The 72,089-nt window shown below is 36.2% G+C and overlaps 1 protein-coding gene and 1 pseudogene across 3 annotated transcripts; one reads left to right on the top strand and one right to left on the bottom strand.

Annotated features, from left to right (window-relative positions):
- The first annotated feature begins 19,399 nt into the window (after positions 1-19,399).
- On the top strand, positions 19,400-20,922 carry LOC145575267 (2'-deoxymugineic-acid 2'-dioxygenase pseudogene; annotated as a pseudogene). The gene is made up of 3 exons (XR_014098262.1): positions 19,400-19,662; positions 19,923-20,244; positions 20,646-20,922. The product of XR_014098262.1 is annotated as a 2'-deoxymugineic-acid 2'-dioxygenase pseudogene (transcript).
- A 29,458-nt stretch (positions 20,923-50,380) lies between these two features.
- Positions 50,381-59,532, bottom strand: LOC145600381 (pyruvate dehydrogenase E1 component subunit beta-1, mitochondrial-like). 2 transcript variants are annotated; one of them, XM_081656281.1, is made up of 15 exons: positions 59,390-59,532; positions 59,050-59,125; positions 58,894-58,947; positions 58,174-58,254; positions 58,045-58,071; positions 57,877-57,939; positions 57,648-57,734; positions 55,219-55,344; positions 52,563-52,696; positions 52,395-52,467; positions 52,245-52,310; positions 52,097-52,135; positions 51,858-51,982; positions 51,140-51,254; positions 50,381-50,658 (listed from the first exon to the last, which is right to left on the bottom strand). In XM_081656281.1, the coding sequence occupies exons 2-15, from the start codon at positions 59,101-59,103 to the stop codon at positions 50,608-50,610; spliced, it is 1,095 nt and encodes a 364-aa protein (XP_081512407.1). In that variant the 5' UTR covers positions 59,104-59,125; positions 59,390-59,532; the 3' UTR covers positions 50,381-50,607. The 2 variants fall into 2 exon arrangements, with proteins under 2 accessions (XP_081512407.1, XP_081512414.1); XM_081656288.1 differs by having other exon boundaries at positions 59,050-59,122; positions 59,390-59,465.
- Between the last annotated feature and the right edge of the window lie 12,557 nt (positions 59,533-72,089).

The raw sequence follows: 72,089 nt of genomic DNA, 5'->3' as shown, positions 1-72,089 counted from the left end.
AAATAACCAAGCATCCTCCTCAGTGGAGTCGCCAAATTGTAGGCGTCGTTCGAAGTGCGCCTACGTTAAAGCATGTGTGAATATGCTTGGCACTCATAGGAAGTGGTAATTGACATAATACGATTAGGGACAAGGAAAGTAGGGAGCCGCCAATAAGTTTTTAATCGGAATAAGATAAATAAGATATCGTTGGAAAGCTCTTGAAGTCTACTTTCTAACCCAATTGGAATCAGATTAAAATATTTTGTAGAAGTAAAGATATGGCTGAAATAGTGGGACGGTGTCAGTTTTGGATAGAGTTCTTTTATTTAATTCATATCTTTTTCGTTATAGCTCAAAATTGATATTATAATATATCATTGGAAAGATAATTTCAAGGGCTATCTAACCATTTAAATTTGGATAAAAACTATGAAGCACGGAAATAATATATGTCTATCTTTGAACGTCTTTCAATTCGGATATAAATAGGATTTTCAAAAAAAAGAGTTTTATTCAATTTCAAAGTATTTAATCTTATCTTTTCAAATAGGATAATTAAGATCTTTTAGAAACTTATAGAAGCTTCCAATTAATACTAATTGGTTTAGGAATGGGATTAAATAATTTGGACCCTCCACATGATCATTGGGTCGTAGATAAGGTGGGCTTAGGTTCGGTTTGGGCTCGGTAATATATTGGTCATAACTTATTCGTTATAACTCGGATTTGGGCTTATAATATATCGTTGGAAATCTCTTTTCAAGACCCATCCAACTATTCAATCATTGGACCCAGATTATGGACCAAAATAAACAAGATCAAACATTTTTATAAAAAGGACACAAAATGAATGATTTTAAAGGACACGAAATGAATTATTTTGGGTTTAAAGGTACGAAAAGAGGAAAATAAGTTATGGTTTGGAGAAATGGGCTAGGAATTGGGTTGGTTTATGAAATGGAAATATGGATTTAAGCACTCCTAAAATTAAATACTCAACCTGACCAATAATGGCGGTGAAAGATTGTTCATCATCGGGTTTGGCTTTGGGGAGACTTTTTAGGTGTCTACAGTTACCCAAATACTTTCATCATTGAGTCAACCATTGAGATAGCCTAGGATGGATTAATCCTTGCACCTTGAGAGATAGTATCAAAAAACATTTGACTAAGCTCATTCAACATGCATTCGAAAACTTCGATTCTCTTTTTGCGTCTTTCTTTTTCGGGAGAAAGTCGGTACTCTCCACAAAAATGACTGAAAATTTTTGAAATTTTTGCATTTTCGAGTCGCACGATCACATTACAATGCACACACGAGTCATGTACACATTGAGTCATGTCGTGTTATCACATTGAGTCAACACTATGCACACGAGTCACATGAGGTGAGTCGTCTTACCTTAAGTCATGACAAGTCAATGAGTCAAGCAACACTAAGTCTTAGGTCAACCCTAAAGAAAGATAAGCAAAGTTCTATAGTCAAAAATATAAATGCAGGTGCATCCCAGCAAGCGAGGACATTCCCGGATTTTTTTCAAAAAAACCGCGAATATGATACAGGAGATTCCTCCAAGATAAGAGGAGTTACATGGATCAGTAAATTAGAAATGAAGAGCTTTAATTTGCAAAAGATTTGAGCAGATTTGGTTGAAAGGAAACGACCAAACTCAAAGTTCGAAGCAAAACCAAGCAACAGCGGCAGCAAGAGCAGAACAGGGAAGACCCGACTCCAGCACCAGACGACAAGGATGTCGTGTGGCAACAACATCTGGCGTATGGCAACAGAATTCAGCGCCTGGCTCTAGATCCCAACGTTTGGCGACAGAGCCAATTCTTGACGCTAGAGATATTTCAGCAGCGACAGAGCTCGAAGCCTCTTAGAACGGTGTAGACACCCAAATGTGTCTCCTCAAAACCAAACCCGGTGATGAATACCTTTCATGTCATTTTATTATCGAACAAAGCGAAAGTGTGAAAAGTCTAGTGATGATGATGTTTTTATTAAAATATCTCTTCTTTCTGTTTTTGAAAATATTTCTTTTCTTACCTTATTTTTGAAAAACATTCATTCTAGTTTAGTTTGGTCCATGATAAGGGTCCAATAATGGCGCATTTGGATGGGGTTTGAAAAGACCTTTCCAACGATATATTATAAGTCCAATTCCGATGAATAATGAGGAAGTTATGGCCAAAATACTAAACTGGGCCAATGATCTAGAGGAGGGCCTATTATTAATTATCATTCCTAAAGCTATTAGGATTGATGATATTATTTTATAATACTCTAGAAGGTTCTCTTAAATCCTAATGGAGTTAGGATTGATAATTATGTTTTAAAGAGTTTGAAATTGAATAAAACTACTCCTTTTGAGAATCCTTGTTTTGTACGAAGTGGAATATATTCATATTTTATTTTCGTGACTCATAATCTTTATCAAAATTTTATATGGTGTGATAGATCTTGAAATTATATTTCCAATGATATATTATAATATTAAATCCGAGTTATAACAAAAAAGATATGAATGAGACATGAAACTCTATCCAAAACTGACACCCTTCCACTATTTTGGTCATATCTTTTTATATACAAAAGATTTTAATCTGATTCAAATTTAATTGGAAATTAGACTTCAAGAGCTTTCCAATTACATATTATATGCCTTATTTGGACTTCCGGATCAAAAGATATGATAAAAACAAAACCGCGTGAAACTGATTATTAGCGCCTGACGCTAAGCTATAGCGCCTGGCGCTAAGGCTTGGCGCCTAACGCTAACCTTCAGCGCCTGGCGCTAATTGCCAGCGTCGACGCTAATCAAGTTTTCTGCGCGTCAGAACTCTGTTTCAATTTTCTATCTTTTTGGTTGATTTTCTCTATAAATAGCCTCTTAAAATTCTGTTTTCAATCATCAATTTTCATCAATTTTCAACAATAATCAATTCTCATCAATCCTTCTCATCTAATTATCACCAACTCTCATCAAGAAATTCTTGATTCTCTCTCTCTTTTCTAAACTAGCCTTTTACAAACAAAATTCCTTATACATTAGCACTAGACACACCTAGCATTGTTCGAAGTTGCCTTCGCTCTAGACGTGAAAGGTTTTAATTTCTGAGGGTTTGGTCCCAAATCTTTATTTCAATTATTTAATTTAATTGTTTTAATTATTATTTTCCTTGAAGTTACTAACGCGTGTATTTTTTTATTAGAAAGAGATACGAGGCATCCAAGTAAGTGCTTTAATTGTTTTATTGATTTTATGATATAGAAATCATGCTTAGATTGTTTTATTGATTCGTAGTATCATGTTTAGGATGTTTCTAGTATCATGTTAGGATGCTTTCTTTAGTATGATATTTAGGGTGATTTGCTTATATCAATTATGATTTCTATGATGCCTTTTATGTTCTTCCAAATATTTATCATGTTAGGATTAAAGCTTTGATCTTTATTGTTTTGTGACATGCTAGGATTTGTTATTAATCTTGTTAATATCATGCCTGGGATCTTGCTATTATTATGCTTTAACATGAACATGATTATGATAATTATGATTATGATTATTGTTGTGTCGAATTATATAATTTAACGTAATTTGTTAATTTACGAATTATTTTACGTAATTTGTTAATTTACGAATTATTTCATGTTATTTGTTAATTGACGGATAACTTATATATATAATGCTTGATATTTTATTGTTATTGCTTGATCGCGCCTTTTATGCATGTTTAAAGGGAATTTGGTACTTGTAATCACGCTAAATAAGATAATTAATAATCTTGTTTAGGGTTAATATGATTATAATTCAAGTGATCGCCAATAATAGTTTTGTTGTGCATTAATATTCAACCAACATAGATAAACAAGTTTATGATTAATCCTATTGATTGCATGTTAGTCAGAAAGCGCACATGAATACAAGAAGAATAAAGTAGAGTCCTATTATTAGGGCAGGTTCAATCTCTTTTAGGTTGGATTTGTACCTTCATCCCCGAACTACCAGTCATGGTTCAAGACCTATTGGAGTTGACGATCTCCTGGATCGTTAAGGGGTGTAACCTTCACCTCGTGAACGGTTTACAAGTTCCTAAAACTTGTTGTCGACTCTTTTGCTCTATCTTCTTTCCCTTTAGACGCCACCGTACTTTAGTGTATGATCACAGTGGGGTTCAAGCTAGGGGTAATGCTTGAAATATTCCCTACAAGTATCCTCGCAGTTCTGAGTGGACAGACATTAATGGCCGATCTATTGTCTACAAGAGTCATAGGGACGTTCATTCTCTTGCAAACTACTGTGAGGTTTAATGCCTTATAATGCTTGTCACCTTCTGGAGGTAAGTCCTTGTCAGAAAAGGTGATCAAGTTGATAGGACTAGGGAGATCACTCGTAAGGAAGTTAGCCAACCCCTCGGGAGTGGTGTCAGAATCTATCCCTATCTTATCCAAGGCATTCATCACTGCCAACCTATGCTCTCGAGATGTTGCTAGAAGTTTCCATACATTCATTTCAACCTTGGTTTTTTTAAACTATTTCACAATATCATTGTCTTATATGATAGGTATGGGAACTTGCTGCGTAGTTGGTATAGGTTGTGTCGAAATAGGAGGTTACATTCTCCCAGATCTTGTGAGGACGTCTATTGATGAATCTTCTTCAACCCAGAAGTCATCCATGGCATATGACACTGAAGGTGGAGGTCCTACCATGTCTTTTAAGTAAACGTCTTCTTCATCACTGTCCCAAACTCCATTAATATTTATGTCTTCCTCTTGTGGAATTTGGACTAGCTTTTTGTCATCAATCATTTTCTGAATTAAATCTTTAAATTTAAAATAGTTTTCAATAGTGTGACCCCTTGATTGATGGTATTGACAGTAGAACCTATCTGTCCTTTTTAATGATTCAAATGGTCTCGGTTCGAGAGGTTTGATCTCGCCACTCTCGGAGAGCATATTGAACATTTTAGCATATGGAATCCCGATTGGAGCATAGAGTCTATTACTCTTCTTGGGTTTGTCAAATACTTGTAGAGAAAAGGGTTTCTTCTTTGTGGATGGGACCTTGTCACATTTTTTCTGAAGTTCTTCTAATTGTTTCTTCGCAACTTTGAGAGCTTCACGCAGCAAGTTTGATCCCTCCAACATGGAAAGTGTAAGCAATTGTATATCCTCCTTACTTGCTAGTTCAGGAAAGTCATCCATGGCATCGAAAAAGATCTCCTCCTCTTCTTCAATAGCATGGATTTCTTCGATAGGTTTGATGAGAGATGATGGATCAACCTCGTTTTCTTCATCAGAGATGACTAAAGAGTGAGCGAGAAGTGCATTATCAATGCTCGGCTTCTTACTGGCAGGAGGCAATGGCAGTTTGTTGTTGTCGATTAAATCTTGAATAACTTCCTTAAGCTTCCAACAATTTTCGGTAAGATGGCCCCTACCTTGGTGATATTTGCAATGTGCATTGGGGTTCTAATTAGCCGTTCTCTTCTCAACCGGTGGGTCCCCAAATGGTCCAATAGGAGTTATAAGACCTTTTGCATTTAATCGGTCAAATGCGGTGTCATAACTCATACCTATTGGAGTAAAGTTCCTCCTAAATGGTTTCTTTTGTCCTTGATTATTCATAGCAAGGACTTCACTTAAGTTAAAGGTACTAACATTATTTTAGTGGGCGGTCTTGGAAGAAGAAGGATTGTCGTTCTTCTTGCCTTTCCAGCCACTGTTGGAGTTACTGTTAGCAGCTTTCAGCTTAGCCAGGTCGTCTTCAATATTGATTCCAATGTCATAGACGGCCTTGAAGGTATGGAGATTATTCTGGTATTTGAGATGCTTGGAGTACTTCTCTTGAAGGTTTTTGATGAATAACCTCACATATTCTTTTTCGCTTGGTACCTCAATCATCTTAGCAGAGGTTTCTCTCCATTTGTTGAAGAAATAGGTAAAACCTTCATTCTCCTTCTGATTGAGGATTTCAAGTTCCCTATAGTCAGTCTCAACTTGAATGTTTCACTTGTATCTATCAATGAAAGCGTTTACTATAGACTCCCAAGTAGAGGTTCTTTCTTTCTCAAGAGAAAAGAACCATTGTTGGCAAACGGTTTCGAGAAATAGGGAGAACAAAGAGGGAAACACCTTCTTGTCAATGCCTTTGATGCTCATTATTGTTTCGAAGGCTCTTAGATTAAAGTAAGGGTTGTCTGTTGCTTTGAATTTCGGGATGTCGTTGGCATTGAACTTCTGCGGAAGAAGATCCTTGTCCACCGAGACCCCTTGTGGAGCTAATTCCTTGAAACTTATAGTCACTAGACAGTTTTCTCAGACTCTTTTGCATGAGGTCCATCTGTTGTTGCTTCACAGGATCATCGATTTTGAGGGTTAAAACCTTTAACGCCTCAGTCACATTAATCAATTGGTTCCTGAGTTCATTAACTTCCTCTTGAGTTGCCATTATTGTCTTAGCTTTCCTTTTACGAACGATCGATTCGTCGAAAAGTTGGACTTGAATAAAAAGGTTGTCTTTGATCAAACGCCCTTCCTTTCTTGACCATGCACTGTAAATTAAACCATTTTTGTTTTAATGACTTGATTCAAATTGACTTTGACTTTACGGTTTTGAAAAAGAAAAAAAGCAAAAATAGGGTGCATATTTTTGGCAAAAATAAGGTAGGCAAAAATAAGGTATATATTTTTATTCCTAGTATAGGGTTGGCAAAAATAAGGTAGGCAAAAATAAGGTATACATTTTTATTCCTAGTATAGGGTTCAAACAAGTGGTTTAATTGGAGGATTAATATCCGACTTACCCCCCTAAAAAAATGACGGAAAATACGCGCATACGAGACTCTCTTAGACATGATCAAAGTGTGCATTAGTGTGTGCTTTATATGGTGAGTGTAAGTGACATGCTTTGACTCTCGTGTAAGACCATGGGACTTAGTGCTTAGACTCAATTAATGACTTGACAAGGTATTATTACCAATAAAAATTAACTGAATTGACTACAAAACTGTTCAATTAGACGTAAGGTGATGACTCGAGCAACAAACCGAACTGTCGCCAAAGCGACAGTACTGGCGCCTCTCTTTGCAATGTAGCGCCAGACGACATGATTGTCGCCAGGCGCTACGCTCCACAGAGTGGCGCTGCAGTTTTAATCTTGGCGCCATTGCTGGAACGTCGATCTGGAACTGCTTTCGGTATTATTACTCTACAGTGTATGCCTAAAGTCATATTAAGTCAACTCTGATTAAATTATTAGACTTTAATTACTCAAATTAATTAATTAATTAGGAAAAGTTCTTTTAGTCATAAATCAGTTTATTTAATCTTAACACAAGTCAAACAAACGGTTAGGAAAAACGCATAGAGTATGCACAACCAATAATGCACAAGTAGTCAAGTAGGCACAACATGATGCAATGAGTTTGCTACCTAACCGTGGCTCTAGTTCTCTAAAGTTCGGGATATGGGTTAGTCAATAGAGGGTCCATGGTTAATTGTCCGGATGCACCGCGCGGAAGCCTGACCGTGAAGGGTTGGCGCGAGTGGATGGGACACCGCGAGTTTAGAAAAACTCGCTTCCATGGTTTGGTGAATTCAACATTCTCGGATGTACCTTTTGTTGCTCCGAGCGTTCAATCAGGTAGATGGAGCATGAATTCCCAGAGGGTTATGTCCATATGTAGAACACATATGGGTTTCGGAAAAGTGAGAAAAACTCAATCAGGAAGTAGGATCGAGCAAACAGTGCTAAAAACTGTCAAAATTAGAACGCATATTTCTGGCTCGGTATTGGAAGAACTTAGCGCCAACAAACAGAGGTCGGCGCCACAATTTGGCTTTAGCGCCTGGCGACAGAAGTTGTCGCCTAGCACTAAAGTCAAATAAGTGGCGCTAGACTTTGTTTCCTGACGCTAGTTCCTACATGCCTCAGCAGCTTTCTGTGCTCAATAAAATTTTCCAGTTTCGCGCAGCATTATTTCGGTCCTAGTTGTGAAAGATATTCCTCAAATTTCCTACGTGTAAAAATCCTATGTTTTAACTCATTACGGATCTTTTTTATGCATATGACAATAATGTTAATCAAAATTACGCACATGAAATACTTAGAACTTTTCGAGTCTCATCCACTCATTCTAAATCATTGCCGAACTAAATTTAAGGAATCAAAATAGAAATCCTCCCCAGTGGAGTCGCCAAAAACTGTAGGGAATATTTCAAGCATTATCCCTAGCTTGAATCTCACTGTGATCATACACTAAAGCATGGTGGCGTCCAAAGGCAAAGAAGATAGAGCAAAAGAGTCGCCAACAAGTTTTAGGAACTTGTAAACCGTTCACGAGGTGAAGCTTACACCCCTTAACGATCCAGGAGATCGTCAACTCCAATAGGTCTGGAACCATGACTGGTAGTTCGGGGATGAAGGTACAAATCAAACCTAAAAGAGATTGAACCTGCCCTAATAATAGACCTCTATTTTATTCTGATCGTATTCATGTGCGCTTTCTAACTAACATACAATCAATAGGATTAACCCAAAACCTGTTTATCTATGTTGGTTGAATATTAATGCACAAATAAAACTATTATTGGCGATCACTTGAATTATAATCAAATTAACCCTAAACAAGATTATTAATTATCTTATTAAGCGTGATTACAAGTACCAAATTCCCTTTAAACATGCATAAAAGGTGTGATCAAGCAATAACAATAAATATCATCAAGCAAGATAGTAATCATCATCATAATAATTGAATTAATCATGATCATGTTAGAGCATAAAAATTGCAAGATCCTAGGCATGATATTAACAAGATTAATAACAAACCCTAACATGTTACTAACATTAAAAATCAAATATTTAGCCCTAATGTGATACTAACATGATATTATGAAGAAAATAGGAAGCATCGCAGTAATCACAATTGTCATATTTGATATTAAAATTATAGTTGTTACCCTAAACATGATACTAGGAAGATCAAAACACCCTAACATAACACTAGGAATCATAATAACAACCTAAACATGATTTCTATATCATAATATCAATAAAATTAATTAAAGCACTTACTTGGATGCCTCGTATCTCTTTCTAATAACAAAATACACACGTTAGTAACTTCAAGGAAAATATTAAAACAACAATTAAATTAAATAATTGAAAGAGAGATTTGGGACCAAACCCTCAGAAATTAAAACCTTTCACGTCTAGGGCGAAGGCAACTTCGAATTATGCTAGGTGTGTCTTGGTCTTGTGGATGCGGAATTTTGTTTGAGAAAAGGCTAGTTTAGAAAAGAGAGAGAGAGTAATCAAAAGATTCTTGATGAGAGTTGGTGATGAAAAACGGATGTTTTAGAAGGCTATTTATAGAGAAAATTAGCCAAACGGATAGAAAAACAAATCAGAGTTTCGACGAGGATAAAACAGATTAGCGTCAGGCGCTAAGGCTAGCGCCAGGTGCCAAGCATTAGCGCCAGGCGCTAATGTCTGGCGTCATGCGCTAATTATCATTATTTTCACGCGTTTTCTTAATTCAGATAAAATTTAGCCGTACAGAAGGGCAAAATCGTATTTTCCTTAAAAACACTCTTTTATTCTGATTAAAACTCCAAAAAGTCAATCAAAGTCAAATTATCAATGCTAATTGAATTAGGAATGAAAAGAACCGTCTAGAAGAATCTAGAAGACTAAAATCAATTCTAATTGCATTAAGAATGGTTAATCCATATTAGGCCCTCCTCTAGATCATTGGGCCGCATAAGTATCAAACCGGGCCCAGTTTAGTAATTTGGTCATAACTTCCTCATTATTCATCGGAATTGGGCTTATAATATATCGTTGGAAAGGTATTTTCAAGCCCCATCCAACTGCAGCATTATTGGACCCTTGCTATGGACCAAACCAAACTGGATTGGCTATTTTCTTAAAATAGGTTTTCAAAAACAGAGAGAAGAGAAAAGAAATTAAAACTATCCGCAACACTAGACTTTTTACACTTTCACTTCATTCGATTATGATTCGACGTGAAAGGTACTCATCACCGGGTTTGGTTTTGGGGAGACACAAATGGGTGTCTACAATAAGTGAGATAAATCTGGTTGATTATCGGCAAATTCAAGTTAATCTTCTTGATTGATTGCTATAATGTGTTAATCTAAGGGCTGTATTGGTATTTCATCCTATTAATTTAAGGATGCACTTGTAAATTCCCTCTCATACATGGACAACTAACATGACTAAGCAGCCACGTATTAACACAGACTTACAGGTGGAGTTGACGCCGTATCACATCCGCAACTTAACGACAGACTTGATTAGGAAAACTCCACCTTCAGAGTTTAAACATCATAGTCTCTCTCCTTTGTAATTGCTCAATCCTGTATTTGTTCAAACATTAAGTTTGGAAACACCACTTAAAATCTGCTCGTTTTGAAACACTGACTGTATTTTTGCAAAATTTGATTAACTTAATTATTAGGTCGCTTGGAATTCACCATAAAAGCGACTCACGTTGATTAGAGGTTCAAGTGGCCAAACTCCATTTAAGCTGAAGTTTTTGAGCTTTGTTTTTGGTTTTATTTTTTTTTTAAGGGAAAATGTTTTGAACTTATTAATGCTGGAAATGGCGGATCTATTAAGGAACCAGGGTAGCACGTGCTACCCCTGGTTTTAAAATAATAATAATAATAATAATAATAAATAAATAAATTGTTGTTTTAGTATAATTATTAAAAAATTGCAAATGTAAATCACATTAGTATCATTGTCGCAACGTTAAAATTGTAGAAGCATGCTGGGTTGATTGGAGGTTTGGCAATTAGCAAGTTCGATTCTTTTTATCAAGCATTAATGTTTAATACTCCCTTAAATACTTGCTCCATTTCTATTTTTTTTGCACTATTCATTTGTCCTACTTTGACTAATATTTGTGACTTATACATAAGAAAAAATATAGTCTTGTGGGTACTTGTTGGAATCATCTAAATGAATAGATTATTAATTTTCAATTGTTAGAACTTAAAGTTATTGATAATTAAATATATTAGTGATCAAGTATTAGCATTGGCATGAGTGTCCAAGAAAAATGGAGCAAGTATTTAAAAATAGAGGGAGTACAAAGTATTTACTATTTCGCCTTAGCCTACATAAATTTACCTTTTTTTTTTTATAAGACACTTAAATTTACTTTTGCCTCTCTTTTTCAAGACACGATTCTTTTTAGGAAAATTTGTCAAAAATAACACCACCTTTGGGCGGTCTTCCAGTAATAGCATCACCTTTTGATTATTCCAGAATAACACCACCTTTCACATGTATTTGCCAAAAATGAAACAAAACCGGTTGGTTACCTGTTTTACAGGTTACTTGTGACACGTGTCACAATGTCATTGGCCAATTTTTTTATATAATTTTTTTAAAAAAAAAACCTAATTAATTAAAAAACAAAGTTAAAATTAAAAAAAAAAAACCACCACCTAGCTCCCCTGCCAGCCCCCACCCTCTCCCCGTCCTCGCCGCCGCCCTTCCCCCTCCCCATCCTCGTCGCCGCCTTTCCCCCTCCTCATCCTCACCGCCGATCGACCTCCCCTAACGACACCCCTCCACCCATTCCCCCGTCCTTAAACAACCCACCACCGCTTTCCCGTCGTCGTTTCGATCTGGCCCCCCTTCTCTTTTCCGTTACCATTTTTGGCCTCTTCCCCTTCCCTTATCCATTTCTGGTGCCCTATTCATTTCCCCATTTTCGATGCCCCTACCCATCCCTTCTCCATTTTCGATACCCCTCCCTTTCCCTTTCCCAATTTTCGACCCCTACCACCTATCTCCTTCCCCGAAACCATAACCAGTCAAAAATGTTGGTTGTGTAAAGGGGAAGGGGTGCGAAATTGGGGATTATGAAGGGAGGGGGAATTGAATCTGCTACGGGGAGGAGAGGTGGGGGCTGAAATCGGGAACGGGGAAAGGAGGAGCCCAAAATCAAGGTGGGGGTTGTGGATGTCGATGGGCAGAGGGGCTGAGAAAGTGGGAAGGGGTTTAATTTTTTTGTTTTTTTATAAGTTTTTTCAAAATTAAAAATAAAAATAAATAAATTAACCAATCAAACTAGAACACGTGTCCCAGGGTTTCTTGTAAAACAGGTTACCAGTTTTTTGTTTCATTTTTGGCAAATACATGTGAAATGTGGTGTTATTCTGGAATAATCAAAAGGTGGTGCTATTATTGGAAGACCGCCCAAAGCTGGTGTTATTTTTGACAAATTTTCCTTCTTTTTATCAAGCATCAATGTTTTTTTTTTATAAGACACTTAAATTTACTTTTGCCTCATCGAGCATATTCATCCCCTTCCAACATTGAGCTCTTCTATCCTACTTGATAATCGTGCCTTATCCTACTCCGATAATTTAATTTAATACATTGTCAAAAGTGTGGTGCTATCCTACTTGATAATCGTGGATCCGTCACTTGCCAAAAGAATTTCATTACCATCCGAGTAGCCAATACTTTGAAAAAGATGGATAACGGTGAAACTCAAGAAGTTTCTCCATCAATGGAGTTTAGTCACCCCCCTGTGAAACAACTCCAGATTTGATGCAAGAAGATCCATCCACAGGTATGGCAGGTCACGAGTCATCATGTGAAGCTGCGTCAATACTCCTACCAGTTTCGCCTGTTTCTTCCCCTCTGCAGATTCCCGTTCACCCAAGACCGTCCTCCTCTGAAAGATTGTTGGGTTTAGTCTCGTCTTCCCGTCCCAAGTTTAGAAGGAAATATGCCACTATGCAAAGTAGGTCTCCAGCATGTTTTAGTAACTCTTTGTTATGCAGGTTAAGTGGCTTTAAAAGAATAGCTTCTTGTCCCACTGAGTACACTTGGTTTCCTAAACGTAAGAAGTTGTATGGTCCGACCCCCAATGTTCTATCGTGTATTTTTGTTTTCTGTACTTAGTTTAGGGTGTAATAATGCTTTTCATTAATAGTACTCTTTGTTAAAAAAAAAATGGTAGAACAGAGAAAACAAAGAGAATTAAAAAGACTTTGGGTTAAATATGGGGCCCACCATCACACCAAATTACGAGTATTAATTTGAGAAATTCATTGTGGGACACTGGGACTGGGACTGGGACCCATTAAATGACAACCTCAAAGATTACCAAATTGTAAAAAAAAAAAAAAAAAAAATATTGAAAATTGAAAATTAAAAGCTTTGGAAAATGTTTATTACTCCGTACTACGTATATCATTGTCATAGAAGTATACGTACTGGCGTATAACAATACATTAGTACTTTTGAACCAATTTTCTGACTTATGGGATATTAGGGCCTGTTTTGATTCATTGAACTGAACTAAACTGATTGGAGTTAAACTGAATTAATATGAAATAAATTATTTATGAGAGAAGGAAATTGGGAATTGAACTGAACTGGTTGGAGCTGAAATCAACTTAACTAAACTAAAATTAAGCGGAACAGAATAGACCCTTAGTATCATCAAAACACATTTTATTGTTCTATGATTTTGTTTAATTTTGTGTTTGAAATGTGATTAATGAATATTAATCTTATTCTAATTTAGTATTAAATTAAAAACACATTAACTAAAAAATAATAAGTATATACTTCCTACAATGCGTCTTGTGTGTGGCTGGCCACATGATTGTAAAAGAATAAAGTAACCCCTATAATATTGACCAAGTAACCCATATGATACTGACCGACTAACTCCTAAAATACTGACTAAGTAACCCATAACTAAACCCTAACACTGACGAAGTAACCCATGTAACATTGAACAAGTAACCTTTATAACACTAATGAAGTAACCCTTTTGATTGATGGTCACACCGTGTGGGCAGCCACATATAAGAATTTGTGTACTTCCTTTGTTTCTATTTAGTTGATGCGTTCAACTTTTGGCACATATATTAAGGAGTTGAGAAAGATTGGGAGAAAATGATTAACATGTAGGGTACACTAAAAAAGCAAGGTATAAAATCACTACTACAAAAAACCCCTAATAAGTCGGACTTTTAGAGTCACCTATACATAAGGTGCGACTTATAAACCTATCGAGTCGCCTCATATTTATTAGGCGACTTGTTAAGTTGGGGTTAAAATCAACAAAGCACCTAACGAGTCGCCTAATATATATGAGGTGACTTGATAAGTTAACAAGTCGCCCCATATATGCATGCGACTCTATAATCCGACTTATTTGGTGGTTTAAATTAGATTTTCAAAGTCACATGTACATAAGGTGCGACTCGAAAGCCTGTCGAGTCGCCTTATACATATTAGGCGACTCAATAGGTGAGTTTTCTTATCTATGACTCTCACCTAATGAGTTGCCTGATATTTATAAGGCGACTCTATAGGTTAAAAAGTCGCACCTAATATACAGGTGACTTTAAAAATCTAATTTAAGCCACCTAATAAGTCGGGTTATAGAGTCACATGCATATATGGTGCGACTTGTAAACCTATCAAGTCACCTCATGTATATTAGGCGACTCATTAGGTGCTTTGTTGATTTTAACCCCAACATAACAAGTCGCCTAATAAGTATGAGGCGACTCAATATGTTTACAAGTCACACATTATATATAGGTGACTCTAAAAGTTCGACTTGTTAGGTGCTTTATTATATGACAACTATATAATAAGTCGCCTAATACGTAAGACGCGACTCAATAGGTTAATTCTAAAAATGTATATAAAATAGTTACAATATCATATATATATGAAAAGTAACTTTGGTATAATGGCAAGAACTTCAACCTTCCAGGCAAAGAACCAGAGATCAAGCATGTTGAGTGTCATAAACACTGACATTATATGAGCTAATAAAAATAGTTGAAAAAAAGGTTGATTTTTTACGTGTCGCCTCTTTCAACACAAACGACACAATAGATTAACCTATGGAGTCACATCTTTCAACACAAGCGACACAATAGATTAACAAATAGAGTCGCCTAAAAACTAATAGGCGACTTATATAAAAGCTATCAAGTCGCCTCAGAGGCGACTTCTAAAGTTGGAAGCTATTGTGTCGGTGGCTGTGGAGTCGCCTTTAAAGCGACTCGTTAGGTCATTTACAGGCGACTCGATAGGGGTTTTTTGTAGTAGTGAATCTACCCAAAAAGGAAATGTGTCAACTAAAAATAAACTTCCTAAAAATGAATATGTGTCAACTAAAAAAAACTGAGGTAGAAATAACTTATAGTTTTTTTTCTTGATTATATATGATTATTACTGGGCATTTGTCTCATATGTACCTTCGTATTAATATATTCTCTCTGTATATATATTAATAAGTAAAACATTTTTTAATCCACATATGCCAATGCAAAACTTTGAATGATAATAAGTAATAATTATTACAATTGAATATTAATTAATAAACTACTTATTGAGACGAATTATTCTAACAAGCTCCTGCAAGACCATTTTTTATTCTTATATGTAAATCACAACTATTAGTCAAAGTGAATTACGAGTAAATGAATAATGAAAAAAGACAAAAATGTTTCACGCATTTAAATATAGAGGAAGTGGAGACTTAAAAATTACACATATTGATATACATAAAATCCAAAATTGTTTAATTTAAAGATAAATAATAACTATATACTAAAAGACATGCCATCAATGACATGTGTCATCACCTGGTATGTCCTTAGTAGTTTGTTTTTTAATAAAAAATAAAATCAATTATAGCATAAAATCTCTTACAAAAACAATTTTTTAATATATGTTAATAACAAAGATAATTACTTAAAATTAAAAAAGATTTTGTTAATTTACTTCAAGAAAGTATTGTTATAAAAATAGTTGTTTTTTATTGATTAGAATTCACAACAAAGTAGTGTGTATATTAATTAAATTTTTAGATTAATTAAATTTTAGTTTTTTTTTTTAACATTTTTTCGTAAAATAACCAATTATATTGAAAAGTTGATATTAATTTTTAAAAATTACCATGCATGGCATGAAACCCAAACTAGTATCATATATTATACTAACGTTTATAATAACATACAAGTGCATGTATAGTAAGAACCACTAATGAATGAATATTTATGTACATTAGTTGAAAAAACATGTGAAATTAATCTAGTTATAACTAATATTAAATTAAAGTAGCAACCGCTGATGTGAATTAATTTAATATTTTTCTCTGTAAAATTTAGTGGAACTTGGTGAAGAAAATGTGAATTAAAGTTTGGAGAGCGTTTTTAAAGAGAAAAATCGGGGGAAAAAAATCAGTCAAAAGGTCAAAATAAGTGTTAGGTGGGGCCTACAGACAGAAAATTCACCGGATTTTTGAAATGGGTGGTAATCTGAGCATTTATTTAATTTAAGGGGTAGTAATTTAAAATAAAAAATTAAACGGGTGATTAGTTCGAAAATGGTAACATTTTTGGGTGGTAATTTAAAAATTAACCAAAAAAATATTAAACATTTCACAAAAAAAAAGAACATTTACTAAAAAAATATGAACACGTCACAAAAACTGAACATAAACATACAATTTTTATGTTCATATTTTATAAAGAAATGTTCATTTTTTATACAGTAAATGTTCAGTATATATTACAAAACTATTGAATTATTACGAGTTAGACAAACTTTTTTCAAAATTTGTCTAATTCGTAATAATTCAAAATTTGCAATTGTTCAGATTTTTTAACTAAATGTTCAAAAATTGTTATTGTTCATACTTTTTTACTAAATGTTCAAAAGTATTGGCGTGGTGCATTGCGATTGTTCAAATATTTAATATTAAATGTTCAAAATTTGCAATATTCAAATTTTTTTACTACATAATCAAAATTTACAATTGATCAGATTTTTTACTAAATGTGAAAAAATATAGGCGTGGTTAGGTACACCATGATACATACAATTTTACATTATATATAAACATTAATTTTGTTGGGCCCGTTTTTAATAGGCCTTCAAAGTCGTTGACACGGCCTTGTCAATCGGGAAATCGGCCATCACTGTCTACGCAATTATACCAACCCGCCCCACACGTTACTAACCACAAGTAAAACACAAATGAAAAGGACATTGGAGATATTTTGTCAAAGATAATACGATACAAATGCCTTTCAACACAAACCATTATTTATTTTTTTATATTTTTTTTACAACAAAAACTTAAAGAAAATAACTACAAAATGAGTAAATCTAACAAGAAAATCAAATTTCTCTTAGAGATAAGTCTATAAATATATCTCCTCTAACAAAATATATACTTCCTCTGTTGTTTTTTACTTGACCTGTTTCTTTTACCACGCTTGCCAATGCAAAACTTTCACGATCAATAACTTTAATTCTCTATAAGTAAAAATTGTAAAATTTACATATTATGATAATACTTATTGAGACGAATTCAAAGCGGGTCAAGTAAAAAGAACGGAGAAAGAAATAATATATATATATATATATATATATATATATATATATATATATATATATATATATATATATATATATATATATATATATATATATATAAAGAGTCTGTATTTCTTTTTGGCGAATTCAAAATTAAGAGTTTTAAAGTTAAAAGGTTGTATTATTTGAGAATATTCTCCATTTTTTTTATGGTTGTCGTCACTTTTTGTACCAATGATTAATTTTTGTATTAGCTAGATTAGATCCAGTGCAATGCACGGATTTAGCCAAAATTTATTGTGAATTACTCCAATCTTTGAAAAGTTATATTATAATTTATACAAAAGCAAGAGTTATACAATAATTTAATTAGTTGACAAACTTTGATCGACACATGATTTGGGCATTAATAATGAATTACCATATAAAAGGTAGAAAATATATTAAAGGAAAAATATGGAATTTATATGTTAACTAAATATGGAACAAATATCTTTGTTGGTATAGTAGAAGATTGTTTAAGAAGATTTGACAAAAATTAAAATAAATTAAAAAACCATTTTGGAGGGAAAATACAACACTAGGAAATGACATGCATGTGTCATTCCTGGTATCTGTTTTAGTATTATGTTATTGATTTCCAACACTTTCTCTCTCACTCTCTTCAATAATTCTCAACCATTTATTTTTCTCTCCATCTCTCTCTAACCCCACATGTACTTATGTACTTTCACCAACTTTCTTAATTCCCGCGAAAAAAACTCAAAGATGCTCTGAATTACGGGACGGAGAGAGTAGTTCATAAATAGGAAAATTAGAAATTAACACCACAAATTTCACAAAACATGGATTATAACACTACAAAATCTCAAACTTTTATTACAACACCACAAAAAAAAAAAAAAAAAAAAAAAAAAAAAAAAAAAAAGTAACATAAAATTAAAAAAATAAAATAAAATGATTTCACCACCATCTAACGGATTCTTGGATGGAAGTCATTAGTGGGGCTCACTGTGAACACGTGTCACTCAGCAATTTGTGTACAAAAAGATATATAAAAAAAATTGCTTATATGTTTTGTTTACTCACTTAAGTCACTTTACCCCTACGGACACCGGGCCATTTTCATCATCTCCCTCTTATATCGACAACACCACCGACAATCCGAATTCAACCAAAACTCTATGAATAAATGGTGAAATTTAGGGCATATATGGTCAACTCCAAAGAGGAAATTAAACTCGAACTATGAGTTGGTCCTTTAACAATTTAACAATGGATTGAGAAGGCTCTAAACTTCGTAACACATTTGAAAGGCCGTTAAGAAGCCTAAAGAGGTGTAACAACTATAATTGTATGTAAAATTAAACATTGGAACACAATCAATTATGTTTGGCTAATTAAGAAACGGGAATGATAAACACTCCCTCCTCCCCCCACCCCCCCCCCCCCCCCCCCTCATTTTTTTAAGTCTCATATGCTATTTTAGGCGTTTCAAAAATATAGTCCCATTAGTTTAAGTCCCATGAAATGCACCATTATTATTAAATTATATAAAGAGTTGTTATTGAATTTTTTTTTTTTTTAAAAAAAATACACTCGTAATACTAATTTAAAAATAAATATAACTTGTATTTTATACTTACATCAACCTTAAGATTATGGACACTTTCGACTTGATTTTTTGTAAAAAAAAAAAGGATCTATGAAGTATTTCCTTGAATTATGAACTAATGTCAAGATATTTTGAATTATATCAAAATATTTTCCTTAAGAATACGTCAAACAAAATAGATAAATAAATAAATAAAATGAGCAGGATAAAATCTCTCCGTGTGTGTCTGTATGTTTTAGTATTATATTGATTGATGATTGATATTAAATCTTTCCTTTAAAAAAAAAAAATACAATTCCCTAAATACATTTATATTAATAATAACTGTATTTTATTTTTTATCTCTTGAATTAATTTTTGTGCAACACTAATTAATTTGTGAATGAATTGGGTGGCAGATTAAAAATCATGGGGTGCCAAGCAAATTACTTAATGAGGCAAGAAGTGTGATCAAGGAATTCTTCGAGCTTCCAGGGGAGTATAAAGAGAAATATATTTCTTACGATAGTAAGGATATATTCACTTTGTATACAAGCAATTATAATTATTTTGCAGAAGACCTTCACTTTTGGAGGGATGGTATAACACAACGATGCTTACCTGTTGAGAAATGCGCCCCTTACTGGCCCGACAAGCCCGCTAATTACAGGTAAGATCTCGTATACATCATTGTTCGAAAAAATTTAATGTACAATGGTATTATAGATTCTTGTCGTATGACTAATTTTAAATTTTAATATACTACTCCGTATTACAGTTCTATATGACATACCAAGTATATTATATAGATTCATGTCGTATGACTAATTTTTAATGATTGGCTGGATCAAAGTATTATACGTCCATGCAAGTATGCAACCGCAATAATATAGTTATACATATGTATGAACTGAATATATATACTTTTAGGGAGGTTATTGGAGAATTTACGACAAAAGTAAATGAAGTGGGAAAGGAACTGCTAAAGCTGATTGCGGAGGGACTAGGGCTTGAAGCTGATTACTTCGAAAAGGCAAAAGTTGGGGATGTGGTTGACATGAATGTGAATCATTACCCATCATGCCCGGACCCCAAGCTTACTCTAGCCGCCGGAAGGCACAGGGACCGTAGTCTCATAACCATTGTTATGCAAGGGGATATTGCAGGCCTTCAATTTGTCAAGGATGGAGAATGGATCCCAGCTGATCCTATTCCTGATGTTTTTGTTGTTAACCTGGGCAATGTCATGCAGGTATGTATATACTGTTTTTGTTTAGTTGACACCTTTCTTTTATCACGCTTGCCAATACACTAAATTATTAGAAGTGAAATTAATAAAATATAATTGATGTCCTTAAAAAAAAAAATTATAAATTGAGACGATACAAACAAGATCCCACTTGATTATATTTTATCATAACTATAAATCACAAAAGCTAGTCAAAGTGAATTTATGAATAGTGTAAAAGTCAAATAGTGTCAACTAGAAAAAGGGAAGAAGTATGTACTTCATATATATATATATATATATATATATATATATATATATATATATATATATGTACAAACGTAGTAGTATACATATAACATGTATGATTTCATTTCAGTTATTTTTTGTTTTACTCACTTTCATTTTGGTGTTATTGTTCTAAGGTTGTTAGCAACGGAAAGCTTAAACCCGGTGAACATCAGGTAGTGACAAACGAGAATGTAGCTCGAGAAAGTGCAGCTGTTTTCCTATGTCCGGCAGATGATCAACTATTTGGACCAGCTAAAGAACTTACTGATGATGAGAACCCACCAATATACAGGGACCTTCACTATCACGAGCTACTTGCAGCTCACAATCGAGGACGTACTTTTAAATTAAGCTCTGACCAAACCTTGAAGACTTTCCTACTTAAAGCTTGATTGATTAAAAGACCGCTATGTTTTTTTCTCTAACAATTAAATTCGATCATGTTATAAATCTTGTAATAAAGTGTGCTTTATTTAAATATGGAACAATTAATTAATGGATTGATGTATCAATTTACATTTTAAGTTTTAATTTAATGTTATATTCAAATCAACAAGTGTCTATTGATGCAACTAGATTGGAAACGATGATCTAAGGTAAATCATATCACAATTCACACAGGTGATTGATGAGCTTCCATAATATGTGATTCCAAGACTTACAGTTAGGGGTGTCCATAATTCGGATAAAAACCGAAATCCAATCCAATCCAAACCGAATTATCAATTCGGATCGGATCCAAACTTTAAATCGGATCGGATCGGATCGGATTTAGATTTTTTGGAAATTTGGATTTTCGGATTGGATTGGATTGACCCTAATTGGATCCAATCCAAACCGAAAACCAAATTGTAAAACTAAGTTTGTATAAATATGAATTTCTGTATATTTTGAAGTTTAGGTCAAATAATTACTACTACATAAAATAAATTAGAGAGACTTTGTATTAATTAATTAATGACTTGACGTTGAACTATTTATTTTAATCATGATTTTGAAGACTTTTATTTATAGTAAAGCTTTATTTTTATAATTGTATTAGGTGCTAAAAAATAATGTATTATAATTTGGATTTTCGGATCGGATCCAAATAACCAAATTTTAATTCGGATTGGATCAAGAGAGAAATTCGGATCGGATCGGATTAGAAAATTGAAAACCAAATTATATTTCGGATTGGATCGGATTTGGACTAAATCCAAACCGAAAACCGAACGGACACCCCTACTTACAGTTGCGAACTACAATCTAGAAATACATAGAAATATGTGAGGGACTTTAAGATACGATTGCGTTCACTACAATATACGAATTGGAATGGAGCTAAATAAAAATCCAAGAGTCCAAGGTTTAGAGAAGTTGTTTGGCACTGTTATAATTTTCAAGTACTACGTTTTTTTTAGGAAATCAAAAATAAAACAAATACTGTTTAATGTATATATTTGTTTTTAAAAACAAATTATAACCCGACACGTTAGGTTTGGATAACCCGTTTAACATCGACACGAACACTACGAACTCAACACGTAAAGACACGTTTGATAGCCCTAGTTTTATGGTTTTCGTTTTATGAATCTTAAATACTTCCTCCGTTTTCTTTTAGATGCAACACACACTTTTTCACGGTATTTAAGAAGTATGGGATTTGTAGGGAATAATTTCAAGCCTTTAAAATCCCACTAGCTTGAACCCCACTGTGATCATACACTAAAGTACGGTGGCGTCCAAAATGGAAGAAGATAGAGCAAAAAAGTCGCCAACAAGTTTTTAAGGAACTTGTAAACCGTTCACGAGGATGAAGGTTACACCCCTTAACGATCCAAGAGATCGTCAACTCCATAAGGTCAAGAACCAAATAAGGGTTCGGGGATGAAGGTACAAATCCAACCTAAAAGAGATTGAACCTGCCCTAATAATAGGCCTCTACTTTATTCTGATCGTATTCATGTGCGCTTTCTGATTAACATGCAATCAATAGGTTAACCCTAAACCTGTTTAATCTATGTTGGTTGAATATTAATGCACAAATAAACTATTATTGGCGATCACTTGAATTATAATCAAACTAACCCTAATAAGATTATTAATATCTTATTAAGCGTGATTACAAGTACCAAATTCCCTTTAAACATGTAATAAAAGGTGATCAAGCAATAAAGAATAAATAATCAAGCAACATAATAAATAATCAATATCATGAATAATAATTATAAGAATAATAAAATAATTCATTATCATTCCAACAATTATAATCAAGATCATGTTAATATCAAAGCATAATAAACATAGCAAGATCCTAGGCATGATACTAACAAGATTAATAACAAACCCTAGCATGTCACTAAACAATAAAAATCAAATCTTTAACCCTAACATGATACTAACAATCATAAATATTAGGAAGAACATAGGAACCATCATAACAATCATATTTAATATATTTGATATTATAACCTTTTCCCTAAACATGATACTAGGAATATCATAATAACAATATAAACGTGATTTCTACATCATAATATCAATTAAAACCATTAAAGCACTTACTTTGATGCCTCGTACCTCTTTCTAATAACAAAATACACACGTTAGTAACTTCAAGAAAAATAATAAACAAAACAATTAAATTAAATAATTGAAATAGAGATTTGGGACCAAACCCTCAGAAATTAAACCTTTCACGTCTAGGGCGAAGGCAACTTCGAATATGGCTAGGTGTTTCTAGATCTTGCGAATGCGGAATTTTGTATGAAAAAGTAAGAAAGAATTGAATGAATGAAAGAATGCTAAAGAATTAATGATTGTTGATGAAAGCTAATTGAAACTAATTGTTGATGAGAATTCGTGAATGAAAGATGATGAATGATGATTGTAGATCCCCTGAAAACGGAGTTTTTGATACGATATTTATAGAGAAAATCAGCCAAAAAAGATAATTTAACAAAACAGAGTCTGACGCACACAAAACAAGGTTGGCGCCAACCCTAGCTAGCTGGCGCCAGGCACCAGTGGCTAGCGCCAATGGCTAGCGTCTGGCGCCAAGCCTGGTTCCAGGCGCCAAGGCCTAGGGTTGGACGTCAGTCTTGATTTTAACGCGTTTTCGAAAATCCGATAGATTTACCGTACTGGAAGATAAAATAATATAATTTATTCGAAAATGCTATTTGATTTTGATTAAAACTCTGAAAAGTCAACAAAGTCAACTTATCAATGCTAATTGAATTAGGAATGAAAAGAACCTTCTAGACGATTCTAGAAGACTAAAACCATTCCTAATTGCATTAGGAATGATAAGTCATATTAGGCCCTCCCCTAGATCATTGGGCCGTACATAAAGCTCAAACCGGGCCCAGTTTAGTAAATTGGCCATAATTTCCTCAATATTCATCGGAATTGGGCTTATAATATATCTTTGGAAAGGTCTTTGCAAGCCCCATCCAACTACACTATTGTTGGACCTATATCATGGACCAACCAAACTGGATTTGCTGTTTTCTTAAAATAAAGTTTTCAAAACAGAGAGAAGAGAAAAGAAATAAAAATTTTCCGCAACACTAGACCTTTCCACACTTTCGTTTCATTCGATTATGATTCGACGTGAAAGGTACTCATCACTGGGTTTGGTTTTGGGGAGACACAAATGGGTGTCTACAGGGTTCACATGATATAATACACTTTAAAATGGGATGAGTGGTTGTTAGGTGTGTTTCTAAGTTGTGGTGCTCTATAATCGATTCCCACGATTTTAGGCTAAATCCAAATATTCGTAAAACCCCTCATCTACTGGACATTCAATATAAGACAGAGCACAACGGTCATAATATAGTTACTTATGAATTTCATGAAACTTGTAATGGGTTAATGTTGATGTGTCAGAAGTTGTTTCACCACAAGAGTATACTTAGAATATGGAACCCTTGTATTCGAAAGTCCTTGGTACTTCCTTCCTGTCCTTTCAGTTCCGACCCATGTCATCCATTGACATATATATTGGGATATCCTTCTTCTAACGATGGAGACAATAGTTTTAAGGTGGCTGCCTTTAAATGTCATCATCCACGGAGTTCCAATAAGAATAATGTTTCAATTGCAATTTATTCATCTCGAAGTCATAGCTGGAGTTGTGCAATAAACAGGAATGATGTCCTCTTCCCACCACCATCTCTAAACGATCGTGTATTCTATCGAGGGGCTTGGTATTGGATAACCAAGACTTTTTATAATGATCAAATATGTATGAAATATTATTGTTGTGAAAGATTTCCTTAAATAGGAGTAGATAAATTTTAAGTAGGTTAGGAATAGATAAATTTTAAGTGTTTTTACGTAAGAGATACTATTCAACCAATAAATAAGATCCTATTTCCTACCCAAAACTATAAAAAGAGATAGATTCACTTTGCAAATATTAATGTTAGATGTATAGTGTTTAGAAAATAGCAACTGTTTTTTTTTACTCTAGGTATATATTTATTACATTTTAATAGTATATTTTTTTTCACTTTATGTATATGTTCATTACATTTTAATAGTATAGTATGGTCTTTTCATTTTAATGTACATTGTATTATCTACAACTTTTTCAAAATTTGTTTATTTGCTTGCTTTCTTTTTTCAAAATGTAATAATTAGTCAGTCTTGAGAGAGAGAAACTGAATTTTTGGTGAAAAAAAAAAAAACTAAAATGTATTGTAATTAATGTATGGTAAATAATTACTACTCTTTCCGTCCCTAAATTACATTTCTCTTTGGAAATTTACACAGGAATTAAGAAGGAAAGAATAAGACAAATAAAAATAATTTGATAATGCAATAAGTACAAAACATTAAATAATGTTTTTGAGTAAAACAAAGATAGATTAGTGATTACTCATGACATGTCATCAATCCTTTGCAAAAAAGAAGGACCAATCACATGCTCCTAATTGAATATTTTAAACCAATCATATTCATTGTAATTTGGCACAAGGATTTTGAAAAATTAAAGGGTGAAAAAGTCCATTAGCCAACCAAACATTAAAAGTGGAATGTAAATACATTAATTATCACTAGTAGAAAAAGGCTCATTTGCGTCACTCATTTACAGTGTATTTGCGTCGCTTCTATGAGCGACGCAACTGCTCGCGACGCAAATGATTTAAAAGTCATTTGCGTCGCTCCTTTAAGGAGCGACGCAAATGACTCTTCTGATAAACTTCTTGTTTGTTATTTGCGTCACTTGTTTATATAGGAGTGACGCAAATGACTCTTCTGATAAACTTCTTGTTTCTTATTTGCGTCACTTGTTTATATAGGAGTGACGCAAATGACTGACTAGACAATACAAAATTGCTTTATTTGCGTCACTTGTTTGTTTAATGAGTGACGCAAATGAGGTGAATTTTTTTTACAGTGAATTAATAACAAGTGGCCGAATTTGTTGGATTTTAGGGACGAATTTGTGGGTGTTTTGTTGTAGAAATTCACTGGAATTGAAGAACTCTTGTCTTTTTTCTTTTTGTTTAGTGAAATGTAGGCATACGTGATGAAAATCTAAGGTCAAAAAACGCAAAATAACCTAAAGCCAAAAGAGTTATTTGCGTCACTTAATTATAAAAATGCGACGCAAATAACAAAATCTATAATGTTGTAGTAAGCTCATATGCGTCGCTCATTTAGTAAAAGAGTGACGCAAATTACTCACTCACTTATTTGCGTCGCTTGTTAACAAATGAGTGATGCAAATAAGCTTATTAATTGCGTCGCTTTAATAAATAAGAGCGACGCAAATGATAGAAAGCTGAAATGCAATTGAGTTTTGCGTCGCTTCTTGAATAATATGCGACGCAAATAACTTAAAAGGATGGTAAAAATAAACATTTGCTTCGCTTTTTAGAATGAGTGACGCAAATATGGCGACGCAAATGTACATTTTTCTACTAGTGTATACATTAAAAGTACAACAGAAAAAGAGAGTGTATTTGGGATATTTAGAAAAAAAAACTTACTAAAAATAGAAAGGTGGAATGTAATTTTGGAATACTCAAAATAGAAAGGAGGAATGTAATTTAGGGGCAGAGGGAGTATTATCTATTCCTTTTTTTACAAAACTGATGCACAAAAAACTCGCGTACATTAAAAGTGAACATTGTCTTCTTTTCTATAATCATGTCCATTAGGATACAATGTGATGTACATTTCGCCTTTTTTTTAAAAGTGTTGTATTGGAGCGTATGCACCATGAGAATGGTGCATCCGCCTGCAAGAACCACGCGTTGCATTAGGAAGCCTAGTACGATAAGGATACAAAATATACACAAATATAATCCTAATCTGTGACCAATATTATCATAACTATAATATCTATCAGCCTCTTAGAGCACCCACATTGGTGGGTTAACTCACCATTTTCTCTTTCTTACTTTTTTACTCCACATCATCTCCACATCATCTCTCCCACTATGGTGAGTTACCATTGTAAGCCACTCTTCTAATTTTTCTACAATGGTGAGTTACCCCACAATTCTCTCTCCTACTTTATCAATACCCCACCAATTATTAATATTATTATTTATGTTTTAATTATAGTGATTTAATGTTAACAAATTCAATTCTTTTAATTATTAAAGTAGTCACTACATTACTTAATTTGATAATATAATTAATGCCTACAAAAATAATTAATTAATGATCTTATATTTTAATTATTATTTTTAAAAACTATTAAATTAGTCTTAGCTTGTTGAGCATGAGTAGTTTCAAAATTATTAAAATAACTACATACATTAAATAATTATATAAATTAAAACAACAATGTTACAATCAAATTATTGGATTAATAATAATAAGAAAAAACATAACAACGGAAATATCCTAAAAACTAAAAAGCTTTCTTCGACTACTAGTTACCTTCATTCATTACCAAAGTGACGCCATATATGTTCAAGCAAGTCTTTCTTTAATGACATATGAATCTCTCTGTTTCGTACATTGTTTCTATTTTCCGTATAACCCGCTAAACTTAGTTTGTCTAATCTTCCACGTCTCACTATGAATGGTTCGTTTTCACCTTGATTTGATGATTCACCAACATTTTGAGGTGTTTCTATTTTCCATATAACCCTCAAAATGTTGGAAAATAGAAACACCACCATGCCACCACCTTCCCCATTTTAAAATTAATTAAAAAAATAAAAAATAAAAACACCACCATGCCACCACCTTCCCCACCATTCGCCACCATTCCCTCTCCCCCTCCCCCTCCTACACCCCCACCGACGCCGGCACCGGCGCCTAGATCTACCTTCGCTGACGCCCCGCCTCCCCCGGTGACGCCCCGCCTCCCCCGCCCCCACCTCCTCTCTCTCTCCCCCTTTTTCGAACCTTCCTGTTTTCCCCACCCAATGCCCACCGCCGATCACTCTAACCACCACAAAACCGGCGCTCTTCCCCGACGACCCCCCCTCCCTTGTTCGCCGGCCAAAAACCCTTAAAAACCCCAAAACACCAGAAAATACCCAAACCCGTTTAGGGTTTCGAAACCAAACCCAAGAAATGGGTTTCGGTTTTCTGGTGTTTTTGGGTAGATTTCAAGGGTTTGTGGTGGTTTTGTCGGGGAGGGGGTTCGTCGGGGAGGGGTGTTGGTTTTCGTGGTGGTTTTGGGTGCGATAAGGGCCCACAAACAGTGGTGGGGGAACTGGGCAAGAGAGGAGGTGGGGCAGGTGGTGATTGATGGGGGAAATGGGAAAGGGAGGAGGAACGGGGCCGAGGTGGGGCGTCGCCGGCCGGAGGTGGTAGAGGTTAGGCGTCGCCGACCGGAGGTGGGAAGGCAAGCCCGCTGGGGGTTAGCCGCCAGCAGTGGTGCTGGTGGCTAGGTGAGGGGTTTGGGTTTTTTTTTTCCTTTAAAAAAATCTAAGAAGGGGTTAACCATAGGGTCAAATTAGTCATTACATCATTAGTTAACCATAGTTACGCTTAAAATGCCTAATTACCTTGCTTAATGTTACCATTGATAAAACTTTTTAAAATATGGTTCACCAAGGATAATAACTTTTTTTGCATTTGACCACTGAGAATGTTTATTATTAGAGGTCTACCAAAGAGAATTTCCCTTCTTTTTTATTTTTCCTTTCCCCAATAAGTCTAGCATAGGCACCTTTCTTTTCCCTTAAATTACTTTTGTAGATTCTCTATTTATTTTCCTTTAATAAAATGAGCATTTATTCCCTTGCATATGATCATCGCATTGCATAAAAAATAATAATAATAAAAAAAAATAAAAAAAAAATCCATGTCGAATTAAGCACAAGGTATACCAATGATTTGAGGCACCCCTTGTAGCCACATTATATTACCTTTCACCCTTCAATTATACAATCCTTTCTTCATAAACCACTTTGAGCCTCGTCTAGCGATAGACCTTTCTTTTTTCAACCCACATCCACCTAACCTTGGGATGGGATGGTGTGCAACTTATGCAATTCTCAATTTCATAAAAAGCTTGAGTGACTTTAAAAGATTAAAATAGCAAAAAAAATAAGCAAAAAGTAAATAAAAGTGTACAAAAGGGCAAGTGTTCCAATGTCTTTGACATGAAAATGTCTTTGATAAGAACACGTCTCAGATTGCGTCTCTTATCGAGTGCTCGGTATCGTGCCTGAGAAACATGAATGCCAAGTGAGTGATAGACCGCATGATCGGGATTGCCCACACTTATTAAAATAAAATAAATGCTAAAGCAAAAAGAGCTAAAAAAGAGTAGGAACTCAAGCATAAAAATACGAAGATTCAAAAGCAAGGTTGCACACCTTGGGGGCTTATCTAGGGTCTTGAGCCTTTATCCCCTTCTTCTATAACCTTTAGCCTAACCACGTTACAACCCTTAAAAGACCTTTTTGAGGTATACACACTTGTGCGAGGTTCGGCTAGAGCTACGTTCGGCCTGATTCCTAACGGATACGTAGGCAACCTCACATCGAGGTGCGGCCGTAATAAACATGCATTCATATTCACATTCACACACTCACACCATGATCATATCAAGGGATCTCTTATGCTCATCCCTTTTCATTTAGAGCTAGACTTGGGGGCTTGATCCTTACATCATTAGCTTACCTAGCCTAAGAGTCACCACCATTTGACTCTTTTCAATAATATTTTCCCACACACTTAGCTCTTGCGGCCTGGCTTTAGTGTCACTATCACACACATCACAGATACATGACCAAATATACTTCCCTTAGGAACCCTTTTTCATGAAATCTTAACATAACGCTAAGCATGCCTTGTCATATCAAAATCGCTCATTAATCATAATTGTCATTGTACTTTGAATTATGAAGTGCTTAGCGTCCGTGCCTAAGTTACCCAAATACTTTCATCAGTGAGTCAACAGTTGAAATAACCTAAGCTCATTCAACATGCATCTTCAAAAAACTTCACTTCGATTCTTTTTTCGCGTCTTTCTTTTTTGGGAGAAAGTCGGTACCCTCCACAAAAATGACGGAAAATTTTTTCTTTTTGCATTTTCGAGTTGCACGATCACATTACAATGCACAAACGGGTCATGAGTCACACGTGTCATTTCACTTCGTGTCGAGTCAACCTCGAGTCAGTCGATCACAGTGAGCCAAGTTTATACCTTGAGTCATGTCAAGAATGAGTCAAGCGACGTTAAGCCTTAGGTCAACCCTAAGATGGTTAAAGAGATTGGCAAAGTTCTATAGTAAAAAATAAATACAGGTGCAGCAGAACAGGGAAGACCCTACTCCAATTCCTGGCGCCAGAGATATTTTAGCAGCGACAGAGATCGAAGCCTCTCAGAAAGGTGATTTCGACCTCATATAGCAATTTCGGGTTCCTTGATACGCCAGTTAGCCCCTATAAGCAATTTGACATGATTAAGTAGTCGGTTTGATTACAATTGCAATAAGTGATCGACCTGACGAAAGATCGTCTCACTTAGCTTAAGCGCCTAAAATATTGGCTCATTACAATCGGTTCAAAAGCAAGAAATATTTCCAAAAATGGATTGTCGTGCATCTTCTTCAACGACAATTTTTCCAAGATTGGATTGTAATCTCTAGCAAAGTTTCCAAGCGTGGATTGTCGTGCTCCTTCTTTGTTTGGCAAGTTTTTTCAAGTTCGGATTGTCATACATTCATAGATCGCTGGCAAGTTTTCCGAGATTGGATTGTCATACACCCAGTTCCCTAGGGAAAAATTTCCCAAAGGATTGTCGTAGGTCTCTACTCATCATAAATTTCGGCAAAAGTTCCTCAACGTGGATTGTCTTCAGCAAGTGGCAAATTTTCCCGAAGTGGATTGTCGGACGACTCTGTTTTGCAAATGTTCCAAGACGCGGGTTGTCAATAGTGGCAATATTTTCCCAAAAGGATTGTCGCATAGCGTTGGCAAATTTCCAAGGCAGATTGCTTTTAAGAGTTATATTCCAAGATGTGGATTGTCGATCGTAGCAAAGTTCTTATGAAAGATTGTTACGAAGCATTGACAACTTTTCCAAAAATTGGATTTTGGCAAATTTTCCGAGATACGGATTGTCGCTTCATCGTGGCAACATTTCCAAAGATGGATTGTTACGTGGCATTGACAACTTTCCCTAAATCGGATTGTCATACATCATACAAGAGTTATGTTGGCAACTATTCCCAGATAAAAGAGGATTGTCGACATACTGGTTCACAAGCAGCAAAGCGCCGACGTACTGGCATAGCAGCATTAAGGATAAAAGCAGTGATCTTTTCGAAGACTATCACAGCGGAAATTGGAGTCATATCAAAAAGAAGCTCTTTGTTCAGAGACGCGTGAACATATCCAAAAGAGGCTCTTTGTTCAGAGACGAGTGAACATCGAAACAGCAAGGTGGCCACTAGTAGAAAAATAGCAATAGGCAGCCCCCATATGGCACTGGTTCAAGCCAAACCGGTGGCCAAAACCGGTCTAGAAATGGGCGGGATTTTAGAACAAGAGATAAGGCACCGGTTTGGCCTGAACCGGTGCCAAAAATAACAAAAGGCACCGGTTTGAACCGGTGCCAAATTAAAAAAAAAAACGCGGCCTTTTCTTCTTCTTCCTCTCTTTCTCTTTCATTCCCTACTCCATCTCACTATTTCATTCGAGCTGAGCGAAAACCACCCTCCCCCTTTTCCATCCACCAATACCGCCACCTTCACCGGCCTTTGTTAACTGGTGGAATTAAAAAAAAAAAAAAAAAGCCGCCCTTTATTTTCTCCTTTCTTCCCCCTTCCTTTCTTCCTACTGTTTCATTCGAGCAAACCCACAAAATTTGACTGCGCCTCCACTTTTCCCTCCACCATTGCTGCCACCTTGAACGGAGGTTCGAAGACGCCGCGCAACCTCTCTTCTCCCCTGTTCGAAGACCACAGCTCGTGTCCTATTCTCCCCTGTTCGAAGACCATCGACCTCATCTCTTCGTTTCCTACGCCACAGCCCTAAAGGTCGCCGCCGCACCACCGCCCTGAAGGTTGTCGCCGCACCACCACCCTGAAGGTTGCCGCCGCTCCACCGCACCACTGACCACGGAAGCTACTCCATCTCTCCTCCCTTTAAGCTACATTAAACTACAATAATTTGATTGTTTTAGGTATAATTTTTTTTCTTTATTCACAATAATTTTCCATTTATGTACATATAATTTTTTTTGCATGTTGAAGAATTGTTAGGCAAATTAAAATTTAGGTTAGAATATAATTTTATTTCAATTTGTTTCAATTATTGGTTTTTTTATTGGGAAATTGTGAAAATATTAGAAATTAGTAACCTTGTTACTCATTTAGTTGGATATTAGTATGTTTTAATGGTTAATGTAATTTGTTTTGATGTGTAATTTTGAATAAAGTAGAGAATATTAGCCTTGTTACTTAATTAGTTGAAATTTGGTTTGTTATAATGGTTAGAGATTAGTAACCTTTTTAGTTTAGCAATTTTGAATAAATAAAATGAAAAAAATTAGAGATTAATAACCTTTTTAGTTTAGCAATTTTGAATAAAAAAAAATGAATTTTGAACAAAGTAGTCAATACATAGTTTATCAATTGTTAGTTCGATGAATGATGTGTTTTAGCTTAGAAATAAATTAGTGAATTGACATGTTATGAGAAGTACATACATAATATTTAACCTAATTTTTTTTTTTTTGTTTTTTTAATATATAGATTCATATGTGAATTGAAGCACGAGTTTAGCTTGAGGACTACATATTGAGCTCAAGTGGGTAGTTGCTATATTGGTATGACTTATAAACTTTACTTAGCTATATTTCTTTCTATTTATCCATTTAATAAAAGTTTATTCATGAAATTGCAACTTGTGTATTGTTTAATTGCAAATAAATACAACAATATATAGAATACTTGCATCATCATATGCCTAGATACCCGCTCAAGGCTTTCTCATTAGGAGAAAGTCTTGAATAGTCCCCGATTGGGACTGTTCTTGAATGTGTACTCTCACTTAGGTGGTGAATGTATGTTTTCTTTTCGATTTTAAGGAACATCTTGGCTTACCATTTCCTCACTATGTTCTCTGGGTACATATGTGGGTAATTAATTATCTACATCGTGTACTTGGAGAACTAGGGGAAAATGCTGCCGGATTTTCCTTAAAATTGGAAAGTTGACATACATTCACTAGTGAGAGTAGACATTCAAGGATGGGTTAGGTTGGAGTGATAAGGACCCTTTGGAAACATGCATTTTTTCACTATATGAATGGTATATTCACGTTTTGTACTTGAATTTGATTTACATAAAATATGTAGCACTTACACATTATAATTATATGGTGCTATATATGTTTAGAGACAATTTACTAAATGGAGAAGGATCGTGGTTGGATGTATGGTAGACGCGATACATTGGAATTTTGGAATGGGGTTCAATAGTTTTGCGAGAGGGATTTAGCTTATCAACGCAAACTGGGAGGCAAAGACCTTTATTGTCCTTGTGTTGATTGTAATAATGTGAATGTGGTCGATAGTGTTGAAATCATTAGAGATCATGTATTATGTCGTGGGTTTAGGCAATTATACCATGTGTGGATTTGGCACGAAGAAAGTGGATAGTACAGTGGGGATCTTGATCGGAATGATGTGCGTGTTAGAAACAATGAGATTCATGTAGACGAGGAATACGAGAATGATGAGTATATTGTTGATAATGGTGAGGAAGGAGCCGATGAAGATCAGGCGAATGCGGTCGAGGATGAACAAGTGGATGAGATGTTGCATGGTGTTGAAGGTGAAGTGTTTGAATTATTATCGGAGGCTTCCAAAAAGCCTTTGTATCCCGGGTGCAAAAAATACTCCAAACTATCGGCCGTGCTAACACTTTTCAACATTAAGTCGAAGCATGGGTGGACGGACATCAGTTTTACTTCTTTGTTGACCACATTAAGTGATATGTTGCCTGATGGGAATGAAATTCCTAAGTCTTATTGTAGGGAATAATTTCAAGCCTTTAAAATCCCACTAGCTTGAACCCCACTGTGATCATACACTAAAGTACGGTGGCGTCCAAAAGGGAAGAAGATAGAGCAAAAGAGTCGCCAACAAGTTTTTTAGGAACTTGTAAACTGTTCACGAGATGAAGGTTACACCCCTTAACGATCCAAGAGATCGCCAACTCCATAAGGTCATGAACCAAATAAGGGTTCGTGGATGAAGGTACAAATCCAACCTAAAAGAGATTGAAACTACCCTAATAATAGGCCTCTACTTTATTTTGATCGCATTCATGTGCGCTTTCTGATTAACATGCAATCAATAGGATTAACCCTAAACCTGTTTAATCTATGTTGGTTGAATATAATGCACAAATAAATCTATTATTGGCGATCACTTGAAATTATAATCATATTAACCCTAAACAGGATTATTAAATATCTTTTTAAGCGTGATTACAAGTACCAATTCCCTTTAAACATGCAATAAAAGGCGTGATCAAGCAATAACAATATAAAAATAAAGCAACATAATAATAAATAATCAATCATTAGAATAAACATGAATAATAATAATCATGACAATAAAATTATAGCAATAATAAAAATTATAATCATAATCATGTTCATGTTAATATTAAAGCATAATAATAATAGCAAGATCCTAGGCATGATACTAACAAGATTAATAACAAACCCTAGCATGTCACTAAGCAATAAAAATCAAATCTTTAACCCTAACATGATACTAACAATCACAAATATTAGGAAGAGAATAAAAGGCATCATAGCAATCATATTTAACGTTAAATTTACCCTAGACATGATACTAGGAATATCATAATAACAATGTAAACATGATTTCTACATCATAATATCAATTAATCAATAAAGTACTTACTTTGATGCCTCGTACCTCTTTCTAATAACAAAATACACACGTTAGTAACTTCAAGGAAAATAATAAACAAAACAATCAAATTAAATAATTGAAAGAGAGATTTGGGACCAAACCCTCATAAATTAAAACCTTTCACGTCTAGGGCGAAGGCAACTTCGAATATGGCTAGGTGTTTCTAGATCTTGTGAATGCGGAATTTTGTATGAAAATCAAAGTAAGAAGAAGGAATGTTTTAAGAGAGATGAATGATTTAGAGAATGCTAAAGAATTAATGATTGTTGATGAATATTAATCGTGAGAATTGGTGAATGATTAGTGAGAATTGGTGAATAATGGATGTAGATGATTATTGATGATGAATGAAAACAATTGGTGAATGAAAACGGAGTTTTTAATACGATATTTATAGAGAAAATCATCCAAAAAGATAAATTAAACAAAACAGAGTCTGACGCTCTGAAAACAGGGCTGGCGCCAACCCTGGCTAGCTGGCGCCAGGCACCAACACTAGCGCCAGGCCTGGTTCCAGGCGCCAAGGCCTGGGGTTAGGCGCCAAGCCTGATTCCAGCGCATTTTTGAAAATCCGATAATTTTATCGTACTGAAGGATAAAATAATATAATTTCTTCGAAAATGTTATTTGATTTTGATTAAAACTCTGAAAAGTCAACAAAAGTCAATTTATCAATGCTAATTGAATTAGGAATGAAAAGAACCTTCTAGAAGACTAAAACCTTTCCTAATTGCATTAGGAATGATAAATCATATTAGGCCCTCCCCTAGATCATTGGGCCGTACATAAAGCTCAAACCGGACCCAGTTTAGTAAATTGGCCATAACTTCCTCAATATTCATCGGAATTGGGCTTATAATATATCGTTGGAAAGGTTTTTGCAAGCCCCATCCAACTACACTACTATTGGACCCATATCATGGACCAACCAAACTGGATTGGCTGTTTTCTTAAAATAAAGTTTTCAAAATCAGAAAGAAGAGAAAAGAATTAAAAACTTTCCGCAACACTAGACTTTCCACACTTTCGTTTCATTCGATTATGATTTGACGTAAAAGGTACTCATCACTGGGTTTGGTTTTGGGGAGACACAAATGGGTGTCTACACTTATTATTACGCAAAGAAGCTCATGTGTCCCTTTGGTTTGGAGTATAAGAAGATACATGCATGTCCTAATGACTGTATTTTATATCGAAATGAGTATGAAAAACTGCAGGAGTGTCCACGATGCAAGCGGTCGCGGTACAAGCGCATGAGTTGCAATCCTGGCACGGAGGGACCTCCTGCTAAGGTGTTGCGGTATCTTCCCATTATTCCAAGGTTTAAGCGTCTGTTCTCAATACCAAAAGATGCTAAAAACTTGAGGTGGCATGCAGAGGGAAGAAAGAAAAACAGAATGCTAAAGCATCCAGCTGACTCTCCACAGTGGAAGAACATTGATTTGAAGTTTGAGGAATTTGGTAATGAAGTCAGAAATTTAAGGCTTGGGTTGTGCACGGACGGGATGAATCCATTTGGCACTCTTAGTACCCAACACAGCACATGGCCGGTACTTTTAGTGATTTATAATTTGCCTCCTTGGCTGTGCATGAAACGTAAGTATGTAATGCTTTAATTGCTAATAACTGGTCCTAAGCAACCTGGAAACGACATAGATGTTTACCTTGCGCCGCTTATTGACGACTTGAGAAAGATGTGGGACGAAGGGGTTTCCGTTTTCGATGCTCATCAGAACGAGATGTTCACATTGCGTGCAGCCCTTATGTGGACCATGAATGACTTCCCTGCATATGGAAACTTGTGTGGGTACAAGGTCAAAGGGAAAAAAGCATGCCCCATATGTATTGATGACACATCAAGCGTATACCTGACTCATTCTCACAAAGATGTCTACCTACGGACTCGAAGGTTCCTTAGGCGTGATCACCCGTACCGTAGGCAGAAAAAGGCTTTCGATGGAACCGTGGAAGAGGATACTGTGCCTAGACCATTGAGGTGGCTGCCAGACTGCTGCAGCCTACCTGGGCTGCTGCAGCCTCGACAGGCGGCTGCCATGGCTGCTGCAGCCTCGGTAGCACCTGCCTGTGCTGCTACAGCCATGGCAACCACCTGTCGAGGCAGCAGCAGCCCAGGCAGGCTGCTGCCAAGGCTGCAGCAGACTGGCAGCCACCTGCCGTGGCTGCTACAGCCTTGGCAGCCACCTGTCGGGGCTGCTGTGGCCTCGGCGCGGGCTGCCTTTGCTGTTCCGGCAGTGGGGGCGGCTCCCTCGGGTGTCCCGGTGCGGCGGAAGTTGCATATTTTTAAAAAAAAAAAAATTAAGCAATTTTCATCATTTCATCAAAATCAAGGTCATTCGAGCCGAAATGGCTACTCACTTGCCTATTTTATTCATTTCTCAACTAATAAACTTATACATTCTCAATCCATATCCTAATTACATATGTATAAGTGATTGTGAGTTGAAATTGCATAAAAGAAGCAAAGTTCTAATTTTTTTGGCGCATTTCATCAAAATAAAGCCAATTCGAGCCGAAATGGCTACTTACTTGCCTATTTTCTTCATTTCTCAACTTATAAACTCCTTGCATCTCAAAACAACTCATAATCACATATTTATAAGTGTTTGTCATTTGAAATTACATTAAAATCGCTAAGTTCTAAGGTTTTGGGTCCAATTCACCAAAATCAAGGTCATTTGAGCCGAAATGGCTACTCACTTGCCTATTTTCTTCATTTCTCAACTAATAAACTTATACATTCTCAAACCATATCATAATTACATATGTATAAGTGATTGTGAGTTGAAACTTATTATTTCTCAAACTATTTCAGATTTCGAATGGAAGCAAAACTTCAAAGAGAAAGAGGGTGGAGAAGCCTAAAAGAATTGATCAACCTAAGAAGAAGCTAAGTGAACAACGGTCCAAGAGTGAACAAGCGTCGAAGTTGCACTCTTCGAAAGGTTCACCCATGCCACCTACTCCACTTATTGAAGACATTGTTCTTCAATCGCTCTCTGCTGACATGACCTTTCTTCACAACCGTGCTTGTCATTTGGTCGATCCCATGGAAGTTGCACTTCCTAAGGCAATGTTCCACTATGATGAGGATGCAATTGCATGGATCAGCAAAGAAGATGTGAAGGAATTTCTACGTGGTGCAAAGCTTAACATTTCCCTCATTCAAACATTCATGAGGTACTTCAATGCCCACATAATCTATACTTTTTTCAAGTTATTCAAATTGATGGTGATTATCCTACATCTGATAAATTATTCAATGTTCATGCACGCAGAGCACTATAGGAGCACTTAACTGACACTGATTCTCCTTGTAAAGTTGGGTGATTATGCCCCGAGCAGTTATCCACTACTAGAATCATAGGCAACCCCCATGACGTGTTGTACTATGTTGAACAGAGTATAAGGGAATCAGCGCGTGCGGGAGACAAGTTCATAGTTGCCCCATGTTATAGAGAGTAAGTCTAACCATGTCAAATTCAATCGATTTGGCCTCATTATATGTTGACTCCTAAATATTAATTACCTTGTCTATTGTGAACTTATGTAGGGAGCATTGGAGCCTCATGGTGATTTGTAATTCCACTAACACAATTTATCACCTTGATTCAGCTCGATCATCGGAGAAATGGCTCGTGAAGTCTATATTGCAAAAGTAAATATATATAGCAACCTAGTGATGATTATTGCTAATAATAACTAATTTAGTAATCATACGACTAATCAAATTTGAATGTACTTTTTTTTACTACAGTGTTATGAAGAAGCTACATTGTCGTGCTCCAAAGGGTCCAACATGGAAAACACCGTTGGTAATTTACATGATATTGTGATTATCTTGAAAATCTATGTTAGTAAATATTTGCTCATTTCCTTTGCATGTTTCACTGATGTGATTTGTTTGTCATATGCTAGTGCGCACAACAAGAGAATGGACTTGATTGTGCTTTGTATGTGATGATATTCATGCTTGACATTGTGACTCATTGTACGGACACTCAACATCTTGATGAGGTAAGTCCTAAAACTTATTGAAATGCTATATTGATGTGATTTCACGCCTTAGACACCTAATATTACCCAACAATGGCATGTTATGAGAAACAAAAAGGCTATTTCACAAGAAAGGTAGAAAATGGGCTGAATAGAAGTCATATGGGCCATATTAGGGCCATTTTGTGTTAATATGCTCTTTTGATGTGATTTCTTTCCTTATACACCTATAACTAGATAATATTGAAATGTTATGAGATAAATAAAGTTCATTTAATAAGAAATGTAGGAAATGGGCAAAGTAAAGTCATATAGGCCATATTCGGGCCATTTTGAGTAAAAAGCGTCATAAACCTTAATAAAATGCTCTCCTATAAAATTTTAGGGCTTACACACATACAACTACCCAACGTGGACATGTTATGAGAAAGAAATAGTTCATTTGATAAGTAATGTAGAAAATGGGCTACATAGAAGTCATATAAGCCCTATTTGGGCCATGTTGAGTAAAATGCGTTGTTAAACTTATTGAAATGCTATATTGATGTGATTTCTAGCCTTAGACACCTAATATTATCCAACAATGACATGTTATGAGAAACAAAAAGGCTATTTCACAAGAAAGGTAGAAAATGGGCTGAATAGAAGTCATATGGGCCATATTAGGGCCATTTTGTGTTAATATGCTCTTTTGATAAGATTTCTTTCCTTATACACCTATAACTAGATAATATTGACATGTTATGAGATAAATAAAGTTCATTTAATAAGAAATGTAGGAAACGGGAAAAGTAAAGTCATATAGGCCATATTCGGGCCATTTTGAGTAAAAAGCGTCATAAACCTTAATAAAATGCTCTCCTATACAATTTTAGGGCTTACACACATACAACTACCCAATATTGACATGTTATGAGAAAGAAATAGTTCATTTGATAAGTAATGTAGGAAATGGGCTATATAGAAGTCATATAGGTAATATTTGATAAAATACATATTGTTTTGCCTAATTAATTATTTTTAAAATAATGTTTTTGTATTTCAAGTTTTGCAAGGTCCAAAAGGATGGTCCGTTGACAATCAAGGAGCTTAATGAAGTTCGTGACATGTTGGCGTCTTTTATCACCTTCAACATGTAAATGGCATTGTAATTGTAAATTATTTATGTTAACTTTTGAACTATATAACTTATTATTCATTATATATGTACTTACTATTATTTGTATATGTAAGCAACTTTTTTTTTTTGTATTGCATTTGGGAATATTTATATCTATATATATAATTGAATTCTTGTTTTTAATATTATTTTTGTATCTTATTGTAATAATTAATAATATTATTATTATTAGTTATTATAATAATAATATTATTAATTATTATATTTAATATAATTGCTGGAATTACAGGTTATTATTATTGTTTTTGGCACCCCTCACATAGGCAGCGGTTCAAACCAGTGCCTTAGACCGGCGTTCCCTAGATTGTGGAAAGTTTTCACAAACAGCTGAGGATTGTTTCAAGAGAAGCAATCTTCGATGGTATTCCCTTGGATGTGGAATACTATCATAGCGGAGGAGGATAATTTCAGGCGAAGCAATCTTCTAATTTGGAAGCAGTTACAGGCGTAGCAGTTTTCAAGCGGGATGTCATTCTCTAGCTTGTAGGAGGTCATCAAAACAATCGGTTACTTTCAGAGACGTGTGCTCAACGGTGCAAGATACGCGTTTCTTAACTCTTTTATCTGTTTAACTAACGCTAGTTTGCAGGTATCGGCGTTACAAGAGTGATTTAGGATCGCAGAAAGTTCTGAATCATTCTCCGTCCATACCGATACTTTGACTTTTGTTTTCGAAACTTGCGTTTCTCCAAACTCAGTCATAGTGGGGGCTTCTGTAGACACCCATTTGTGTCTCCCCAAAACCAAACCCAGTGATGAGTACCTTTCACGTCGAATCATAATCGAATGAAGTGAAAGTGTGGAAAGTCTAGTGTTGCGGATAGTTTTTAATTTATTTTCTCTTCTCTCTGTTTTTGAAAACTTATTTTAAGAAAATAGCCAATCCAGTTTGGTTGGTTCATTATATGGGTCCAATAGTAGTATAGTTGGATGGGGCTTGACAAGAGCTTTCCAACGATATATTATAAGCCCAATTCCGATGAATATTGAGGAAGTTATGACCAATTTACTAAACTGGGCCCGGTTTGAGCCTTATATGCGGCCCAATGATCTAGGGGAGGGCCTAATATGATTTATCATTCCTAATGCAATTAGGAATGGTTTTAGTCTTCTAGATTCTTCTAGAAGGTTCTTTTCATTTCTAATTCAATTAGCATTGATAAATTGCAGTTTTGTTGACTTTTCAGAGTTTTAAGGATCAAATAGCATTTTCGAGGAAAATATACGATTTTATCCTCCAGTACGGCAAACTTATCTGATTTTCAAAAACGCGTTAAAACCAGGCTTGGCGCCTGACTCCAGGCATTGGCGCCTGGCGCTAGCCATTGGCGCCTGGCGCTAGTGTTGGTGCCTGGCGCCAGTTAGCCAGGGTTTGCGCCAGCTCTGTTTTTTGTGCGTCAGACTCTGTTTTGTTTATTTTATCTTTTTGGCTTATTTTCTCTATAAATAACGTCGTAAAAACTCCGTTTTCATTCACCAATTCTCAAGAATTCTCATCAAAAATCAGTTTTCATTCGCAATCTTTAATTCTCTAATTTTCTCTTAATTCATTCATCTTTTTTTCTAAACCTTGTTTTCATATACAAAATTCCGCATTCGCAAGATCTAGAAACACCTAGCCATATTCGAAGTTGCCTTCGCTCTAGACGTGAAAGGTTTAATTTCTGAGGGTTTGAATTGGTCCCAAATCTCTCTTTCAATTATTTGATTTAATTGTTTTAATTATTATTTTCCTTGAAGTTACTAACGTGTGTATTTTGTTATTAGAAAGAGGTACGAAGCATCAAAGTAAGTGTTTTAATGGTTTTTATTGATATTATGATGTAGAAATCATGTTTATATCGTTGTTATGATATTCCTAGTATCATGTCTAGGGTAAATTTAATATCAAATATGATTTTTATGATTCCTGCGATGCTTCCTATGTTCTTCCTAATATTTATGATTGTTAGTATCATGTTAGGGTTAAAGATTTGATTTTTATTGCTTAGTGACATGCTAGGGTTTGTTATTAATCTTGTTAGTATCATGCCTAGGATCTTGCTATTATTATGCTTTAATATTAACATGAACATGATTATGTTTATAATTGTTATAATTTATGATGTTTATGATTATTATTATTATTATTATTATTTTGATGATGATTATTTTTAAGTATGATTATCATTATTATTATGTTGCTTGATACATTATTTATTGTTATTGCTTGATCACGCCTTTTATGCATGTTTAAAGGGAATTGGTGTTTGTAATCACACTTAATAAGATATTTAATAATCTTGTTAGGGTTAATTTGATTATAATTTCAAGTAATCGCCAATAATAGTTTATTTGTGCATTATATTCAACCAACATAGATAAACAGGTTTAGGGTTAAACCTATTGATTGCATGTTAATTAAAAAGCGCACATGAATACGATCAGAATAAAGTAGAGGCCTATTATTAGGGCAGGTTCAATCTCTTTTAGGTTGGATTTGTACCTTCATCCCCGAACCCTTATTTGGTTCTAGACCTTATGGAGTTGACAATCTCTTGGATCGTTAAGGGGTGTAACCTTCACCCTGTGAACGGTTTACAAGTTCCTAAAACTTGTTGGCGACTCTTTTGCTCTATCTTCTTCCCTTTTGGACGCCACCGTACTTTAGTGTATGATCACAGTGGGGTTCAAGCTAGGGGTTTAACGCTTGAAATATTCCCTACAATAAGTATATGGGCACACAACTCAAGATGATGAGATTTTCTGATGAGATATCCAGTTTTCCATCCAATAGCAATTAAAGTTAATGCACACAACCCTAGACGATCAGATTTTAGATAAAGTATTAGATTTCTATCCAATTACAATTCAATGTATGGGCACACGGTAATCTAGTAGATAATATTATTGATAATGTTCTCAGATTGCCATCCAATTGCAACATAATGTCTAACATCCCATTCCAGAAGATGAAAGACTTACAACTTTAAAGGATATAACAATAACTAAATAAAACACTCCTGAAATAAATAATAAGACCATTACAACATTAAAGGATATAACCATAACATTACAAATTAATAAACTAAACATCACAACTTAAGAAAAACTATAAATTTAAGCTTAAATTGACTTAAAAGACGCTCAAACTAGCCTAAGAGATGGCTAAATTCCTCTTTTAGTTTCTGAAGAAGTTTTTCATCATCTTCGGTGAGGTGTGATTTTGCAAGTAGAACACTGAATAATTTGAACCTCTTCTTCTCCTCTTTTCTTTGTCTCTTCATGACATCTCGCTCCTTTTAATTGTTAATCCAACATTTGTTTTGCTACATCTGCTCGCTTCTCATCAACATTTAAGTATTGCTCTTTCATCATATTCATCTCTGATGGGGCTTGGGTAAACGAATCTAAACTATTAATTCCAGAACTAGCAACTGATTTACCTTTTCTTTTAGCCATTTTCACCCCATCGAGTCGTCCACGCCTTCCGTCATCTGTAGGAGTATCTAATTCTGACCTTTTGGAGCTACCACTTTCACTGGTTTCCTGCACTTGCTTGTTTGTTGGCCTCCATTTATCACATTTACGCAGCTCTTCCCACACACTGAGTAAAGTAAATCGTGCTCCATTTTGTGCTGCTCTATACATTTCTTGAGCATCAGTCATAACATTGTGGTTATTGGTACCACTCCCATTTCTACGTTGTGCTTCCGAGTAGCAACCGACCCATATATTTAATTCTTTGTTAATTCTACCCCATCGACCTTTCATAGCTCTCAAAGTCCTACGTTGTATGATAGAAGGCTTTTCTACCCTAGCTAGCTCATACAAATCATATACCTTTCCATATATCCCTTAAAGTCTGATATGTCCCCTTTTCTAGATCATCAAGCGCAGAATGAATCCAAGCGGATACAAGTGCATCAACTTCTTGTGCTCCCCATTTACTACTGGAAGCGTTGTTGATCTCTTTTGGATCTACCACGTCAACCTCTTCATCGTCATTGTCATCATCAGTAGCATTGATTTCGGGAGGAGTTTTGTTACTACTTCCATCACCGCCAGGAGTTGCTGGATTATTATTTAGTTGGTTACCAAAATGTTGAGACATTGGAAACGTTGCACTAGATAAATAATTTTGGGGAAAATGTTGCAAAAATTGTTGTTGAAATTGGTTTGGAAATTGTTGTGGGAACTGGTTAGGCAATGGTTGATTTGGAGGTATTATTGGCCGATTAGGAATGTTATAATATAACATTCTTTGAACATTTGGATTAGAAAGGGTATTTGGGTCAAATTGAAAATTAGCTTGAAAATTTGGAGAATTGGAATTCATTTGGTAATTTGGATTGTTTGGGGGGTAAAAATTATTTCCTTAATTTGGATTATTAGGATCCATAAGTAGGGTTAATATTTTTTGGATTTAGACAATATGAAAATTAAATGTTGTGTGTTAATAGAGAAAAGGTAAAAATTTACTTGTGAAAATATATGTCAATATTGGACTCTATTTATAGATAAAATTATGACAAACTCAACGGTAATTTTTTTTTAAAAGCAATGTAGATTTTCTTGTGCAATGTAGATTTTTTTTAAAAACCGTTATAAGATATTTCACCCTTTTAAATCTATACAAAATTTTGGCAAATAATGCATAAAGGCTACATTTATTCAAGTGTCATTGTAGTGTACTGACACAAAGTAAACAATGAGGCAATTTTATGCAAAACGTTGTCGTTTCACACAACAAAAAAGCAAAAAAAAATTAAAATAATGAAATTCTTGTACACGGTCCAATGTTGTCAGTTACCTGGGAGAGAGAAGTGCCTCATGGGGTGAGTTACTCACAAGTCACCATTTACAATGGTGAGCTACCCCAAAGTATGAGAGAGAGTGTTGTGGGGAGGTTAGTGAGTTACCCATTGTGGGTGCTCTTAACATACATACATACATATATATATATATATATATATATATATATATATATATATATATATATATATATATATATATATATATATATATATATAGGGGAGGGATCCGGTGAGAATAGGTTCTTATGTGAGAACATTTCTAATATATGAGAACAAATCTAAGCCTTAGGATCAAACGATCTCAACGGCTCTAATAAAACCAAACTTTTCATCAATATACTTGTTAATCAGAAAAACAGAGTGAAGAAACTACGAGCTTAAATTTCAATGAGATTCAAGGATTTCGAACACAATTCCGTTCGATTTTTGTCAGATTTCAGCAATAGCAAGAATCAACAAGCTTCATAGATTATTCGGGTAAATAATCAACAAAAGTTCCGTTAGATTTTTCCTTAATTTTTGTCAGTAATTTTCGAATTTCATGGTTTGAATGTTGGATTTTTGTTATAATTTTAGTAATGAGTGATCTTAATTTAGTATTTTCGTTAAAATTTACAGATTTGATGTTCTAATTTTTGATTTTAGTGTTCTGGAAAATTTTAGTGTTCTTATGCGATTTTTCGATTTTTTGCTTCAATTTTTTGCTACGATTTTGTTTGATTATGTTTGCTGCGATTTTGTTCGATTTACTATATGATTTTGTTTGATTATGTTTGCTGCAATTTTAATTCTTATGATTTTGTTTGCTTCGATTTTGTTCGATTTTCGATTATGTTTGTTTTATGTTTGATTATGTTCCATTTTCATCAAGCATTTGTTTGCTTTATGTTTGATTATGTGGAGTGCTTTTTTCTTTGATGTGGAATTTATTAAACTTAATTGCTTGGATTGAATTTATTTTTGCAGGTTCATTATATTAGGTTGACAATTATGGATGAACAAGCAAATAATGAAGCAATTTTTTTTTTTTTTTTTTTTTATAAACTTGGATGTTTTTATGTACAACATGTTCCAAAATCGTAGAACATGGTTGAAAATTTTAGAACATGTGTGTATAAAATTGGAACATGTGTGTATAAAATTAGAGCATGTTGGTAGGAAAACAACGGAAAGTAATAAATGAGAATGTTGATGAGTGAAATTTGATAAATAATTTGGATCATTTGATTTTAGAACAAATGAGTAAAATTTTGGAACATGTTTTGATTTTTCTAATGGGATGTCTAAAATAATGTGTTCTAAATATTTGATCATGTGTTCTAAAGTTTTAGTCTAATGTTCCAAATTATGCTGTAAATAATTAATTAAACTTTAGTCTTAAATCTATGCTCTAAATAATGTCTTCTGTTCTGATTTAATCATGTGTTCTAAATATTAAATCATATGTTCTAAAATTTTATTCATTTGTTCTAAATTTTTTTTAACTTGTTAAAATTACTTTTGTGCAGAAATAATTAACAACAACGAACAACTTGATAATGTTTCTAATGCCAATGCAAGTGTGCCAACTACTCCTACAGTAGTACCTATATTAACTCCCGGAGGAACAAAAGAATGGTTTCCTATGTGCCGCAATGAGTTAAAACCTGCAATAGGAATGAAATTTAATAGTGTTGATGAGGGTGTTGAATTTTATAAATCATATGCACTTGCTGCTGGTTTTAACACTAGGAAGTCTACCAGTAAAAGGCATACAGAGAAAAAATTGGCATTCCAATATGTCTTATGCAACAAACAGGGTTTCAAGGAGAAGAAAAAGCCTATTGTTGAGAATATTCTAAATGATAAAGAAGGACAAAGCAAGGAAGGCAAGATTTCAATAACAAGAAAAAGATTAGTCACTCGTGTTGGGTACAAAGCTTTTATGTTGTAAAATTTATTTTTAATGTTATAAAGTTTTAGTCTAATGGTCCAAATTATGTTTTATAAACTCATTACCTTTATGCTCTAAATAATTAAGTAAACTTCAGCCTTAAATCTATTCTCTAAATAATGTCTTCTGTTCTGAGTTAATCACGTGTTCTAAATATTAAATCATATGTTCTAAATACTTAATCACGTGTTCTAAATTTTTACTCATATGTTCTAAATATCTAATCACGTGTTCTAAATAGGTACTGCTATATTTCGTGTGTAATGAAATTTGATCTTCTTGTTCTAAACAAGTGCAACATGGCATTTACTCCATTTACAAGGGTTGATCATCACAAGAGTTGCATCACTTTTGCGGCTGGTTTCATAGCAAAGGAAGATATTGAATCATTTGAGTGGTTGTTCAAAACATGATTGTGTTAGTTTGGCAGAGGGCGATGATGAAGATATCAAAGACCTTGTGATTAATCTTCAATGATTGAGGCTGAATTTGGAAGCTAAGAGGAATGCAAGAAGTAATGTTGAAAATAATGCTACTAGCATATGTTGTGGGGAATTGAGTCACCATGATATTCAAAATTAACCAAAGAAAGTTAGATAATACTTAATGATTTTAGAACATTTTTTTGAATCTGTGTATTGAATAACACTTTTTTTTGTAGTATAAAAATGATTATAGTTTGAATTTAATACATATACTTCGTATGTATTGAAGTTTAGAACATATGACTAAAAATTTAGAACATATGAGTTATAATAAGTAATCATGTGTGTTGTATGTTTCCGATGCGATTTCAAAATTTTAATTTAGACCATATGATTAAAATTTATCACTTAAATTCTTAGTTCTTGAATACATAAGTACTATTTTTTAATTCATGATATGCGTTTTGTATGTTTTCGATGGGATTTCAAAATTAAAAATTTAGACCATAATGATTTAAATTGGTGGGAGGGTGTGCTGCATGACTTTAAATTTCATTCAGATGTATTTGGGTGGGAGGATATGAGTAAAAAAATGGAATATATGAGTTTTAATATAAAAAAATATGAGTTATAATTTAAAACATATATAAACATATAATTTAGAACATAAGGCTAAAATTTTAGAACATATGAGTAATAATTTAGAACAAATTTATAAAAATTTAGAACTTATGGGCTTATGGGTAAAAAATTAGAACATATGACTAATATTTTACAATAACATGCTATATTTTTGTTCTAAGGGGATTTCTAAATAGCAATTTAGAACATAAAAATTTATATAACATTATATATTTTCACATTAATATTTATAGCATATGGATAAAAATTTGGAACATATGAGTATTAATATATAATAAATTGTATTTTTATATTCTTGCATGCATAACAATGAAGTAGATCACAAGAAAGACAAGACAAGCTTATATATTCGAACACAACCTTTTAGAAAAATAGTTTTAGTATAATTATACTATATAAAATTCTACATGCTATTTCTAAAATTTTATTACAAATTATTTTCTTTCGCCATTTCCGTGATCTTGAAGTAATCTCATGATGTAGCTCATTTTCCTTGTGTGATAATATTTTAGCACAAAAATCCACCCTCAATTTCTTCATTTGATCAATCTGCAATATAATAAGATAAAATCATTAGACTTTGGTATCCGCTATCCCATTTTTTAATTTACATCATTATAAAAAAAAAAAAAAAATAGATTTACACAACTGACATGATTCAATTAAATCTGCTACTTACATTATACAATTTGGAACTTATGAGTTTAAATTTAGAACATATGTATAAAAATTTAGAACATATGTACAAAAATTTAGAACATATGGGTAAAAAATTTAGACATATATAAAGTTGTAGCAAAAATTAACAATTGAACTAGAATGTATATATACTGCATACTCAACAAAATTCTAGTAGAAAACATAAAATGTGAGTAAAATAAGAATTAAAATTATAATTGAATTAAATTTAGAACATACAAGTAAAGTTTTAGAACATATGAGTAAAATTTAATCTCGAAAAAAAAAAAAAAAAACATATGAGTAAAATTTTAGAACACATCTAACATTTATAAAAAATTGAACAATATCCATGGATGATAACCAACCTTTGAATTTGATCATTGTTTATAGCTTCTAGTAAAGATGACTCCACAATTGGACTTCTAGACCACTGATCATCAATTTTTACAGCTTCATCATCACCATCACTTTTTTTCTTTTTGACAAGTGCTTCATCACCATCTCTATTTGAAAAAAAAAGTATGTTAGAAGCTTAAAACAGAGATTAAAAACAAGGTTACACTTGCTAATCTAAGCTAAGATAGTCAAAACAACAATATTGATTTACATAATCATACACGCAACATGCAGTTAAATTTCAGCTTGACATTTTATCGAATAGGTTATGAGCATCTAAAAGTGATTTCTAAATTTGCAAAAAATCAAACATCAAGAATACTATTGCAGATTATAAACAATGATGATAATGAAGAAGAGAGAGAAATACATCATAATCATATTATTGATCCATTAAATCCAATAAGTAAACATCCCAAAATAAACAATCAATTTCCTATAAACTAACAGATTCAAGAGCATAGCTTTAGAGCACCAATATTATTATCCTTCAATTTAAATTGATACTACCAAAATTCACATAAAAACAAAGTAAAATGCCCAAAATCAATAAATTGATACTTACATCCTTCGTTCATAAGTAGTAATAGCTTAGATTGAATCCATTTGATGAAGAATTTGCGATTTCTAGGGTTTCAACAAAATCACAAAAACCTTATTCAATACAAAAATTTGAACATTGAAGCCAAATATCAAAGGAAAAATAGTTAAAACAACAAATACCTAACAATATTTGTAGATTCAAGTCGAAATTCAAAGATATCTTAGCATTAAGATCGATCAAACCAGTGTTCGTTCAGAAATTTTTGGGGAAAGAAGAGAGAGAAAGGGAAGAGCTGGTTCAATTTCTTGAGAGAGAAAAAGCTGGACAATTTTTTTTAATTTTTCTTGTATACAATCTAAAATTTACAATATTGCCATTATTTTGACCAGGGTAGATGTGGAGCGTTGGATCTTGTTTGATCCAATGGTAATAAATTATTCTCACATATAAAGTATTCTCATATAAGAGAGGTGTTCTCATATATATCCATGTGCAGATGCAACAGACTTGCACCAAATCCATCCCGGTAAAAACCGCACGAGGATAGAGAGAAGTGTGACATTCTTTTGAGGTGTTGTTTATTAGTTCTACTCGACTAATAGTGGTGGCCGAAGGGAGTGTGTAACAGTGTAAGTAGCTAGTGAGTTGTGACCAAAGGTGATGCCGTTGTAGTATTACCATATTAGTGAGCATAAAGAAGGAATTAGACCGATCATGGAGACTGCTACCTGCCAGTGAGTTGGTAGAGTATTCAAAAGAATAGTTAGATACTTTTTTTTTTTTAAAGAAGAATAATTAGATACTTAAGTATGTTACATAAGTTATTTTTTCTACAAAGGAATAATCAATACGAGTAACTTATTTTGACTGAGAAAAATGAGGCTGCATTGATTTGATTACTTCGCAACCTTTTGTATTAACTATTGCTCTTGTTGGTACCACAGGAAATTTTTGGGCAGATTAATGTTACAAAATTTTATTTCGGACACAAAGTTAGTCCTCGAATTTTGACCAAAGCAGCCACACCAGTGGCAAAAATAACAAATTACATCAATATCAATGTGTGAAATTAGATAAAATTGATAGATTGATTTGAGATTCAGTATTCAGCAGTTCATTTTGATCTGTGACATGCTCGCTTGGCAGCTCGAACAATATCCTCAATCTGTAATACCGAAAGGCAGATATTAGACAATTATACACAAATGACATAACAAATGTCTGGGTTTAGAATATATTCACAACTACTTTTTTTTTCCACTACCATGGGACGATAAGGTACAAGAAACGACCAGCTTGCCCAAAAGATTAGTTACTCCACTAGTATAAGCAACAAATCCCTCAACCTAGTTAGATACTATTGACCACATACATCCTAATAGCCTATGCTGAAATCAACTTAATGTCGTAATTTACAGGCTAGTATCAATTTCATTGTCTTTAATCGAGCTTTAATTTTTCATTAAAACCTTGGTTGGACTGACTGCTTCATTCTTGCAGGCAAGTTTGTGTTATATATGAAGAGCTAATTTATATATTGTAATACCCCTTAAAATAAAATAAATATAGCCGGATTGAAAGGTGCTACTTCAAGGACGTAAACAGAACAAATTCACTATGATCAATAAAGAAAATATAATTTGGACCTGTGGGACGGCCATCCTTTCAAGATTTGGTGCATAAGGCATAGGAACGTCAGCACCACTAATCCTTTCGATTGGTGCATCTAGGTACGCAAAGCTATCTTCAACAACTGATGCACTGTACAAACAAAGAGAGAAAATTAGTTAAACATAGTTGATTTAAAGCCCCATTTGGTTTAATGTAAAATATTTTCAATGAAAAATTAGTTTTCATGGAAACAAATTTTCAAAGTAAAACACAATTGCAAATTAGTTTTCCATTGTTTGGTTGCACACAAGAAAAGTTAAAAATAGGAGTGGCAATGTGAGGATGGATGAGAGGGAAATAAAAAAGGAGGTAAGGAGGAGAGAGGAAAATGTGGCTTCAAGGAAAATGTTTTCAATCATTAAGAATGTAATTTTCCACCCTTGGGAAAATTGTTTTTCACCCCTTCACAAACCAAACAAGTGAAAATGGGAAAATCATTTTCCATGAAAGCATTTTACATCAAACCAAACGGGGCCTAAGTGAAAAAGTGTAGTTGAGAACTTAATGCCAAATTGTCTTATTAGCTCAATTGACACATGACACTGTTATTGCAGCACACCTTATTATAAGTGAAGCAATGGCACAAAGATCAACTAAAAATAGAACGTTATACAAGCAATTACAAATTAACTTTGTTCAGGGAAAACTAAAGAAAAAGGGGAAAAAAACAAGTATATTCAAGGTGATGATTACCAGATTTCTGCACCAACTCCATGCTGCGGGAAACCCTCTTCAAGAGTTACTAGCCTATTTGTTTTCCTGACAGATTCATTGATTGTGGGTCTGTCAAGAGGACGAATTGAACGTAGATTTATCACCTGAACAATAGAAGATGCCAGTTAATATCCTCGAGTGCTCAAAATTAAGCAGCAATGCTAAAGTAAGAAGAGTATGCAGCAATATCAATGAACCAAAAAAAAAAAAAAAATTACCTCGGCACTTATTCCTTCTTCTGCCAAAATGTCAGCTGCCTGCAGTTTAGGAAAGTCAAGTTATACACTCTATAGTTCACAGAAAAATGTAAAAAGAACAAAATGATGTACTACATTTGAGGGAAGACGTTAAAAAGAAATAATGTACCTTCAGAGCATAGCCCACCATCTTAGAGAAAGCTGTGATTGTGACGTCCTTTCCTTGTCGTTCTACCTGTATCAAAATAAAGAATTGGTCAAGCAATTTTATCAATCTATGTTCAATAATTGAGATATATCATCAAGAAAATCATAGAACCTTTGCTTTCCCAATTGGAAGGATGAAATTAGGGTCGAGAACTTCTTCTGAAACAGGGAAGGATTCTCCATATCTACAGAGAAACATATCAAAATTTTGTAACTTAGACGGTGAACAAATCCACAATTGAAAAGAAAAAAAAAACAATAAATATGTATCATCACTTACAGTATCTCATTTTCCAGAAAAACAACAGGGTCAGGATCCCTAATGGCAGCTTTAAGTAAACCTCGGGCATCTTCTGATGAATATGGACAGAGTACCTTCAAACCAGGGCATGAACCGTACCACGCTGCATAACACTGCAGAGGCATAAAAGTAAGCTTAAACCATGACTTTAATTTATAAATGAAAGATTCCGATAGATTGGTTGAGTTGATCACCAACGAGATTCGACTAATTTTCATGAAATCAGGGAATTGAAATACTGAGAATTACACATTTTAAGTACAAAAATAAAAAATAAAGGTATATGGGGGAGGGGGGTCGAAAAATATCATATCAAATAAAAAAGAAAATAAGGCTGTCGAAATTTCCTCAACTAAAAGAGATTCAAAGATTGATCAAAAAATACTCATACTTAAGTTACAATATAATACAGTATTTGCCCCATTCAAATAAATTGCAATAGTTTGACTTTTAAAGGTCTAGCTATATTAGACCACGGATTTTTATAAACTAGTTACATGGGGACTTACAAAATTTAAATTGCTATTAGTCTAATATTCAAGAAAATTTAATAATTTTTTACAAAATACTCCCTCCAATCCTATTTGTTCTTCACATTTCAAATCAGGGCATAAATTAAGAAATGAATGTTAATGTTAGAGAAAACGTTAACATAATAGAGATTTTACTTTTTATACTCCCTAGTCCCTATGTACCATTTTGTTCTTCACATTCAGGATGGTTCAAATAGATAACCATTTAGAATCTTCCACATATGGAAGAAAAGTTCCCTTTGATTTTCCTTAATTTTGGTGAATGTGCCAAAAGTTATTACCTTTTTTCTCTTTTCCATACAAATTTTCTAACAATTTTCCACTAATTGAATTTCCTCTTGCATGATTTCAATTTTTAATCATCATTCTCTCTTCCCAAACACCACAGTAATTAGGCATGTCCTTTTTTTTTTTTTTCTTTTTCAATTTTTTTTGATAAAAAATAAGAATCTCTATTACTTTAATTTTTTTTTTCTCATTCAAATTTACTCCCTGATTCAAAATGAGAAAAACAAAAGGGTGGTGAGACAAGAAAAGAGAATGATGGTCACAAATTGGAATCATATGGGGAAATTCAATTAGTGAAGAATTGTTATAAAAAAGAAAAAAAATAGTAAAAATTTTGGCACATTCACCAAATAAATAGAGAAAAATTAATGAGAATATTTTATCAATATATAGATGATTCCAAATGAGAAGAATTTTTTGAAACTTCTTAATCGTGAAACAGAAAGAACAAATAAGATCGGAGGGAGTACTCAATAAAATTTTCTTCAAATATTAAGTTATTTTGAAAGTTGACCGCAGACAATGGATAGAATAAACATTTAAAATATAAAATGGAACAGATAAATTGGGAATGTTAACAGGGTAAAAGTGCCCAACAAAAGAGTTGATATCATGATTGAGCACTTTGGTAAAAAAAAAAAACAAGATTGAGCACAAAGTATTTAGTATAAGAGAATGGCACAATCAATCCTACTCTGTGCAGTTGTGAAATAAGAGAATGAAACACCAGTTTTTATATGCTAATGGGAAACATGCTAGCTAAACCATATGCCTTGTAACTTCTACCAATGGTGGAAGAAGAAGCCAAGCCAGGGTTTACAGCTGACAAGTCTTTGAGTATATTCAGCCCACTTGGGTAGAAAGAAAATTTGTTACTCAAGCAAAAAGCAACAGCTGACCATGGTGATCTTCAAGGCTAAGGGCATTAGTGATAAAGGGCTTGGACAAAGGTTTCAGCCCCAGAGCTAATTGTCTTATGTTAAAAACCCATAATTCTTCCTTGCTATTTTATAAAATAGCGGTAATAACACAAGATAACCCAGAGTTGCTGTTCTGAAACTGACCTACCCATATGGAAGATGTAAGAGGATTCTCATGGAAACTCCTTGGTTTTTGCATGATGCAATTGTAACAGATGAGTTCTATGTTTGCTGGAATAGCTAACAGCAACCACTATTCTACTTCTCATGCTTTGTGGAATTAATGATACTCATTTAGTCCTGAGAACCTAGGACCAAATCATGTATATCATGACAAGCTCACCAAAATTTCAACCAGAAGACGTGGGATTAATAAACACATTGAGATGTCAATCAAGAAAAGAGCCAGAGAGAAACGTTATCAGCCATCACCATAAATACTTCCTCAATTCTCTTTTAATTGTAATGTAAAAGGGCTGCATGGTGTTTTAATTGAGGAGAGGGAGAAATTAAAAAAATAAAATAAAATAAAAAAAAAATAAAAAAAAAGAACCCATGTGGTAAGAAAGACATAGAGAGAACCATTGTCCAAATTAAGTAATGTTGCAATTAATTTTGCAGCTTCCCCCAAAGGGAGTACTTCAAAGATTCTTTCAAGGACTAATAAAGCTCCAATGTCATGCTAAAATATTCAAAGATCAACTCCACACCCTTCTCCAGAATGCAGAGAACATGTTAAGCATCTGGGAAAGTTCCTTGAAAATTCAGATATCAACAGACTACAGCGCCCATTATGCCTGATGTTGAGGCAATTTTAAGAGAAAGATAACCAAGTAACATACAGGTCGCAATGAAAATCCCAAACTTTCTGAACAGAGGCAATGAAAATTAAACCTGAGAATGTTGAGCACCAACTCCAGCAGCAGCACCATTTGGACCTCTGAAAACAATGGGTACAGATATCTGACCGGCTGACATATAGTTTGATTTTGCAGCGGAATTTATGATGTGATCAATCGCCTGTTACACATAGGAATAGACTATGTCAACATCATCATAGATAAATAGAAGGTATGAGATTTCCACATTAGTAGAATATAACCATATTATAATATTTTAATAAGTAGTATGAATGGGAAATTCTAACCAGCAGAAAAGAACACTTCAATGTTAATGGTAAATTTTATTGAAGAAAAACACAAGACAACATTGAAATGTGTCTACAAAGAAGGGGCTTTGATTTTTCTTTTCCGAACAATTTGGGTTTCATTATCAGCGAGATACCAAAATTAAAGTGTTAACTGTGATTTGTGAGATGTTTGTGAGTGTCAGTTCAAACGTGCAAAATTGTAGTTCATATTAGTAAGTTGCAGCACAGTTAAAGCCAGGTAGCTTAGAAAGAGAAGAAAATCCTTAGGACAAATTTCATCGACATCACTGTCCTATGTGAGCACCAAATATATATATAAAGTTGCAGCACTAGCATTAAGAGAATTCTGAAATATAAGCTATGCAGCTGTTAAGAAGGCTGAGAAACCTGTTATGATAATATCACAAAAATATATGTCCAAAACTGATCAACAAATCAAGGATGATACTAAAGAAGTCACAGCAAGAAAGGAGGTTGTTCATCGAATTATATTCATCATGGTACAGGTAGACTAGGAAGAGAATAATCATTGCATCATTCGCCAAAAGCCAGGTCAAGAGTCACTTGAATGCCAATAACCCAATAAAGATGCAAGCGGAGTTAAATCCTATTCACAAAACAAGACTGTTGGCAAGCACAAGGAAAAGAAAAACAAACAAGACCAGACACTTACAGTTTGTTTGGATCGAAAAGTTGAAGGAAAAGGGAAGGGAGGAAAGAAGAAGGAATGGGGAAGAGAGGAAGGGAGGGAGAAGGTAAGATTACATTTTCCCTCCAAATCTTTCCAACAATTGAAGGACTTAGTTATTAAAGAGGTAGGGAAATTGAATTTTTCCATTTCTCTTTCCTTCACTCCTACCAAATGGTACTCAAACAAGGGAAGATAGATCCCTTCTTTTCTTTTCTCTTCTCTTCCTTTCCCTCCAATTTTCTCAATCCAAACAAAGTGTTAATACTTGTTAAGAGTACACCGAAGACTACTTTCATATGGTGGATGTAGCAACCACGTATGATATACAAGAAATAAAAACTCGTTAAAGTAGCTTCATTTGAGTATCACATATTAGCCACTAATAAAAAAATAGCAAAGCAGAAATTTCCAAGGGTGTAGAAGTGATTTATGTCACACTGACACCTTAAATGGTGTGGGATTGAACCTAGAAGACTAATAATAATATTCCCTGTGTCCCGAACTAGTCATAACACTTCTACCGGCACAACACACAACATTTAATGCAATTTACTTGACTCCCCTACCCCCACCCCACCCCAAAAAATCTTTTTTGTTCTTCCCACTTTGATTTTTTTTTTTTTTTTTTTTTTGGGTTTTATCTCACCAAACATTCAAAATGGGAAGAGAAAAAAGGATCAAGGGGAATTAGTGGGAAACATGTCATCACGTTTTGAGGATGTGAGTGAAGAGTTTCTTTTTTTATAATAAGGAAAGTGATGCAAGTAATCCAGGACGGTTGAACATATTCAAAATCCATATATCATTAAAAACACATGCCATTGATTAATGTCAGATTTAGAACTAGTAGCACAACCGTATTGTACAAGTCATGTACGACCATTTGGGTCATAAGGCTGTTCCAAGAGGCTCTTTGGATACAAAGAATACTCGTTGATTTGGCCCCAAGACAAGACAAGACCCCAACTGTCTTTCAAATTGTTAACTTGGGTTCAGTTAAAATCCACTGTTCCTGTTTCGCACGAGTTTGTTACTAGTGGATGGATTTCGTTCGAGTTTATAAAAAACCAACAAACAAGCTATAAAGAAATTATGACATAAAATTTATAAAAGTTCAAGCAGCAGCTGAAAAGTGAAAATCCTGTTCTTAAACTGCAGCACACTGTTTTGAAGAATAGAATAATCTCATTAAAGCAACATGGCTATTAAAAGAGCTATGAGACTAGGTTAAACTTTTAGTTCCTCATGAAATTATTCAGTTAAATTCATTTTTAATTCAATCTACCTCTAAAACGATTTCCCAGCACATGAATTTTGACTAAAGGCTAATAATTGTGGTTGACTTAAACCAGGATAATCAAATTCAATAGCAAATAGATTATAAGTCATAGTTATACACTTCTACGTTCTCCTGAAATTATCCTTCACTCACCCTTCTAACCAACAAAATAGAAACAAAACTGCCAATAAAAAATTTCTTACCTGCATCGAGAAGTTAAATGTCATAAATTCTATAACAGGTCTGAGTCCTTTGTATGCTGCACCAACTCCAATACCAGCAAAGCCAGCCTGCACAAGTGCACAGCCATATAACATATAAATCTCTGATTGACTACAGCATGTGAAAAGCAGTTTAAGAGGGAAAATTTATTCATTATTTACAAATCAAATGAAAATAAACGAATAACATCTATGAAGTTCAAGGAAAAACCTCTGTAATTGGAGTATCAATAACCCTTTCTGGACCAAACTTGTCCAAAAGCCCTTTGGTTATCTGATGCAAAATTATAACAGAAAAGACGTATGTGAGCAGAATACTTTTAATGGCGAAAGCAACAATCCAAGACATAAAAAGTGGACAGACTAGTGAAATTCTAACCTTGTAGGCTCCTTGGTATTCACCAACCTGTTTGTGTGCAAAAGAAAACATATTCAGCATTAACTTCCACAAATCACATTCGGTATAAAGAGCAGAAAATACAGACATCCAATAGTATTTACACAGTACCTCTTCACCCATCACAAAGACACTAGGATCTGCACTCATTTCTTCATCTAATGCAGAATTTAGAGCATCCCTGACTGTCATCTGCAAAGTCCATAACATTGCGTCATCAAAAAGTCCGAAAAAAGGATCACTAAATCAAGATGAAAATAGCGATTTATATACAAACAAAGATCCTATCGTGCATAATTGGAAGAACAAACAGACTTAATGAAGGCAAGAACTCCTCTTATAATGTACAAACACGCAATGTATGCTAACCTAAAACCAATTTACACGTGAAGGCAAGAACTCCTCTTATAATGTACAAACACGCAATGTATGCTAACCTAAAACCAATTTACACGTGAAGATGTTGTCCGACACTCAAGTATAATGCACCTCGTTCAACAACCCTAATCAGATCCCAAACCATAATTTTGTAACAAACAGCAAACCAAGCTAAATAAATCCAACTCTTCCACAATTGAACAGCAGAAAAGGACTCATCCGCATAATTAGCCAAACACCTTTCTACTAAAACAAAAATCAGCAACCAGCAATTTGTAACCTATCCAATTACAACCTAATCAAATCGTTGACAAATCGCAATCCGAACTACAATAAAATTACACTTACAATGCGCGAAATCAATTACTGCAAATTTCACAAGCACACAAATCCAATTGCCAAATTAAGAATTCAAAAAAAAAAATTAAAAAAAATATATAATAATTAAATCACCTCTTTTCCAGCAGTTGCAAAAGTCCTAGCAGCATGTTGTAAAGCCCGAATTCTCTGCAAAAAACAAATTAAGCAAAAAAATACATCAATCAAAATTCAACAATTGCAACAATAACTTTTTCAAAAAAAAAATGAAAAATAAAATAGCAAAAATACCGAAGAATACTGAAGACTTCCATTGTTAACAACTTGCTTAACAAGCCAAGACATTGATACTCTTACAATTCAACTTCTACAACAAACAATGCAACATTAATCGAATAGATCGGAGAATCAAACCAAAAATTTAAACAAATCTGGAAAAATCAAAATTCGATGAAAATAGAATTATTCTTTTTTCTTTTTTCCAGAATCAAATTAAAGAGAAAGTCAATGAAAAGTACTAGAAGAATAGAATGTTGGTGAAGATATAGTATAGTAGTTAGGTGAAAATGGTGGTAGTTAAATCTATTGAATGCGAAAATGTAGAGAGAGAAAGTAGTGAGAGAGAACTGACCTTGGTGAGGGAGGAGAGAGAAAGTGAGAAGACTGGGTTTGCGGTGAATTGGCGGCTATTGGTGTTGGTATCGGCGGATGAATACGACTGTTTATTCGTTCATTTGTCTTTTTTTTACAAGTTTTTTTATTTTATTTTATTGCTTTTATTTTTTTTATTTTTTTTTTATTTGTTTTTTTGAAGAAGAAGAAATCTTGCTTTTTTTTAATTATAATTATTGGCTGTTTGATTCAAGGAAGAGTCAATTGTTTAAATTACTTTTTATGGCAAAACACTGATCAACTTAATGGAGTCAAAAACAACGAATTTGACACCCACGTCGGGACTTCTTCTTGAATCCACTCTCTCATCTCATCAAAGTTCCTACAAACAAACGCAAGTCTATGAGCAACACCATTGCCATTCCTATCCATATGGCGAAAACTAATCGAAGTACATCTCCAAGACAAAAACAAGATGTCACTTACAATACGACCAAAATAAGAATTTTCAATCTTCCTAGTCTTCAGATGATGAATGAGCTTCAGGCAGTCAGACTCAAGTATTAGCTTGGTAATACTTGAATCAATAGCAATTGATAACAAGTGCCTCGCTCCTAAAGCTTCAGCAACATCTGGCCTCAACTCACCTTGTTGCTTTGTTAAAATTACTTGCTTTGTAGCGTTTCCCCTCAAAAAAAAAAAATACTTTGTTGCTTTCGTATTGTAATTAGGGGTGTAAATGAGTTTATGGTGTGTTTGGATTCTAGAATTTCATTTGAAATTTCGGAATTGGGACAATTATAGTGTTTGGATGTCCAAGAATTTCAAATGAGGAATTTGCCTAAATTATACAACTACCAAATAATAACCCATAAAGGTAAGGATTTCAAATGACAAGGTAAATCATGTCATTTGAAATACTCAAATTCAATAATTCAAATGATGTATTTGAAATAAAATCTATCTTCCCAAACACAACCTTAGATGGTTTGCGAGAAATTTCAGCTTGGTTTGAATTCTTCGTGAGTTGATCACAGGAAAGCTTGGGTTTAAATATTTGTGAATAGAGTTGAAGTTTTTTATAGCCCTTTTTATTTTTACAAATTAAAATGTAGTCGTGTTAATTTGTGTTACAAGACATAATTTAGAAGGCTATGATTAATAGTTGAAAAATGATATTCTTAATTCTTACTATCATACACTACTTCCATTTCACAATAGATCTTACTATCATACACTACAGCCCCGTTCTTTAGCGCTGCTCTTCTCTGTTCAAATCAAATCTGCTCTACTCAAAAGAAATCTGCTCTGCTCTACTTTATTTTCAAGTAATAATTAATAATAATAATTAATATTCAATTATAATAATAATTAATATTGTATTGATGATAATAATTTATTATTTTGAATCATTTTAATAATTATTAATGTTAAAAATAAATATAATAATTATTAATATTAATAATAATTAATAGTTATTAATATTAATAATAATTAATATTTATTAATCATAACAGTAATTAATCATAATAATAATAAATAATAATAATAATCAATAATAATATTTAATAATTCAAACTATTAAGAATTAATAGTTAATAATATTATTAATTGATAATTTCTAATAATTATAACAATTCTTTCAAAAAAAATAAATGATAATAATAAAACTTTCTTTTTATAAACATTTGATATTAGAATCACAATGTGTAGAAACATTTTATATGGGTATTGATTGTTAATTCATTGAGTTGAATTATTTTTCAAATCTTGCCATACAATTTAAGAATTTTTTTTTAAAAAAAAAAAAAGAGAGAGAGAGATTGTTTCAAGTAGTACTTTGTATATCATTATTATTTTGAGGGTTAAAAATATATGATTAAGACATATTTATAAGTAAAATTATTATTACTCATTAAATCATTTTTGTTTTGGGTGTTTTTTGGATTCCCTAGGATACTGGTCATGCTCTTCAGGCAACGAGACGGTCCAACCTGCAAAACAACAAATATTCCGATCAACGGAATATTCGCTTCCGACGATCAAGTCAGTGATCAAAACGGAAAAGTCTAGAGAGAGAAAGTAGAGAGAAGGTGGAGCTATTTAATGCTCTGTTGTTTGTAAATGTCTTAATCCCCCTCCCATCATAAATGATTGGGGTATTTATAGGGGTGGGACTCGTGCCCCTCTCTAGGGTTTATACCCTAGATTTGCGTGACGTGATTGGCTGTGCAATCAGTGAATGCCACGTGCCACTCTGGGGGCGCCGTTTTGCGACTTTCATTGATATCTCTTGGGATTTGGGCCCTGACGTTGTTAGGGTTTTCTGGCGTGTTGATTATTAAGGGAACAAATGCCCTTAACACATGGCATCTTCTCATGACGACACGTGTCACCCTCTAACTGGGCCACGTGTCGCGACGAGATTGGCCTGCGGCCTTAAGGGCTCTGAATTACGTGGCATCTTCCCGTGGTGACACGTGTCACCCTATAACTGGGCCACGTGTCGCTATGGGATTTGTCCACGTATACGGGGTATTTTTACCCACAACATTTGCCCCTCAGAGGGGGTGGCTCGTACGCTTACAGGCCGACTCCTCTGACCTCAAATAGCCTTGGTGCGTACAAGTGTATTATGGTTTTGTCAGTTTTCCGTCTGCCTGACAATTTTAGAGCGAACGTCTGTCTATACAAATGGCGCGGACGGAGATAGGCCGTCTTGCTTTTGGGAGATGCGGCCGTCTTGCCATCGCGGAGAGGGCTTTAGCTCTGCCAACTTCCCTGGACGAAGATAGGCCGTCTTGCTTTTAGGAGATGCGGCCGTCTTGCCATTGCGGAGAGAGCTTTAGCTCTGCCAACTTCCCTTTGGACGCGCCGTTTATTAGGTCATCCTCTTTTCCGCCTAATTTAACGGAGTTGCTCCTTGTCCCTCCAAATTCTAGGTCACATTTTCAAATTGTAATCGTTCAGTTGTGTTAGGTGGGAAAGATGAATTTACTCTCTTACCCTCATAAATTTTCCCTATATATACAAGGGTTTTGACTTCATTTTGGCACTTTGGAACTTTACATTTTCTAGAGAGAAGTCAGAGCTTCTAGAGAGAGAAAGTGTGTTTTCCTTTGAATCTTCAAGAGCTCCGCCGTGCGTTTGAGTTTTCCGGGAACATTTGTTGAGTTTTCCGATCAATCTTCAAGGATTCCAAGTTTTCAACACGTACAGAGGTAGGCCGCCTGTTTTCTTTTCCTTGCATTTTTATTTCTTTGTTTATTTAAAAGTTGGCTCAACACTCGGCTTCGTCCGTTTCTCCCCATGAGGCCGGCCGTTCGCCTGGGACTGAGGAGTCTAGAGTGGACGGAGACGAGTTGTCTCCTTCATGGAGTGGGTCCATTTCTAATGCGTACCAACTCACATCCACCCATTCTTATCTGTCCCTGCAGTCGAACATGGCACGAACGATGCAAACGCACGATCGTCATGCGGCCAGAAATCCAGACGGAAGTCTGGTACATCCTAGGCCTCCCTATGACCCCAATAATGCTGAATTAGAGACCCCTTCTACCACTCCTACGACCGCTTCCACGAGCACTTACTGATCGGCCGTGGAAGTAACTTCCTCGTTCGAGGAGCGCCAAAGAACTCAAGGCGCTTCTACTGCGGGGGGAACGTCCGGGCGAACTCCGGGGTTGAGGTTCCCCCAATATGCCAGCTCGGTCATGGATGGGGCCGAGTTGCTACTCTGTGAAGGGCCTCCTTCTTCTTCTCGGGCGGACGTTGATACGTCCGTCCCCAGTCCCTCAGAACTCTATCTCCGATATGGCAGGTCGGACAGACCAAGAACGGGGGTTTCAATTAACGAACCGTCCGACCTGCCCCCTCGCAGAGCACCTCCTACGGGAAGTCAGGCGGCCGGTGCCAAAGATAAAGGCAAAAGGCCGCTTGAAGATATTGTCTCTCCCCGAGGCGGCCATAGTTCTAGGAGCCGCAGCTCAGCGGAGGCAGCCGATCTGGACAGAGTGTTGTCTTCCGAATTTGGGAGCGTTCCTCAGCGAGATGAGGACGAGATTGAGAATGCGGCCGAGGGCAACGCGGCGGCCGCTTAGGGTGAAGAGGTGAACGAGGAGGATGTTGCCAATATTGAAAACTTCAAGGATCTGTTCGCCTGTACGGTGGGTAGCACAGCCTTGGGCTACCCGAACTACAAATTTGAGGAATACAAGGCATTCCTCCATCTTGGGGAGGGATTTGAGATCCAGCCTCCAAGGAAGTCCCGTGCTTTGGCCGCTTGGGAAGAAGAGAGGCCGCGGCAAAGATCCTTTAGCGTCTACAGGGCGGCCTTAGACGTTGGACTGCGCTTTCCCCTCCATCCTTTCATCCGCACAATCTTGGACGAGTATGACATAGCTCTCTTCCAGCTGATGCCAAACAGCTGGTTGAATATTTTTGGGTACTTAGTGACGTGCATCTGCAAAGGCTTCAAGCCGGACTTTGCAGTTTTCTGTGAGATGCACTCACTGACTAAGCTGGACGCGGATACGGACGGCTGGTTCATCTTGAGCACCACAAGAGACTACATGATGGTGGTGGACCGCGTCTCTAAGTGGCGTGACTGGAAGCACCGATTCTACCGCATCAAAACCAAGGATGTTGAATTCAACTTGCGGATGAATCGGTTCAATGCTGAGCCAATTCAACTTGGACGCGGGGACCTCAAGCCTGATAAGCCACCCGTCCACCCCAGCCAGGAGTACCCGCTTGAATATTTCAAAGTCAAGCGGGTGAAAAGGAACGGCAAAACTGAGCGCGTTCCAAGTAACTGGGTCCCTTTATCCAACTGGCTGCGGGATCCCACATTCATGTCCGCCTATGGGTTGTACAAGAACCTGCCCCAAGGTGGACGCATGGACACATATTCTTACACATACACAAATTATTTGAACTTGAAAAATTTTCTAACACTTTTTCCTTTTCTCTTTTAGTTGAGGCGTACAAGATGCTTGACCCAGAGCAGAAAGGGGAGGTCAACATGACCGAGATTGACTTGGCTCGGTACAAGGCTCGCCAGAAGTTGTACGAGCAATCTAAAGGAGTAAGTAAACCCATCTTAATTTCTTCTTTTCGTCCGTGTATGCATTACGGAAGAGATCTTCTTCCTAACTTGGCACGGCCTACCAATTATATTATCTTGCTCTCTTTTTACTAACTTTTGCCTCTATAGCTGGCCACTCCAACCCCTCGGTCCAAACGGAAGCAGTCGTCCCCTGCGTCCAAGACGGATCAGGACGGCAAGGCGTCCAAACAAAGGAAGACGGTCGCGTCCAAGACCACTTCCACTTCTGCGGCCAAGACGACATCGCGGACTGCCTCTAAGCAGTCCAAAGGAGAACAACCTCGGCTGAGTGATAGCGGGGCCTCCAAGTCCATAGATCCGGCCGCCATGTCGGGTCATGTTAGGTCCGAGAAATCGGATGATAGGGGTAAGTCGACCCCGGCAAAACCGACCGGGCCTGAATTGACTCCGCCCATTCAAAGAGTCAAGGAAGCTGATTGGCTGGAGGTCACTCAGTCGGCCAGCGACCAGCCTGGCCAGACGGGAGAAGAGGGTGACGAGCCTGCGCCGCCTCCGCCCTTCATTTTCAACCTTCCTACCCCTCCAAGATTCTCTGACGGTCAGTCCAAGTAACTTTGGATTTTTTATTTTGTTTCTTCTCTTTTTTACTGAGCTTACATTTAACTCTTGGCGTCCGCATACAGATATTGCAGAGGAGCTACACATGAAGACGCCCGGCCAGTCCCTTACTGGGGCGGACAAAAAGGCTATGCGGGAAGCCATGGCCCGGGTCGTCCCTGCTGAGCAGCAAGATAAGCTGCGGGGGATACATGAGGGCTTCCTCGGCCCCATGATCAATTGCAGCGCTGAGGTAACTTTTCCCCTCAAATGAACTTAGTCAATTTTTCACTCTCACTTTGCTAACACATTTACCCTCTTTTTCTTGTGCGCTGCTTTTCCCGCGGCTGACCGCCTTCCTTGAATGGAAGGAAAAAGAAAACGAAAGGCTGAAGCGCGCCTGGGAAAATGTCCAGAAGGCCCATGATGCTGTTACTAGGGAAGCGGCCATCCAACGCCGATATTTTGATACCCAGATCAACGCGCTGTCCGACAAGGCAGCGCGGCAGGCGGAGGATCTGGTGAGACTGGGTAAGGCCCTCGAACAAGAGGCCTTAGACAGGGACACTATGAGGCAGGAGAGGGATCAAGCCCTCTTGGACGGCCAACGCTGGAAGGAGGGATTTGGGGCTTCAGAGAAGCTCAGAAGTGAGGTGTCCTTGGCCCAGAAGCATTTGAAAGAATCCCTGGACGAGGCGGACGCACTTAGGGCCGAGGTGGAGACCTTGAAGAAGTCTGTTGAGGACTTGACTCTCCAGCTGAAGACGCCTCGGGCCCCTAGCGCAGACGAGGTCGTCCGCATTGAGCAAAATGTTGAGGATAGGCTGAAGAGCCACTTCTTCGAGGCGTTCGAGCTCATGGTGGACGAAGGGGAGGCTGCCTATTTTCAAGAGCGCTTCACTAAGCGCCTCAACTTCGTCTGCCTCAGGGAAGAAGCTAAGAAGGTTGGACAACCTTCTCCAGAGCTGGACGCCACACCAAAAACCTCAGAGGATGAGGAAAATGAAGTGGCGGCCGACCATGATGGTGAAGCGGAGAGCAAAGAGGTGCCAGCTGAGGACGCTTCTCCTGCAGCTTCTCAGGATCCCATCCCGGCTTCGACCCCGGCCGCCCCCTAACTTTCAGCTTTTTCTGTCTTTACGTTCTATTTATGTATATTTTTCATAACTTTTTCAACCGCCTTTTCGAGCGGTTTTATGTAAGATATTTTACCGCCTTTTGAGCGGTCCTTTTATTAATTCAGCTTTCAGGTTTTGCTTCATACTTTGCAAAATTTACACTTAAGTTTTTGCATTTTCGTACGCATATTTTTTCACGTTTGAGCGATTTTATGTACGCGTATTTTTGTATCTTCGTACAATTGGGGGGTATGCCCCTTTATTCGGCGTTCGCCTAGTCCATACTTTGGGTGGTTTGATTGACTTGGTAGAATTTATACCTTAGGTGGTATGACTTCTACCAAGTTAATCAAATCATAATAATGATTGCCCTTGGACTAGGTGGTACGCCGAATCAACACATTAATTGGCCTTTCAATTGGCTTTATGTGAGTTTGTCCGTTGAAACTATCGCTCAGACGCACTCAGAAAATTCCAAGTATGATCTCAACTTAAAATTTTCATGTTCAGCTGGGCTGGAATGCCTAGGTATGCCCTTGCCCCATTATATGGGTTTCACAGGGTACCTTACCTTTTCCGTCCGCCTTAATTAAGGGCGGACGTATTCATATGACTCGGGATCAAGTTACCCGTTCTTATTTTATTTAATTTACTTTAGTTCTGCGACCGGGTTGCTATGTTGCAAGCAACCTACTCGCAAATTTCACGCGGCCTATCCGTATAAGTTATGACTGTGCAAATAAGCATAAATTCAATGGAAAAATAATTATAACAATGTTTGACTTTTCATTAATTTTGTCAAAATTACATTGTTGGGGCCGTACGGCTTACATTGCTCGGTCAACAGACCTAGCTGTATACATAGCTTTTGGCTAAGTACTACATAATATCTCTTCAGATTGTCAGTGTTCCATGTACGCGGGATGGGTCGGCCGTTCATGGCTTCGAGATGGTAAGTCCCATCTCGGACCTCTTCCCTGACTCGATACGGCCCTTCCCAATTTGGGGTCAGCTTGCCATCCTCATTTGCTCGTCCCACAGCCTCCATCTTCCTTAGGACCATATCTCCCAATTTTATCGGCCGCTTTGACACTCGGCGATTGTATGCCCTTGTCATCCGTAGACGATAGATTTCGTGTCTAAGCGCCGCGTTGCCCCTAGCTTCAGGAAGGAAGTCTAGGGCGGTCTTCATGGCTTCCCAATTAGCCGCTTCATCATATAGCATCACCCTAAGGGTAGGCTCATACATTTCAATTGGAAGGACCGCCTCGGCACCATAGACTAAGAAGAAGGGAGTTTCTCCTGTGGAACTCTTGGCCGTGGTTCGTATGGACCACAGCACATTGACTAACTCATCAGCCCATAAGCCGCCTGCTCTTTCAAGCTTGCGCTTAATTCCATTGGAGATCAATTTGTTGTATGCCTCTACTTGACCATTTGCTTGTGGACGGCCGACTGAAGCAAAGCAATGACCTATGCCTTGGTCTTCCAACCACTCTTTGAGTTGAGGCGTTTCGAACTGGGGTCCGTTGTCAAACACCATAGACTGAGGAACGCCAAAGCGTGTAATGATACTCTTCCATATGAAAGCGGAAACATCCGTCCATTTGATGCCCCGGACGGCCTCGGCCTCTACCCATTTTGTGAAGTAGTTTACTGCTACAAACACATACCGCCTCTAGCCGGACGCTGGTGTGTACAGTCCTAAAATGTCCATCCCCCATTTGGCAAAGGGGAGCGGACTACTGATGGCCGAGAGACTATTGGCGGGTCGGTGAATTAATGTTGCGAACTTCTGGCACTTGTCACACTTCTTTACCATTTCCATTGCGTCCGACTTTAAGCTCGGCCAGTAGTAACCCAGGCGGGCAGCCTTTTCAGCCAAAGCTCGTCCTCCAATGTGAGAACCGCACTGCCCCTGGTGAAGATCATCCAAGACATCATGCCCTCTCTCAGGAGTGATGCATTTCAGGTACGGCTTTACAAACGTCTTTTTGAACAACTCTCCTTGCTTAATTTCAAACAAGGCCGCTCTCTTTTTCATCAGCCAGCTCTCTTTAGGATCGGCCGGGAGTAATCCGTCCTTTAGGTAAGATATGATCCCGTCCATCCAAGTGGAGCTTCTATCAATGGCGTGTACTGGTTCAGCGTCAATACTCCTCTTTTCTTTTACTTCCCAAAACACTGACCTGGGAGTATCACATGATGCTGAGGATGCTAACTTAGAGAGGGCGTCTGCTTGATGATTGGACGAACGAGGGACCTGCTGTAGAGTAAAATGATCTAGGCTCTCAGCCTCCTCTTTTACAATCTTCAAGTACTTTATCAAGGCCGGCTCCCTCGCCTCGAAGTCTCCATTCACCTGGCCGACTACAAGTAGGGAATCCGAGCATACATCAATTTTTGTCGCTCCTGCCGCCTTACACATTCTAAGGCCGTCCAAGAGGGCTTCGTACTCCGCCTCATTATTAGAGGCTTGAAACTGGAATCTTAGAGCATACTCAAACTTATCTCCCTCAGGAGACTGACATATAACACCTGCTCCACAGCCAGTAGCTGTTGCACTACCATCCACGAACACTTTCCAGATCTGGTCTCCGGCCGTCTGAAGATCCGGCCGAGTCATTTCTGCTAAAAAATCAGCAAAGTCTTTCCCCTTAATTGCTTTCCTTGGCTCAAATGCAATGTCAAAACCTCTCATTTCCAAGGCCCATTTAAGCATACGGCCGCTTGCCTCTAAAGTTGTAAATGGCTTCTTCAGAGGTTGGTCTGTGTAGACCACAATTGAATGTGCCAAGAAGTATGGCCGCAGCTTTTTCGATGCCATGTATAATGCCAAGCCAAATTTTTCAATAGGTGGATACCTTAGCTCGGCGTTATGAAGTACGTGGCTAATAAAGTAGACAGGGATCTGGCGGCCGTCCCGTTCAGCAAGTAGGACGACACTTAAGGAGTGTTCTGAGATGGCAAGATAGATAAATAGCTTCTCGCTCTTAAGTGGACTGACAAGCCGAGGCAATGTATGTAGATGGCCTTTTAACTGTACGAATGCTTCCTCGGCCTCCTCTGTCCACTCAAACATGGCTTTCTTCTTTATGGTTTGAAAGAAATAGCGGTACTTATCCCCTGATCTTGACAGAAATATACCAAGTGCGGCCAAACAGCCGGTCAATCTTTGGACTTCTTTAATTGTCCTTGGTGACTTCATGTCCATGACAGCTTGGATTTTTTCAGGGTTGGCCTCAATTCCACGTTGATCAATTAAAAATCCGAGTAATTTACCGGACTCAACACCAAAGACACATTTCTTTGGATTTAACATCATCTTATGCCGCCTGAGTTCGGTGAAAGTTTCTCGTAGATCCTTCAAATGGTCGGCCGGCTCTTTTGACTTGACAATCATGTCATCAATGTACGCCTCCATATTCCGGCCAAGCTGATCTCTGAAGACTGTATTAACAAGTCATTGAAAGGTAGCTGGGGCGTTCTTAAGGCCGAATGGCATAACTTTGTAACAATACAACCCCTGCTCAGTCACGAACGTTGTTTTCTCTTTATCTTCTTCCCATAATGGAATTTGATGGAATCCGGAGTATGCGTCCATAAAGCTCATCATGGCATGCCCGGCCGTCGAATCAACCAGGCGGTCGATTTTGGGCAGGGGAAAGCTATCCTTAGGACATGCCTTGTTTAGATCGGTTTAATCCACACACATTCTCCAAGTTCCATTCGGCTTCTTCACAAAGACCACATTGGCCACCCATTCTGGGTAATAACATTGTCGAATGAAACCGGCGTCCAGAAGCTTCTTGACTTCTGCTGCGGCCGCCTGATTCCTCTCTTCTCCATGATTCCTTTTCTTCTGGCGGCAGGTTTAACGGCCGGATTCACAGCCAATTTATGCACGGCCAGGTTAGGGCTTATACCTGGCATCTCGCCGACATCAAATGCGAATACATCCTTGAACTCTCTCAATAATTTAATTAACTCATCCCCAAGCACACCCAAAGCTATAGTGCCCACACTAACCGTCCGACCTGGTTGATCAGGGTCAAGCACTATATCCTGGTGACTGCCGGTCGGCTGGGGTCGTAACTCTTCTGGCCGACCGACAGTCATTAGCTGCTATGCTTGCTCTATCTTGGCCGCCTTACGCTTCTGGCCGACCCGGTGTGTTGGGAGTGAGGTTCCTTCTTCTTTTGGCTCGGACGACTTTGGTCCGCGCGCTGTAGGCTTAACTGCCAACTGATTACATTCTTTTGCCATCTTCTGACTTCCTTGGATTGTGCCTATTTTCCCGTCCGTCCTTTCAAACTTTAGCAGCATTAAGTGAGGCACAATGACTGCTTTTGCTGCATTCAGTGTAGGACGGCCGAGTATGACATTATATCCAGTCAGCTCTTTCACAACCAAGAAGCGGACAACCATATCCCTTCCTTCCCCTTTTTGCCCGAATAAGACAGGTAAGTCTATCCGCCCCACTGGGTGGATGACATTCCCCCCAAATCCAACCAACGGGTGAGTGATGTCTTGGAGAGCATCCTCTGGGAAGCTTAGATTCTTCAAGGCGGCCAGGTTGATGATATCAGCCGCGCTTCCCGTGTCAATCAATATTCGTCCGACCTTCAAATTGGTTATCTTCATAATGAATACCATGGGATCATTGTGCAAGGCCTTGACCTCCCCCCGACCGGCCTCGCTGATGATTACTTAGGGGAAGGGTTCAACCATCACTGAGTCCGTCTGCATCACCTTTCCTAGGTTCCGGGCGTCCTGCTTGATCCCTTTCACAGTGGGACCGCCCGAGGCAAATCCTCCTGATATCACGGCCACAAAGCCTGAGTCAGTGCTGTTGCCATCATCTTCCTTATCTTTGTTCTTATCATTCTTCTGTCTTTTCTCGGACGTGTTGTTTGTCCGTGTGTAAGTGAATTTGGACTTCATCACATACAAATTCAGCATGCCCTTCTCGGCTAACTTGTCCAGCAGTCTCTTCAAGTTGATACAATCGTTTGTGTCATGTCCCACGTCCTTGTGGTAATGACAATTCTTGTTCCTATACTGAGTCGGGCCTCTCAGCGGCTGTGGCTTCTCAAACTCAAACTTATCCTTGATTTCCATCAAGATTGAATAACAATCCTTGTTGAATTCAAACTGAGGCTCGTACGCCTTAACCTTCTTGGACTTCTGTGGCTGGGCATCAGCCACCCAGACTTCCTTTCTCTTTTTTCCTTCCTTCTTTTGGCCGGCCGAGTCTTGCTGAGAAGGTTTTTTCTCAGCCCCCTTGGCCAGCGCTTCTGCTTTTGTGAGCGAACAAAAGTCTATCGCCTCAATATAAGCTTCGGCTTCCCGCAGAACACCTGCGTATGTCCGAATCTTTTTCCTTACCAAGTCAAATTTAAAACCATTGTGCCTTAATCCCCGGAGAAATTCAGAGTAAGCCATTTCGTCCGGCAGATTATGAATTTGGGCTTTTTCTTGGTTAAATCGCTGGACGTACGAGCGTAAGCCCTCATTTTTTTCTTGGACGATTGTCGCCAAGTTAAGGCTAGTCTTTCGAGGCGGTATGTTGTATGAAAAATTTCCCACGAACAGCAAACTAAGAGTAGTAAAACAATTGATACAACCGGCCGGCAAACTGTTGAACCAATCCTGCGCCACACCTTTCAGAGTGGCCGGGAAACATTTGCACCAAGTAGCGTCATCTACGCTTTGCAAGTACATCAGGTTCCTGTACGAGGTGATGTGCTCTTCTGGGTTGCCCGTGCCATCATAGGCTCCCACAAGCACACTCTTCACCTTTGGTGGCTGAGGGGCATTTAAGATATCTTGCGAAAACGGGGGCGGCTTATCTCCCAGAGTAAGTAGGCGCATCTGCCAATCAATGGGCTGTGGTTGCACGGACGGTCCAGCCAGGTAGGGAGCCTTTCCGTACA

Source organism: Chenopodium album, chromosome 2 (assembly GCF_948465745.1).
Source record: "Chenopodium album chromosome 2, dcCheAlbu1.1, whole genome shotgun sequence".
In the NCBI taxonomy this organism is placed as follows: domain Eukaryota; kingdom Viridiplantae; phylum Streptophyta; class Magnoliopsida; order Caryophyllales; family Amaranthaceae; genus Chenopodium; species Chenopodium album.
Note: the sequence above shows the minus strand (reverse complement) of the source record. Positions and strands in the feature narration are given on the sequence as shown.

Bases quoted from the DNA above. Each gene is read 5' to 3' on its own strand.
- LOC145600381 (XM_081656281.1), bottom strand. From the start codon at position 59,103: ATGTCTTGGCTTGTTAAGCAAGTTGTTAACAATGGAAGTCTTCAGTAT. The intron at 51,255-51,857 runs GTAATCATCACC...TTGTTTGTACAG, and splicing joins GGAGTTGGTGCAGAAATCTG to TGCATCAGTTGTTGAAGATA. The intron at 50,659-51,139 runs GTCCAAATTATA...TCGGTATTACAG, and splicing joins AAAGGATGGCCGTCCCACAG to ATTGAGGATATTGTTCGAGC.